Source organism: Neopelma chrysocephalum, unplaced genomic scaffold, assembly GCF_003984885.1.
Source record: "Neopelma chrysocephalum unplaced genomic scaffold, ASM398488v2 Primary Assembly neopelma1_71, whole genome shotgun sequence".
Lineage (NCBI taxonomy): Eukaryota > Metazoa > Chordata > Aves > Passeriformes > Pipridae > Neopelma > Neopelma chrysocephalum.
The window spans coordinates 1,477,896-1,549,984 of NW_020897731.1; the positions used below are offsets into that span (position 1 = coordinate 1,477,896).

At 41.0% G+C, this 72,089-nt stretch overlaps 2 protein-coding genes across 2 annotated transcripts in view; both read right to left on the reverse strand.

Moving 5' to 3' along the window:
• CPZ (carboxypeptidase Z) overlaps positions 1 to 12,005 on the reverse strand; it is a 37,876-nt gene extending 25,871 nt beyond the window's left edge. Inside the window, exon 1 of the mRNA XM_027686562.1 lies at positions 11,909 to 12,005. Coding sequence (XP_027542363.1) covers positions 11,909 to 11,996 — 88 coding nt within the window. The 5' untranslated portion in view covers positions 11,997 to 12,005. The remainder of the gene's footprint in view (positions 1 to 11,908) is intronic.
• Positions 12,006 to 28,122: 16,117 nt separating this feature from the next.
• GPR78 (G protein-coupled receptor 78) lies at positions 28,123 to 35,979 on the reverse strand. The gene is made up of 3 exons (XM_027686653.1): positions 34,720 to 35,979; positions 34,066 to 34,179; positions 28,123 to 30,157 (listed from the first exon to the last, which is right to left on the reverse strand). Exons 1-3 carry the CDS (start codon positions 35,385 to 35,387, stop codon positions 29,920 to 29,922), a joined length of 1,020 nt encoding a protein of 339 aa, XP_027542454.1. The 5' UTR covers positions 35,388 to 35,979; the 3' UTR covers positions 28,123 to 29,919.
• Positions 35,980 to 72,089: the final 36,110 nt, after the last annotated feature.

Consider the following 72,089-nt stretch of genomic DNA (forward strand, 5'->3'; position numbering starts at 1 on the left):
GCATGAGGAACCTCATACACCCCCATCCACACACACAAAAAGCAATACCCTCACCCAGGCAAAGAGTCAGAAATGGAGTTTAATAAGAAGACAGGAAAGACTGCAGGGATCAGGTACAGGGCATGGCAGGCAAGTCCGCTGACCAGCCAGTCCTTGATCCACTTTAGAAAGGGAGGATTTGGCAATGTATTTGAAGTGTGGTTTCGTAAGAAATCACGCCTGTGCTTGACGAAGGTGTTGAGCCCAGCCCTGACAACTGGTCAGTATTTCTAGACATGCCTAAAACCTGTAACTTTGGTGCCTAGAAAATTTCACTAATCAAAATGTAGGTCCTTATCAATCTGGTTTAGTCTAAAACTCCATAGGAGTCCTTCCATACATAACAAGGTGTCTTAACTATCTCCACTAAAAAATCTGTTGGTCCTACATGATGTTGTCCATGACTTTCTTGTAAAGCAATTCAGCCTTTGGTGGATATGAGGGGACTTTGTTTCTTCCCCATCCTACTTCATCCTATCTCTAGCAACTGCATTATATCATCCTTTAATAACATCTTAAAACTAATTGTTTCCCTCCCCAAAAGCTCACTCTTCTAATGGCTAGAAATTGCCTTTTAATTTCCTGTTTGAAAGTATTTGTGGCCAATTTATGTCCATGTGGTGTCGTGCCAGCATTGTCCTTCAGCTTAAATAGCTCTCTGTGTTCCCTGGTGCATTCCTTCACCCCCTGCTTGCAAAGAGCAATCAGATCTCCTCAGCTTTCTGTTTACTAGGTCAAATAAATGAAGCTCTCTTGATTCTGAAGGAACACGGTTTGATGACTCAGGAGAGGCCTCTTTTTCTCCCAATAATCAACGATTTTATATTGTCCTTCTCCAATACTGGCAACTAAAGAAAAATATTGCTATCAAGGTATTGGAGTTGTTTTCACCAGTGCCTCATAGGAGCTAAGTCAGTAACTGCAAATTTTTTCAACACCAACAGGTTCACTTTCCCTATGATGTACTGGGAATCTAGCTCTGCTATTTCTCCTAGCTCTCACTGGGGGGACAGGCATCTAGCTTCTTGTTCATCTTTGAATCAGGTATTTGTCCTCATAAGACCAAATTCATTACGTTTTCTTTTTTTGCTGCTAAAGAAAGCTTAAACTTCTACTCCTGGCATATTTGTTTAACTGTAATCATCTGCATATGTGTTGCTAATGAGCTGATCGTTCTCTAGCCAAAATAAAGTCATTGTAATGAGAACCAAATTAACCCTGGGGTTTTATCTTGGAGGGGGACATTGAATTGGAAATTAGTCTGGTTCTATATTATGACTTGTAATTGAGCCACATTACCTCATAAAATAAATGAGGCATCAGAACTAGCAGAAACAGTGCACCTCCAACACCAACAAGTTCTGGTAAGCAGCAAGCTGGAAAAAATTATATCCATACATACTGCTTTCCTGGCTCAGTACATTATGCTAATTGCATTAAATAATACCTGGTTCATCAACAGTGCCTTCCGTTACAGGATTTCAGTGTTTCCCCTAGCTAGGCACAATCCCCTCTGTGAGTTAGTTATTAAGGTCAAGACATTTCTAAAAAAGCTTCATCTCAGCCAGATATTGCACGTAGTGTTACATCTGGAGATAATCAAGGAATAGCATTTTGTATAACACTATCTGGGAAAGAGTGATCTCTTGTTAGTAAGAGCTTCAGCAATTAATCCTGCTGATAAAATTGGATGTCACTACCTCCTGAATCTGGATAGTCTTATATCCTAACGCCATCACACCCACATTTCAGAGGCCTTGGACACGAGTCTGGAGCCAGCCAAATGTTCCATACAGAGGGGAAAACATGGTGTGGATGGGACTGGCTTGAGTTCAGCCACGTCCCAACAAGCAAAGTGACGCTATCTCTGTTTGTCACCTGTGTCATTAACAATGAATCCCCTTCATTACTTTGAAGGTTGGATGAGAAATATTTTACACCCTTTTTTTTCTCTCCTGAGCAGAAAATGAATGTACTGTAGCTATTATTTTAGACTAGAGGGTCATGTGTACTGAGCACAGCTCTTCATGGGGCATTTGGGGAGTATGAATGGTCTTTCTACATCTGCTCACATTTCTTCAAAGGTAAGAGGCATTTTGCCCACTGCCGGCTCTGGGGCCAAGCTACAAATGTCCCTTTTGTTTCTATCTCTGACATGCAATGATCAAATAGTGAAACTGAGGCACACACAATCTCCCTGACTTGTTTTGCTGTACAGGAGTGTTATAGCCATCAGTGTGGCACAAGCCCATTCTCAGTGGTGTCTCGGGATTCTGCTTATTCAGCTGGAGTAAAAAGGTGTTCTGGGAACATGCTGGAACAAGCAGAGGAAACCGAAGAGGAAATGCAGCAGGCGGGGTCTGGACAAGGTGCTGCTGCTTGTCCCTGCTCCAGCTCTCTGAGCAGCAGCAGACTTGCTGCATTTAGCAGATGCCTCTTTCTGCCCAGCTGGCCAGAAGGAAGGCACTGGGGAGCAATGGATAGCCGATGGAAGAGACGTGAAATTTCGCTAAGTCATAGCTATCCCTGGGTTCACCAGAGGACTGGATCCTTTTGTGAGCAGGAGATGTTAGCACAGGAGAGGTAAAGGCAGCTCTGGTTTCAGACTGTCTGCTACCTGGCTTCTACACTTGCATGTTGTAACCATTCTTACAGAGGGAGAGGCAATCTATTAAACAACATGGCTATTACTCATTAACAAAGATGCTGACTGAAGAGCATAAATCTATTATTTAGATGAGGAACCAAAATCCATATAAATCTTTTCCATGGCAACTGAAGTTATTCATCTTAGTATGTGATAAGCAGGGGTGAATCTGCAACATCCCTGCTTAGTGGATTAAGCTTTTCCACTACTTGTGACCCAGGATGCCCCTTACAAAATCAGTTATCAATATTTACTCATTGACTAGCAAAACTGGCTCCTTGCTCCTGAGTGCTACACCTAGATCTAAACCTAGATCTAAGTCTAAAATTAGATCTAAGCCTCACACTTTTGCAGCATATTATGCTGTTTTCTCTCTATCTATGCAACTTTTTCTGCTGACAGAGGACAGCTCTTCCCAAATTCTCCCCATCATGGAAGCTACCATATGACCCATACATCAGACACAGCTGTGTCTTGTAAACACCCAGGAAATAGTTTGAGATTTCAGGTTATCCGGAGCCAATGTACATAAAAGCAAGAGAGAAAAGGTCTGGTTTATACCAAATCTTGCTTTATAGCCAGTCTTAAACCTGTATGTGTGCTGATGTGGTGTTTGGACTTTCCCAGTGTTTCCTAATGCCAGTGCTTACATATGTTTTGGAGTGTGAAGCTCTGCAAGGGCCAAAGATAATTCTCTAGTATGTGTACTTATATAAATAAGTGTGAATACACGTAGCTGGGCCAGAGCCTGCCTGCCTGCCTGGAGAGCCAGCGGCAGGAAACTCTCCAAGGCCAGCTCCCAAGCTGCAGCTGTACTCTCTGTTCCTGCAGCCCTGCATCCACAGTCCTAGGTCTCTGCACACAGAAGTTACCAGCAAATTCCCATCCCCATCCATTATAGCTCATTTTCTCTAAGCTCTGGCAATGCCAGAAGAGTTCAGCCACTCGTTTTCTCATTTTCATAAGAGAAATGACAGGCGATGATATACAAAGAGTTCCTGGTTCACTTGGCAGGCTTCAGTTGCTGCTTCTTCTGTGCTTGAAAGAGTCTAAATCTCTTCCATTTTTTGGGCAGAGGCTCCCCTGGTCTCAGAGGAAGACAGTGTCACCCACTCTCAAAGTCACATCCACAGACAGGTTGGTACAGAAAGACCTTTTTCTTCCTGACCCAGAACAGCCTTTTCAATTTTTTATGTTTATTTTTGTACTCTAGCTATTCCACCAGAGCTACAAAAGTCCTTTCAGTAGCACAGTTTCTATTTAGGATTATGGATAAAATAACTTATTGAAGAGGAGAAAAGCCATTTCAAGCTTTCTGAGCCCTCTCTATAATATACGCTTATGGTTTCAATTTGCAAAGGCAAGCTTGAAAATCTACAGTGCAGCACATACATATTTTACTGCCAAGCTTACATTTTTTCCCTTGATGATTCAGCACTGAAGGAAGAAAGCTGCTGTGATTAACCCTAACCCAGACAACAGAGCTCATCAGCTACTTCCAGTACCATGGCCTGGCCACTTGCCCTTTCAAGAGCAAAGGCAACAGGAGACTTGTGCAATTGATGATATGGAATAAGCCCAAAGGCCATTCTTAAATCTAAAATATCTAAATCATTCAGTGAGGCAGACTGGTAGGGAGTGTGCAGGTCTTTACAACATAAATTATCTCATCTTGTTTGATCCGTGCAGTCCAGCACACTCCCTACCAGCTTTCTGGGCTTCTTACAATACTTTTCTTAAACTGGAAGACATATTTATTCATTTTAGTCTGTTTATAGTAAAAACCTCCACTTTTCCATACAAAGCATTTCAGTTCCTTGTTATATTAGTATTTATTATTATATTATATTGCTGTTCTACATGGTTCAATGATAATTTGCCTTGTAACACTAAAGAGACAAAACTTAATATCAGTAGTAAGATGCAAATGCTGTTTCTACGATTTTGCAAAACACTGGAACAGCACCTTCTAATGGCAAAGCACGGCCTGCTTCCAGAGCCAGGTCCTAGCTACAGCACGAGGACAAAAACGGGACAATATCCATTATGTAATTGTAAAATGGACCAGAAGCATAAGGAGGAGGGTGAAGGAGGAGTGAATATGTGAGAGGACTAGCAGCAGAGGACTGAGAGAGATGAGTAGTTTGGATAGGGGGAAAATGGTCAAACAGAAAGCCCAAAAGAGAAAGCAGCTACACATCTAAGGCATACATGCAGGGGCAGAACTGGAGAAGATCCACAGCCACAGAGAAGGAATTCCAGGAAAACTGGAGGAGAGAGGAGTGCTTGCAGAAAGCAGCCACGTGGTTAACTCAATTTTCTGGATACATCAAAGTTTTTCTGAGTAGAGGACTGAATTCCTGTTATTAATCTTCCACTCTGGCAATTGCAGCAACTGACCAGAGGAGCGATGTGTTTGCAACAGGCAAAAGCAGGAACAACCTACAGCCCTGCTTTAGCCCTGCTCCCTCACATGAAGAAGCCTGAAAGCACCTGAAAGAGATTAATGCCTCATCTGCTTTCACTTTGCAGAGCAAGATCACAGCAGGGAGGCTCAAGGCAGTGTTTGTTACTAATCACACTTCTTTCTAACCCACCTGCTGCCTGGCATTCTGTTAAACACCCATTTTTATTGAATTACTGAAGGTGTTCCCACAGCAATGACACAGCAGTCAGCCTTTGCTGGGCTGTTTCTCTCAAAGTACTGCTCTGGGGCCAGTGAGAAGGTGCTGAAGTTTTTCCATGGATAATGGGAGCTCACAACCTGCAAGCAACAAGTTCACATCTGTTCAAATGCATACCAAGACTTGTCATATGGCAAGGGCACAAAGACAGCCTCAGTGGGGGCCAGTAATTCCCCCTTGATTCTAGTTGTTCAGATGCAACTCAGACATGCAGTGATAGGCACCTAAAAGAATGGATGAAGAATATTTCTGTCTGCCTGTCTGTCCCCACCACCTGCTTTGGTGCCTCTGGTGACCAGACCTCCTCCCTGTGTCACCTCAGCTGGTAAGTGCTGCTCCAGGGAGTCCTTCAGGAGCTGAAAATCCTGAACAGAAACATAATTCTCCAAACAAAATATACTAAATGCCCTTTTCTGGCCTCAGTTGAGATCTTTTCCAAGTTGCGAGGGAAAAATTACCCATTGGGAAAACAAAATGCAACAAAGACAAGGACAACAAAATGGGCCAGTAGTTGCCAAATTGGCTGAAGGCTTACTGAACTGCATGTGTGGCTAGGCTGCTGCTGAACAAGCATTTCCTGTGTACCAGGATGACCTGGAGACATATGGAGATCATCCCTCACTCTCTGGTCAGTGAAGGAGGGAGAAATCAGCTCAGATTTGGGGGATAATGCTGTTTAAACAACAGCTGTTGTGAGAAGGTGCAATAGGTCAGGAAATCTCTACAACTATCATCTAAAGAATCAAATTTTTTGCCAGGGTGCCTGGGGAAGGATGAAAACACTTATTAACGTGGTAATCTGGAGTTGGGAGCTGGGATACCTCCACAGCTGTACTTTGTGACCATACACTCTTTATAGCACAGTTCCCACTGTCTATGAATGTAGTATTCTCCATGTGCTTTGGCCAAAAACAGTCAGAAACTTTCCTTTGAGTAAGGTCAACTCTGTTGAACGCCATGGGAAAAAGGATTATATCTGAAAAAACTGAGGGGTTTATCTGTTCTACTACAATCTTTCCAAAACATTTGCCAAAATATAATTCCATCCTCTTTAAAAGTCTATGCAGCCCCCTAGAACAACTCTGTCTATTCTTTAGTTTAGATGTGTGAAAATTTTTGTAATTAACATCACATTTGATTCTTCTGTGAGTTTTAACCAAATGTGGTGGTTTTATGTTACAAAAGATTGACCATCAATTCAACAACCTTGACTTAAATCTGCCTCTTAATTTCATATTCTCTCCTAGATAAAGGTGTCCTGTTATAACCCTGTAAAACTCAGGTGTTTTATAGGGAGTTACAAATCAATTGAGGTACAACAGGATAAATTAAGGGATTGAAATTTCATTTTTATTTCTGCAGTGGGCAGAAGTCCCTAAAGTCCCTAAAATCCATTAATCTGTGACAGCTGCATCAAAATGGGAGAGTGATTTTGTCCAAACAAGATTCAGCAGTCGTAAAAGCCCAGCAAAGAGACCAAGACATGGCCCACCAGCCTCAAACAGTATGCTCACAACATGATAGATGACTTCTGCGTGGTACCTCCATGCTCAGTCCTATCTCAAGCAACAATACCTGTAACATTTATCCAACATTTGCTCCAGGTTTGAGAAGGCAATGGCTCTCACATGATGTCAGCAGCCCAAAGGGGACCATGGTAGCTATCAGCCAGCTAACATCCTCAAACCCTGTGACTGTGTGAAGGGAAAGGCAATGCCTATAAATGTTACAGGGGATCAAAAATTAGTATTACAAAGTCTTGCTAAAAGCCTGGCTGTTCCTTAGGGCAGTGGGGTTTTGTTCAAGTTTTGACTTTTATGTGTTCACACCCCCACGATTTATAGATATCTCAACAAGTACCCTGAAGAAAACTTTGTCTTCAGATTAAAATCATGCATAAACCATTTCAGCAGTAAAAGGATATACCTGTGTATTATATTTTCAATATAAACTTACTTTCCCCACATAAGTGGCTGTTTCTGATCCCATTTCCCATGTTAAATGTAGCTGAAGGTCAGTGTTGCTAAAATAATAATTGTGTAGAAATACTAGAGCCAGTGGCGGGAATCCAGAGCAGCTCACATGATTCAGTGATGACAACCAGCTTTACAAGAGCTGGAATTTCTCATCTTGTGAGTGAGCATGATGTCAATGCTAGTTCTGCATTTTTTTGTTTTGGCAAGACTTGGACACATCCATCTTGGGTCCAGCAGGCGAGACTCCTACAGCTTGGGCTTTCCCACATGTGGCAGCACAGTTCTGTGGTCATGCTCCATGTCAGCACCTGCCTGTGCCAGTCACAGCAGGATGAGGGACCCAGCTGGCATCGCTGGCCTGGGGCACAGAGCAGACCCCAGCCCACTGCAGGTCATTCGGTGCAATCACACGCACAGGAGCAGCAGCACCTGGAGTGGTTCTGTCTGTGTGTGTGTGCACAGACACAAGTTTCACCAAGAAACGGGTGTTAGAAGCATCCACAGCAAGTGAACAAGTATGCTCAGGTCCCATGAAGCTGGGGCCAGTGTGAAGATCATGGAAGGAAATAGCTTTTCCCTTCTCCCTTTTCACTTAGCAAAAACCACGGCACACTGTGGAGTTGGGAACTGCAGAGAAGAGTGGAAAGGTATAACATTTGTGTTGGAAGCCACTTTTTCTGACAGTCTGACTTCCCAGAAGACAATTAGCCTTACTCAATGCCATGGCTTAGAGAGGAGCCAGTGTCACAGAATCTGCTCCAGGCTCCAGCAAAAATACCATGCCAGTCCCCTCCCTCCCACCCTTGTGGTTTGTCACTCCTCATCTCTCTTCCTTTTGCCTCCCCACTCCCTCCCATCTTCAGTGGTTGAGGTCAGAGACCCCCAGGATGGGTCAATGTCTGACTCAGGACTAGAACAAGTCAAAATGATGAGAAACACCAAGGTACTTCTGAGAGGAGGAGACTCAGAAGTGGCAGGTGGGCCAACCAGGGCAATCCCGGGAGCAGCACTCAAGCTGCTCTCCTACCTCCAAAGCTTCAGGTCAAACAGCTCCAGCCCTCTGGACTCCTGCCTGGAGAACAGGAGGCTCGAGGGGGGAAGTTTATCACTCTCTACAACTACCTGAAAGGAGGTTGTGACAAGGTAAGGTAGCTCTCTTCTCCCAGGTAACAAGTTAAAGGACAAGAGGAAATGGCCTCAAGTTGTGCCAGGGTAGGTTTAGGTTGGATATTAGGAAAAATTTCTTCGCAGAAAGGGTTTTCAAGCATTGGAACAGGCTGCCCGGGGAAGGGATTTAGTCGTCATCCCTGCAGGTATTTAAAACACCTGTAGATGTGGTACTTAGGGACATGGTTTAGTGCTGAACACGGTGCTGGGCTAATGGCTGAACTCGACGATCTCAGAGGTCTTTTCCAGCCGTAACTATTCCAAGATTCTATCCTCTGCTAGGTTGTGCCATGCGCCCGAAACACCCTTGGAATGCTCGGGCAAGGATCGGGAGCGTGGCAAAAGGCTCGGGCGTTCCTGCTGCGTTTAACCCCAGCCCAGCTCCGGTGCCTGCCCGGAGCCTGTACGAGCCGAGGAGCCCACACGGTGGCACCACAGACGGCGACGCGGCCTCGGACGGTGGTGGAGGCGCTGCCCGGGGCCAGAGACCACCCGGGGCCACCAGGGGCCCGCTGACACCCGGCCCCCGGGGAGGTCCCAGGCCAGGGCCAACCTCGGACGTTGCCTCCCCGCGCACCCTGTAAGCCCTGGGGGCTCCCACTGGAGCACCAGTGTGCCCCTGCCCCAGAACTCCACAGTAAAGCTCTGCCTGAATACAACTGATCAAGAAAGGAAAGGCTTTATTGGTATTATTAAAGGTTTTATCGCTGTTGTGCTCCATCCCTGGAAGCATTCAAGGCCAAGCTGGATGAGTCTTGGAACAGACAGGTCAAGTGGAAGGTGACCCTGCCGCTGCAAGGGAGTTGGAACTAGATGACCTTTAAGCTCCTTTCCAACCCAAACCATTCTCTGATTCTATTATTCTATGATTCTATTCAGCCTTAGCCTGACCCTGGTGTCATTGCAACTGCACAGTTGGCCCCAGCTGCAAGGAAAGTCACCTATTTGAAGGCAAGTGACTTCAGCCTGCTTCTCTGTGGATTTTGGTTTCATTGTCAGTTATGATAAGGTACTTCGTTTAACTAATTACCACAGGAATACATCAGTCAGCAGCAGAGACACACACGACTTGGATAAAAGAGGAACCTGTGCTACCAGCTCCCTCCGCCAAAGGTTGGCCACCTCTCAGGGGAAACATGCTAAGCTGTGCTTTTCTCACCCAAACTGTAGGCTAAGAGGCCAATTAAACTCATCAGGGTCTGGAAGTGCTGCCTCGCAAGGGGGCAATGTAGCATCCTATCGCTGGAGTAGACAGTGGCTTACTGACTCCCCAGGGATACAGCGCACAGCTAAGGAGAAGGGATTTGCCCTCTCTTGGTGCCACAATTCCCAGCTGCTGCTCAAAAAGCTCCACACACAGTGTATGATGCCTGTATCATATTGTAGAGCTGGATTCTAAGTAATCATTTCCTTATTTTTCTAAACAGAAGAGCACAAAGCATTTTGAAAGGATTTTGGTATTGTAAATCATGTTCACTTTGGCTTCTTATTAAAAAAAGGCAAAATGAGTCACTGCAGAACAAATATCACTGAGAAGACCAGGCACCCTGAAGAAAGCAGCTCCAGCCTCGCTGGGAATCAGACAATGGCACTGGTTCCTGCTCTCCTCTCCTACAAAAGCAACTCCAGGCTGGTCTCCTCTTGCAGGGCACCGCAGGTCTGACCACTGAGATGCATCAAGACCTACACAAGGAATCCCAAAACAGGGGAGAAAATCCCACTGCTACAGCTGAAGACATAACCTACTGCCCTGACCATGGAGAGGAGACCCCTGCCAGGTCTGTTTGTGAACATTGCCGCAGTGCCCTTCCTTTTCATGTGGCCTGACATGACCTTATGTCCCTTTTAGAAAAGGAAGACCCTTGAGAAATCTGGCAGGTCTCTGAATGTCCAAGTTGCTACTTTATTGCCTGATTCAACAGTCCTCCAGTGTTAAGCGTACCCCACCCTCCTGTGGCACACAACGTGGTGATGTTGACAGCTCCCTTTCCCTACCTTTACCCATCTCTCTAGCATCATATTCAGCTGTCCAGTCCCACCAGATTCAAGGTATTTTTCCACTGCTTGCCCTTCTGCAAGCTCTCCCCTAAAGACAGTGCAGTTGCCAACACATACAAAACACTCCACCACAGCAGAGTTACCCCTCAATGATCCATAGATTTGTGGCTGTTAGGATTAATATCCCATGGCAAAACTGATCAGTTGGAACTGGAGTAGAATCATACCTCATAGAGAAAGGGCATGCTGCAAACCACACTGCCTCTTCCTGTAACTGGCTGTAAATAGTCTACAACACTTCTCTTTGTGCAGCTTTGTCCAAAAATAAAATCCCTTTAGGCTGCGGTGGACCTTGATGTTCGTGGGAACAGCACTCTCAAATTATATGCAGTACATGGCACATGGACTGCATTGTGTAGCAGTTCAATGCCAGTGAATCTTTGGCTTATATTTAAGCACTGAAATATAGCTGAATTTCTTTGGGCAACATTAAGATCACTTTCAAGTTAACTTATATCTTCCTGTAATCCCATAAAATAAATATTTTTCTGACTCATTTTAAGTTTAGACCCTCTGAAAATAGATTTCCTGGAATAGACCTTGTCACTGCACTGAAATTCATGCCTCCATCATGTACACATAAATGACATTTTAATTAAATACACTGGATAAAAACCACAGATTTTTAAAAGACACTGTTAATATTTTTATTAGTCAATAGTTACCGAATCAAAAGCTTTAAATCAATTTAGCAGTATATTCCTATTTAACCTTTATTCTAAAGGGTAAATTTACTTTTCCAGCCAATCAACTCGTACAAATTCCATATTGCTTATAGCAAGTTAAAACACACCCTTACAGCTGTCAGATCCTAATAAATGTCATATTTTGGACTTGAAATAAGTGACCTAAAGCTAAATGTAAGGAAAAGCTTTTTTTCTTAAGCCGAAAAGCATACAGAAGGTCAAAAGTTCACCTTCTTGCAATCTGATTACCACATTCCTAGAAGGCAAGGCCAGAGATGAGGCAAATCTTCTGCATTCCCCATGACAGTGAGGGGGGCCCTAACAATTGGGAAGTCCATAAAGTGACAGAAAGACACATCTACAGACAGCCCTAAAGACAATGATGGGGAATCATTATGTTCCCTTACATCACAGCCTTGTTTTTCTGTTGCAGAGCCACACACATCCTGCCTTCCCATCCACACTTCCCAAGCACAACCCCAGTTTCATCACTACCAGTGTGCAGGTTTCCAAAAAGCTGATCCCCCTTGTCTCTAAAGGAGAGTGACAACTCCTTGTCTCCCTCTCCTTGAAGCTGGAACCCTTTACTCTGCTCATCTCCAGGAGAAGGAAGAAGAGAAGAAGGGGGACTTTTGGGGTGATAAGCCTTACCTAGGGTCTCCTGGCCGGTTTCACAGTGGGGAGCTGGCTTGGTGGCCCTAAGCAACGCGCCGAGGAGGAGCAGGAGCCTCAGGACCATGCTGGAGCCCCTCAGGCAAGCAGCACAGTGATGTGGCACTCACTGCCCGATGGAGTGACTCCTCGCTTGGAGCCTCAGCGCGCCTCTGGCTCTCCAAGCTGCAGAGGAAATCAGTGGACTGCAAGGGCATGCCCACGTCTCACAGTGTGTGTGCAGTCCAGGCGTCAGATTTCAGCTAGCGTTTGAGCTTGGAAAGCAAAAGGCTTTGAGACAGAGAGGGAGGAGGAGTGAGCTCCCCCTCCCCTCTGCCTCCAGACCGTCTCCCTCTTGCAGCTTGGTTTACAATTTCATAAACAGTTTGAGCGAAGGGGGGTCCCTGCAGGGTTGTGCCCGACTGCTCCTCAGCTGCGGGTTTGATGTCTTTGGAGTTTTCCTAAGGGACAAGAGGAGCTTCATCAATCGTGTCTCACTGAAGCCAAGAGCAACTGCCTGAAGAGAGCAGGGAGAAAAGAGAGAGAGAAAAGCAAACAACTGAAAGCAACTTTCCTCCCAAAGAATGGTATTTCATCACACAACTGCAAGTTTAAAACACAACATGACAACAAAGGGACCCTAAGCTGCATCCCCTCCAGCACAGCAAGATTGAGAACCCACAGAATAGCCACCAGGATCCCTCTCTGTGTGCTCCTCCTGGGCATTTTACTTAAGATAAGATCCAGTTTACAGAAGCAACCTTGGAGGGATGCCAGTATTTTCTATTCTTAAAAAAGAATAACTTCACAAAAATGTAGATAAGATTCTAGAACAACATTATAAGCTTTAACTGGATGGTAAATCTATATTAAATTGTTTGTAAATTGATTTTTTTATTATCTTGCTTGTCTGGAGGGTTCTATTGGATTTTTTTTTCCCGAGAAATATGCATTGTATGCTTTTATTTCTACACAACAGGTGGAGAAGCTTCCCTTAGGTAGGATTTGAAATCCTCATTTCTTACCTATACATAAAAAATATCCTATATCACAGAAAAAAAAAAAGGAATTTTTCTTCAAAAATCTAGACCAAAACAGACCAAAGCTTCTTGCCTTTTCAGGTAGTGCATGTTCCTTTGAGGACAGATACCTGCTTACACATGAGAATAGAGAATTTGTCCTTGCAGGCAGAGCACTCTGGTTCCTGCTGATCAGTATCGAAGATCAGTAAGGAGATATGGTGCTATATGATAATGTAATCAAATAAGCCCCCCATAGGGAAACCACTAAAGAGGCTGACAGGGCAGGAAAAAGCTGTATACACCTCAAAAATCAATTTATGTTTCATCTCATTTGGAAGAGGTGCATTGGGAAGCTCAGCAGTAAAGTATGTCCTCTGCTTCCAGGCTCTGCGAGGAAGGGGAGAGTTTGTCTACAGGATTTCCTTCTAGATCTGGAGACTGCAGAGTCTGTCCTGGGAGTAAACAGTACCAAAGCCTATCAGGGTTCAAAGAACAAACTTACAAGGACAAAATACTATTAAGCAGCCTTTTCTTTTTACCTTCATCACTCAGCAGCATGTCTGGACTCTCAGGAAAAAAAAGAAAAAGAAAAAAAAGTACCAACGCAGCTCTGGAAGTGTGGCCTCCAAGGGCAGGAATACTTTACCTTCTGCCCACCCCCACAGCAGCCTGTCTGAATACCAATCTGTCACATCTGTACCTGTGCTCATGTACAGCTGAGGGTGCATTTGAGACGAAGGTTTGCTGCGTGCCCAGGCTGTGCACTTGGTGTTACAGGGAAAAAAAGAGGTTGCCCAGATCTAACCAAAGAGATGTGGATAAACTCTTTACAGTAAAAAAAGGCTATGGAAATAATACCTATAAACAGAAGCTGACCCTCAGCCCTTGGAAATTATATCTGTATTGTAGTTTTCTGCAGCCACATATTTTGGGGCCACATATCTTAAAACACAGAGAATATATGTCCCCTATAACAAGATTGCCCAAAACATTTTGCAAACCACTGACACCTGCTTTCATCAGCACTATTAGCCCTACTGTGATACTCCACATTCATACTGTGCTCCATATTTAGTCTCAATTATTAATGAGACAAAGTCACATCACACTGGGAATACTGATTTGGTGTCATTTGGAAATGTTAATTTGTTATTTCCCTGAATTAAAAGATTGTGGCACACCTTATATCATTTCTTGTTCTCAAGATTATTGTATTCATCTAATATTATTTGTAGCTTGTCTATGCATCGATTCCCACACACATGCCAGTTCAATCAGCCTTCAGGTCATTGTATCATATTCAACAGAATCAAATGGAGACAGTGTAAGGACCATTCAGTACAACAGAATAAACAAGTAATGAGGAAAGTGATAAATTAAACCCACAGGCACTCAGGAACTAAGGAGCAGGTGATGAAGGAGACATTAACAGGGACCAGAATATGTTGGTCACTGCCTGATGGGCTGTTAAAGGAACAGTTTGGTCACAGCCTTGAATAAGATCAGGCTGAACTTTGTCACTGATAAGAAACATAAAATGTGATTATCTTTAGTATTATAGAAAATAAGAAGTGACTTCAGGGACCATGGAAAACTTATGATGGCCTAGTCAGGGGAAGGAGCAAAGGGAAGGACCACAACGGATCAGGGAGGTTCAAGAGTAGGAAAATCAGAGAGGAGGGTAATAAAGGGAGTGGCAGCACGTAGGTAGGTTGGCAGGCTGTATGCTTCTCTGACCCAGTCCTATGCCTGGTCACAGGACTATTTTCATACTAAATCCTTTTTTTTTCCTACTGTGTAATCTCCCTCTCTGACCTAGATGTGCATGCTGAAAGGTCAAAGTGCCAGCAACCAGAGAGACCAAGTGTAAGCTGCAAAAGTCAAAGTGTCATAGATGTGTTAAGGTTTCTCAAGTGAATATAATCCTGTGTCCGTATGTGTACATGCGTAGTTTGCTAGCAAACTCTAGTCTGGATTAGCAGGCAAATAGAAGACTTCTCTGGAAAAACTCATTGTGTGAATCAGTGGCTGGGTAAAGGGCCTAGGCTGAAGATATGACCTGAGAGCTTCTGCTGATATTTGAGGAATCTGGGAATGTGAGCATACATGTGAACACAGAGAGTGGGAGCATGTGTGTTGTCACCAGCGAACCTCAATCCTGAACAGCCAGAGAGGAGCGATAGGACTGGGCTCTCTCTGTGCTTAGGCTTATGTGAGTGCTGGTGGTAAACCAGCTCTTCTGGAATCGTGCATGGGTTGACACGTGTGTGTGTGTGAGTGTGTGCCACTGTGAGAGTCACCCTTACTGCTGTCTGAACCTGCAATAGGGAGTAGTCACAGCTGCACCCACAGGTCCAGATTGCATGGATCTGACACCCATAAACATCACATCCTTAACAAACTCCACTACACCAACTAAATAAAACCCTCAATAGCTGGCAAGCTCCAAGCTTCTTTGTTTCTTAGCTTCCACAGACCTTTTACATTCAATGAGGATGTCTATTTGGTACCAGAATAAAAAAATTTATGATATAAGTGGGACAGATGGGGGGCTAAGAATGATATTAAGATAATTAGCAACAAAGGTAAACTTATCAGTGCGTCACCACCATCTATACTTTTTTCCATGCTTGCATGCCCTAAAGTATGGAGAACAGAAGTCTGGAAGGGTTATTTCACTTACTCTTAGCTTGGATTGCCTGCTCTTTTCCTCCTTCCCAAGGGATTTGATCCCAGGCTTTGCAGTGTGTCTTTCTGTGAAGGTTGGGCATTGTTACCATCTCTGGGTTCTCCTGTAGACTTACACCTTTCTTAGGGGAACAGTAGTTCAGCTACTGCTCTTCTCACTCATACACTATTTCCAGCCATCCAGCATTTCTACCTTGTTTGACTATTTTTCAGCCCATTATTAGCACTTTGTGTATATCACTTGCCCTTCTCATATTTTTGGTGTGTGTTAACGCTAACTATATCAAATGAGACTAATAGCAGGTATTGCACAGTTGCATGACCAAATCTAAAAGTATTAAAAGCAGCTAGGGAAGGGATGGTTGGGAATAGAGGGATTTCTCAACCTCTCTATTTTTATTTTTGGGTTTTAGTAAATCTTCTAGTCTTTCCAGGGAGTTGACAACAAGCTCTGGCTTAGGTTTAAATATGATATTTTCACTCCAGTTCTAAAAGAATCTTAAAAATGAACAAACAAATCACAGAATGTTAAGCAGATGTAACCTGGGTTTCATCATTTGGACTTGAATCACTACAATAAATTTAAAGGATTTCACTAGCTCTTATTGCTGACTATGTCTTTCCTGATCCGACCTTTCTGTTAGCCTACAGTCTGCAATACAGAAGCAATACAGAAATCCTCTTCAGGACTAAATACCAAAACTGCTTCATGTCCTGGCAGGTACTCAAAGTGGAATTAAATACAGTACATTTAACTTGGTTGCATTCTCATGATTCTTACTATTGTCAGAGAAATTTAGCAGAGGGGTATACTAGACTCAAACTGGGTTTCATTAACTGGTTCTTTTTTTATTTGACTCTGATAGGAGCTGATAGGAGGTTGAACAATAAATAGAAGCAGTGCTGCCTAGATAACTTTTCTGAAGGACAAACAGACAGAGACCAGACAAAAATGCTACTTCACGGCTTGTTATTCTCTCCTCCACTAGCTAGTGAACCTGGCAGGATGATGTTTGGCAGCACGTCACGTCTGCTCCAGTACAAAGTCAGCAGGTGTGGTTTTAGGGCTTTACAGTAGTTTAAATTAATCCAGAAGATGTTTTCATTTGCAGAGCAGAAACCAATCCTCATTCTGTGTTTTCTGTTTCTATTTATTTTTCCCCCTTTTTCAGTTTCTGCAAAACAGGGCAGAGAAAAGGAGCTGCCCTCAGGACAGACAGGGAGTAAACCAACAGCAATATTTTAAAAAATCCCAACCCTATTCTACCTATCTTTGCAAGACCTTATTTCACTGTGCCTGATGGTGCTTCATGCAACAACGGAGATCTGAATAAGGCCCACAAGGCCTTCTCTTTCAGCTTCTAGCTGCTAAGTTAAAAAAGGAAAACAGACTTGTTCTCCAAACAAATATTTCTAATTCAAATTAACATGCATGTGGATAAGAGAAATGGGTAATTTACTCTAAAGATACACAGACTATTCTGAGCTCTGCACTTGTTAAGAGAAGAAGATATTTTGGGATGTTTCGCTGTGCCTTCTGGGACAATCTACATTACTCTTGAGGAGCTTTTAACATTCTCACAGAGAGTTTTTTCAGCAGTGCCTTTTATCTCAACTTTCAATTTGTTCCCTTTTGACCCATAGGATTAAACCAGCTTTAGAAACTGCCACACATAAACATTGACTGCTGAAAATTTGATGGAGAGACTGTAGAGAAAAAGACCACAAAAACAAGAGGTTTTGTGTTTTCCTACGCAGTAACCTAAAAGCTTAACCTAGAAGGGATCATGGACTGCATCTGTCTACATGTCTCAAGCACTTAAAAAATTTCCTGTAGCCTCTAACAGTTACTTTTGATTATTATTCATCAAGTACATATTTGTACCAGATTACGAAGGGAAGAGGAACAATGCTCCAGTAGACCTCTTCAGTGAACCAGTCTGGCTATACTCCAAACACTGAATTTCCTGCAATGGTTTCAAAATTGATCTTTAATTATTTTCTTTATTTTTTTTGTCATTTTGACATGTTTTGCTCATTTCTTTCCCCCAGTTTTTCCTCATAAGGTGGAAAAAACCAAGGGCTGAGTGGGTGGATTTATTTCCCTCACTATTAATATTACTGTCACAGATATTTATTTCCTTCCTGGTTAAATATAATAAATGTTAAAAAAATGCAGCTCTTAAAAATATTTAAATAATTTAAATTCAATACAAGTACTGTTAGTGATAATTAAATTCTGTTTTCATCTTCTCACTTGTCACAGACTAACTAAGACAATGACCCACAAAATTAGTTCCTTATACTACTTCCAGGTGATTCACTGAACTGATCCTATCATAATGCAGAAGAATGCAATTAAAACAGGAGAAGGCCTTACCATCCCCAAAAGATTCAACTGAATATATGCCTTTCTTTTAGCCTACCCTTCATGTGGTCTCTGTGCTTGTTTGAGTTAATCAGTAAGAAATGAAGCCACTCAAAAAGTTTCCTTTGATGACAGGAGAAAATGACATCTAGTTAAAATTCAAACATGATCAAAGGCACAAGTGATACAAAAAACCTGGAAGGGAACCTGGCACCAGATGGTAGAATGAGACCACAAAGGGACAACAGTAATAAATATGATTCTATATCCAGGAGAACATGTGCAAAATAACATGCACTGATCACTAAACCCTGCAATAAGCACACAATATTATTTAAATTTAATCATTAAAAAGATAGAGCTGACATAAGGACTTTGTTATCCTCTCAAAGGCTGCCTCTTATTATTCCCACATGTAAAGCAGCAAAGCAGGATTACTGCTGAGGGCTTACTGGTAATACATTTTGTGGGTTTAGTTCAAGATGAGGCTCAAAGGTGACTCTGCCATAAAGCAAGAAAAATAATACAAATAAGTCGGTGAATCATAGAACTGAATATATAACAGCTACAAGGAAAAATGTGTGCTCAAAAAAGATCTGTGCTGAGAACTAAAGGTCTTTCTTTTCTTCTGATCACAGATGGAGTATTAAAAATTAATGTAAGTTCTACCAGAAAAGAACTTGACAGTCCTATTTTTGAGACTCATTTCACTTTGTCTCTTCTCCCTGTCTCACAGAACATTAATGCCAAAACATTCAAAAGAAGTTCTCTAGGGCTTGCTTTTCACATTCGCAGAGGTGCTGGGAAGCATTTTGAAAAAGTGACTTGGAGTCCTTTAGTTTGCAGATACCCAATGGGGGAAACACTCAACAGACCCTGGTGCTTTGCAGGCAGATCCTTGGCATTTTCCAAAGGAAAATTAGGCCCTCCAAGGCTGACACTCCCCAGAAAACTGGGAGTCAGCTCAGATAGCAAGAACCAGTAGCCATTTCAGATAATACTAGCATGACAGCTCTGAGGAGTTTAACTTCATTTTCAGAAATAAACTTAAGAGTCAAATCAAGACCCAGACCTCACTTAAAACAAGGAGAAACAGGCTGTTAAAGTAGTTAAAATAAAATACTTTTAAAGGTATTTAGGCACTTTAAAATTACATACCAGTATACTGAGAGTCTACATCACACTAAATATCTGGGCCATGATAATATTTAAGTGTCTTAATATTTGTTTTCTATGTCGAGGTTCCAACTCTTTAGACTGACACAGTCTATAAAAATAAAGTCTTTCAAAAGATAAGGAATTTTAGTTCAAATTATATTTTCTTCTTTTATTCAAATAATTTACAAAACATCTATCAGTGTATCAGAGTATCAGTGGAAACTAGAGAGACCAAATACAAAACAATTGTAGGGACCATCTTTCCCCGACAATCCTTGGAAGACAACATCTGTAGCCTGTGATATTCAAGCATGCTCCACTCATGATGTTCAGACTAAAGATGTGCTGAATTGCCCACAAAGGATAATCACCATAGCTACCATAGTTAGATAGCAAAGGTGGAGAGGCTAGGTTGGAGGTTGTCCTTGGGATCATGCAGGATCCCATATAGCCAGCATTTTCAGCAGCACAATACCCAGCCCTACAGAGGCACCACAAACAGCCTGCCTGCCCTACAGAGACCAAGCTGACCTCAGAGTTGTTCTCCCAGCTTTACCAGTGCCTACAAGGGTGCAACTCATGCCACACCCATATGCAGCATCCTGTCTCCCTTATTTGTAAGAAAGTGATTAGTTTATAGACATGGATATCTATTTCAAATGTAAGTTGTACAAAATACTGTTTGGGGAGGTGTCAGAGACTGAAATGGTTAATGGCTTAAACAAAGTATTTTGTTCACTGTAGCAAACTGCAAAGAAACAGCAAAGAACCCAGCAAAACCCACCCCTCCCTGAATATGCCTCCTAATTTGGGCTGCAAAAGGACCTTGAGACAAGATAAGGGAGATATTACCTGAAGCTACAATCTGGATTTTCAGATAAGGGAAGAGGCTAATAAGAGGCAAAACCCCAGAGGGATCAAGACCATCACTTTGACAGGACTTTGACCACCACTTCAACCAACAGACATTGGAGCTGCAACTACCAAGTTTCATCACTGGATCCAGTAGGTGGTAATAACATATATATTTCTACTTTTATCCCTTCTTTCTCTTTCTTTTCCTTATACATTTTCCTAAGTGTTACTTTTATGCTTTTATATTACTATATTATTATAGATAATAACAACCAAAATGGCTACACACCTGTTTTCCTTTGAAACCAGAATGTTCTAAAATAAACCCTACTTATATATATTTACAAACACCAATCATTCAGTGTTCTTTCACTCTAATCTACCCCAAGGGATCTATTAACAAGAACCTGGGCTACCCTTGTTTTTTGTGGTGGTCGTAACAGGAGGGCAGGGTGGTGGTGATGTGTGACACTGACTCAGGGTTTGCTAGAGAACTGTAGAGTCCTGTACAGCACTGCTATTGTGCCATCCTTCAGTCATGCTATAGTTCTGCATCCAATGACATTAGAAACATGAGTGTTTCCATGTCAGGAAAAGCATTAACAAATTGGAAGGGATTTGCAGAGAGGTAACAAATAGGATGGAGGTTTAAGAATTGACTCATCATGAGAAATAATTTGAGCTGCTGAATATGGTTTTTTTCTTGGCCAAATAATGACTAATTTGATATTCAGGCATCTGAAAAAATAAGTTGTATAGGACAGGCCAAGGCACAGTTATGACTCAAGAGAAGAAGCACAGGGCAGCAGGGAGAGTAAAAGAAAGGCTATAGGGTCCTAATTATTAGCCACAGGCTAAAGTATGGGAACAACACCAGTCGTGGGCTGAACTTGGAAACAGCTCCTTCAATCAGTCAAATCCTCCTCCCTCTCCTCCCTGCTTTTCTAAAAAGCCAGCATTCTGGACTAAAACCTCTGCCAGTGTAAAGTAATCCAGTGCTATTGATATAATGATGTTGCCCTGGTTAGAGAGCTGATATAGGACTGCTAAGTTTTGAACAGATATGAGACATGTCTTATCATCCACTTACCAAACTGAACTCTACGGGAGAAGTTTCTTCAGCCTACAAGAGTTTAGGACAAGAATCTTAGCAGCTCCAAGACTGTCATCGGTCATTCTAGTCATACTATTCACAACCTGAGCTACAGTGACACTGAGACTGCTGTGACAACTGGGAATTTGTACTTTTCTAACTTCCCTCAACTTTTCATATCAGTGACTTATCCTCTACTCCTTTACTATCATTAGGGAAAAAAAAGAACCAGTGTCTTATCAAAACTTTACTTGTCAAAATTTTGATTTGTAAGAACCTTCCTTTAAACTACTGTTAAGCAGGACAAGTTTGCAGAACAGATATCCAGAGAAATTCCAGAATTTTTCCATTTTCCTGCAGATTATTGTGCTAGACACAGCTCTCAATAACTCCTTCTTTCTCCTTGAAGTAAACTACATTGTACCAGAAGGCAAGTCCAACCTCCATCTTTCCTCTGTGAGGAAGCCAGGATGTCAAATCAAGCCATTTACACACTCCACCTTATGTTGGTCCTCTTCAGCTTCCAGTTGCCAAGCAACAGGCACCCCCACAACTTATCAAATCAATGCCATGGCAGTAGGGGAAATGACAAGGCTAAGGTCCAGAGATCCATTTATCTGTTTTTTTGAAGGTTCGTATCGTGTGCAACTGAAAACAAAAGGTGGCTGACACTCAAGGGCTGAACCTGAGAGCATCAGCATTCGATGTAGAGGCTTTGAGTTGCCAGGGCAATTACAGACATTTGGCCATTGCAGAATGAGCCCAGAGAAACCCACTATGCATCCACAAGGGGTAGGTTGCATTTCATCCAATCTTCTCTTCAGGAGGTTTATTAAGACAGTAGGTGGGAGGTTTTATTGAAGCTCCAACAGTAAGAATTTTATTTTTATGAGGAATTCATGCTGAATACCTTGATTCAGCCATAAATGGTTATCTGGTAATTTTATCTGAAAGCGAGAATGTGACAGTAGTCATATTATTACTCCCTATGTGCCACTGATTGCAGAGATTGGTAGGCAGTAATCCCAAGGGACAAAGAAGGTTCAGTAAGATTCTTGGTTTGATTCCTTTACCTGCTTTCATTGTTGAGCACAAAAAGTTGAGGGGCACAGCTTTCTTCCTGGTTTATTTAATTTGCATTTTGTAATCCTGCTCAGCTGCACAAAATTAAAAACTGAAAAGGTTGTCTGTGGAAAACTGATTAAAAACAACAAAGAAATCCCACAGGAAACCAAAACCACGGGGGGGAGGGGAGGAAGAAAAAGGGAGAATACCATCACAGTAGCACAAGGGAATGCACCAGGGAAAGAAGGGGTCTGAATAGCCTGCCTTTCAGGTGACATGAGAAATCAGAGGGCAGGTAGAAACTTTGCAAGGTTATGAAGGTGGAGGAAGTGTGGGAATTGACTGAGCTTCCAGCAGTTGCAAAGGGAGAACAGGTTAGCAGAGATGCAAAGAGCTAATGCTGTTCATGTCTCTGTTCAGCTCTAAGGCCAGAGATTAAAATAATTGAGTAGCAGGGAATTTATGAATAATAAGAATAAACTAGGGTTTTAAGAAGGAAGGAACATACCCTGGGTTTGAATCACTTTTCAGAACCACTGTCACAGTGCTCCTCTAGGTCTAGAAGAAACGACCTTACAAAAGCCAAATTCAGTTGGCTGGAGTGATTGCAGATGCTCAGCAAGCCACAGGTATCCGTCAGAGGGAGGACAGCAGGAGTATGAACAGAGGCTCAAGAAAAAAGGGCTCAGAGGTGTAAGCGGCTGTAAAAGGACCAGAATTCAGGCTCCTCTACAGCCACATCATCTCCATTTGCAGTCTGCTTGATATCTTTGTTGTCATTTGAAGAAAAACCTACAACTTAGTTCACATTTCCATTCAGTGCCATTAGTGTGGTTTGCTAGGATATACAAGAATCCAACTTCTCCTTTTTTTTTTTTTTTTTTTGTTTAATTCAGTGAGTAGACTTCTTAACCGAGCTGGTTAAAACATTCAAAACAGCTTTTCAAAACATTCCTGTAAATTCAAACTTGGACTCTACTGATGAAAACCTTCAAGTAAAATCTTGGCTTACCTCCACCTGAAGTCGGTGAAGTTAGGATCTTTCCCTGCACATATTTTCTGCTTCACTTATGTCTCTGCCCACAAAATAAGTGGGATGTAATACATAGATGGGATATAAGCAGCCCTCTGAAGAAGAGCAAAGGCACCATCCATCCTTTGTGATAAGTGCCCTACCCACTGAACTTCACTATCATGTACATGGAGTCTGCTCTCTCTCATACACAGCATCTCAAATTTCTACTTAACTTCCAGTCTGGCCAAGGAGAAGAGAGATCCCAGTGTGAGCTCTCACACCCAGAGAAGACCACTAGCTCCATCTAGAAAAGTGCAAAAAAGTGTCTGTCACTCCTTTTTTTCATGGTGCTGGCATGGCAAGCTCCTCAGGATGGGAAGAGGAACATTCTATTCTTATCTTTCTCCCAAAAATTCAGCTCCACTGTCAACTCTGAGGTATCCCTAACCATCATGAGAAGTACCTTTATAAATGCCTGAGAAACTGAGCAAAAGATCAACAGACAGATTTAGGATGACAGTATTTGTCTTCCATTCCTAAGTATCTCCTAAACCATGTTTCATGCAATTTGATCCTTTCCTGGCTGTGTGTGATCTTTCATCTGTCTGTGACTCAGGTCTTCTGAGAATAGCAGTTCTAGTATTTCTCTGGCTTTTGGCAAGGTAGTAAGAGTAAAAGGATAATGAAGTATTCAGACTACTGTATGAGAAGCCCAAAAGATATTTTAAATGCCTAAAACAGGCTTCATTAAAAATTATAACAATAAGTGTTTGATTAACTGAAAAGCCAGATTTCAAGCTGAAAGCCAGTGTGGAGCTATTCATCTGAAAGTAGTGATCAGCAGTCTTTTGTAAAATAAAGGTCATTTATCACCAATCAACATTTTGTTTTCCCATGACAAAGGACAAATACGAAAAAGAAGACCTAAAACATGTTTAAATATTCTCACAAAGGTGCACACACAAACCACACAAATCCAATCTCCAGTCCCATGCCATGGACCAAGGGCACTGAACAACTTACTGGGTTTCAGAAAACAGTCTGAAAATGTGCATCAGGACTGACAGCTGCAAGCAAGGAGAACAGAATGCTGGATATATAAAAACAGGAATTATAAAAGTGAAAAGAAGGTGGTAATGAGTCTGCCACTTACGGTCAGGCTTCATTGAAATACAAGTTGAGTGCGAGGCCTTTGGTTAAAAAAAAAATCAAATTGAGAAAGTGAGTTAAGAATAACTAGTCTAGTGTTAAGCAAGATGAGCCTTCTTAGAAAGCATTTGAAGATTTTAATCCATTTAGCATAGGAAAGGAAACTGCATATGGCACACCCAAACAACAGGATGCTGAAATGTATGAAACATGCACAATAAATAACTTAGGTTATGCCCCAAAGGAGATGTTTTGGAGGTTTTTCTGGTATCTTTACAACAACTTGCACTCTTGTGATAACGGATACTGAAATGAAGATGTTTCAGTCATGGTTTATAACATTTTAAGGCATCTAGTTATAAAGTTGCGTCAGGGGACTGGAATGATCTGTAGTTCTCAACACTCAAAAATACCTTTAACCATATGGACCCTATGACATCTAACATACCTGCTTTGCAATATGTTTCATTTGCATAGAGAATGTATGAGAAGCCTGGCTGGGAGCAGCTCACGCATTGCTCACTTGCAGAAAAGAGCAGAAGCACCAAGTTTGCATCACGCACCCTCGCGTCCTGGCAAGGAATATCTGACATTAAAGGGAGAAGAACCAGGGATATGCAGAACTGGGATCAGTATTTGGCCTGTTTCACATTCATAAGCCACAGGGAAAAGCAGCTCCAGCTCAGAGAAGGAGCTGGCTGCATATACTGTGCCAGGTGACATTTTGCTCCCCCAAGATCCTGGCACTGAAAGATATTCATATATTTACAACCTTTCTTAAGGTCATCTCTGCTGTGCCTCCAGCTGAGCCATTAAATATTAATTGGACTACTTTCCAAAAATAAAAAGCAGAACCTCTAATTTACTTGTGTAATTTACACCTCCCACAAACCAGGTGTCCTCCTGAACCAGACCGAACAAGCCATTTGCTCTTCACAATCCTGAAATATGCTATGTGCTTTTGAGACAGACACACAGTTGCTTGTTCATTCTGTGTGCACAAGTCCATGTTATTATTTGGGGGGAAAAAACCACCTTAAATGAAACAGAAAATATGCCCTCCAGGTGATGCAGTCAAACCTTCCCACTCACACTACATAGTTCTCTTCAGTTTGGACTTCGGGCTTGATTTTTTTTTTCAAAGTATTTTACTTAGATGAGTTTGAATGTGTTGTCACAGGTCATTTTGTTCAACAAGGTTTAAGGTTGCTAGATTTCTCAAAGAGCTCAAATTTTAACCCACAATTGTAAAGAGTATGATCACTTTCTGGTCATATACAAGCACTTGCATTAAAGAACTTTTGTATTCTCGCATGGAATCATAGAATAATTTGAGTTGAGTTGAAAAAGACCTTTGAGTTCATAGACTCCAACTGTAAATTTACATAACTATGTAATGAGCCTAACATTGTAATTAGCTCTGAAATTTAAGTGCAATACCAGCATCACTCATGTTAAGACAAGGTAAATATGTATTCAGTAATCACTGAGCCACACAGAGTATTTGCAGAAGTTTATTAGGTGCTGATTTACACTGATGAATAACATGCCTGCTCTTCAGTGAGGCTAAGGAATCTCTGGAGTGAAAACTCACAGAATTTGAGGTCCTCATTGCTCAGCTGCCATCTAAGCTCAGAGACACTAAAGTCCTCAATATCACATTACCCAAGAAAGCTAGTTTTGTTTTTCCACTTGTAGTGAAACACATCCATCCTGTCAGGGTTTAGCAGGCTGGATGCCAGCTCAGAACTAAACCTTCTGGGAATCTGTAGCCTAAGAAATACTTCAGCTTTATTGCCTCAGAAATTTAGTCTGTCAGTCTCAGAGCTTAACTGCAATATAGGTGCTAGGCAAAAAAAAAAAAAGTTTCTATTTTCTTTTGGAAGAGGTTACTTTGTCATAAGAGAACAACAGAGCATTCACACAGGAAATGGGGCAGACAGACTCACTCTCTTTCTCTGAAAAGGGAGATTCAAAAGGCATCCTGGATCTTGCCTGAAAATATCCAAATCATCAGACTTGGAAACATTTTGGTGAAGGTGTGTTAAGAAAGAGAATATGTCTCCTCAGTTGCATAGGCTAATTAAAGGTTTGTTGTGCTGCAGAGTTTATACCCTGACTGCCATTAGGTGGAGGATAACGCCCAGGGAAGGTGCAGTTCTCAACTCCAGTCTCTGCCAACAAAATACAAGTTCAGAGAAGAGGAGAGGACTTTGCCAATTTGAATTGCAACCAAGAGCTGAAAAACCACACCCCAGGAGCTTTTTTTGGGTCCTACTCCTCTGAGGAAATGATGCTTCTTTTGCACACTCTTTTAACAACTTGCCATCATTTTCCCTAAGCAGTCACAGGTGGGTGACAGCAACTTCTTCTGGGGAAATCCTAATATCAGGCAGTTCCTGCTGACCCCCATGGCGTTTCCACCTCCACAACACACCTGCCAAGTATTTACCAGTCTCTTGTCTCTTAGAAAAAGCCACTCCATTGGGGAGAAAATCCAGATGAAGTTTCCTAGAGCATTACCTTTGAGTTGGCAAGTGTGTCAATGGCAAGAGGCCATTTTGTATATCACACTCCAGCTTTGTTGGAAATCTGATCCAAACTAAACCCTACAGTCAGGACTGCGTATCCCCTGTTTTATCTAAAATGTCAAAATGTCAGTAAGAGGGAATCCACAACCTCTGGTGAATGCTCCCATCATGTAAGATACACGTAGCACTAAATCCTTTGATACTTCTTGCAGCATTCCAAAGAAAAGGGGGCAAAGTGTGGTTTCCCCCTATCTCCTCCTATCCCTGAATAACCCAGAGCATGGTGAATGAAGCACCAAGCTGAGTTTTGCCTATATCAAGAAGCCAGGGGAATGAAAGCGAGACCTCTCACTGAATGTTTCCCACTTAGTTAGAAAAGTAGAGGAAGCCCTTCTGGGCTGGTGGTGAGAAGAAGAGAGAAAGGAAAAATTCACCTGCACACTGAGGTGAGCAGAGGGAGATGCCTTTTGGTAATGCTACACAAGGCAGTAAAACTTCATTGAAAATCAGCGCTGAGAGCACCACAGCTCTTCTTGCCCTTCCTTAGTTTCTGGTCTGCAGCACAGTGTAGACCTCACCTTCCTAATTCTCTGTGAAAATGAAATCTAAAAGATGCTCTGCATCACTCAGTGCAGGCTCAAATCTTTTTTCTTTTTTTTTTTTCCCCATCTGGACCTGAGCACCTCCAGAAATATTCAATGCTTTGTGAGACCAAGTGGTATTGTAAAGTGTACACCCTCAACTGGCATAAATAAGCTTCATTAATTAACTTAATAACAGATGTAGCAGTTTAGCTGTGTTCTGCTTTATACCTTTCAAATTCAGCTTATAGTTTAACAGCTTTAGAAATTTGTTACTGTAATAGCTTTAGAGTTGGGTTTTTTTCTCCTCTACCATTTTCTTTAATAATAAAGTTTTATTTAATTTGTATGTCTTGCGGGTAACAATTTAATACACCTAACTATATGTAACATATTCCTTTCTCAAAGTGAGGACCATTTTGTTTAGGAAACCAAGGCTAAGCTAACAATTGTAGGTATCATTAAGCTCATGTTTATTCATGGATAGCTGCCGTAGTCTATTAAAACTCTTTGGCACAAAACTGACTAAAAAATTAGTGAAAATTTAGCATCCCTCCCACTCCCAACAGAGTGATGTTGCAGCTGAAATGGAAGACTGAAGCATCAGGTTCTTCTAGCAGCAAGGCAGAGGGGGAGGAATGGGGAGACAGACAGGAAGTAAGGAAAACTGGAAAGATTCCACAGACAGCTCTTTCTTTCTGAAATACTGTATTTACACAAAATTGAAGAGAGTACAAATACTTTACTAAGAAGACAAAACCATTATAGTACATTCAATTTAAACACAGGCAAAACTATAGATGCAAAGCACAGAGGCCTAAGGTACTTGCATGGGGGAAAAAAAAAAAAGCGCATCATAAAGGCCCCAGAGATTACAAGCAGGAGGTAAGAGAACATTGTATCTGTTACACAGCATCACCTTTCTTTTGACTTCGGTGGGACTGAACAAGACACTCTCCATCCTCATTGTAGATGGTGGGGAAAACCCTCTCAATGTGCTGATGGCTCAACACAGATTTTACAAAACGATTAGGCATGTACTTAATTTTCAGCATGGAAATAGAGCTGTTAACTTCAAAGGAAATTATATTTGTGCCTAATCACATGCTTATATTCTTAGTTTGACCAGAAGTAGCCTTCTCAATGCTTCACAGGTTCACGTCCATTGTTACATAAAAATAAGAGCTCTCGACCATCTTCTTTCTTTTCATTTTTCTTAAAATATACTTTAGAATTGCTTTAATTTTCCCCTTAGGTACTCAATTAGAAAATAGTAGCTTATTGAATGCCATAGAACTTTTAAATTTTAATAAATGTCTTATATAATCAAAGGAATATTGTTCAAAAATAATTGCCACATTTTTCCAAAGCCTGTTTAGATTTAAAAAGGAAAAAAAAAAGAGAAAAATACATATAATAACAAAGCAGCTTTATACTTCCGGGCATTTGGCAGCAGGTCTGTTATAATATCTCTTACACATCTCTTGTTATCAATTAAAATCACCAGATTAATTGATCATTATTAAAGAAAAGGTTGTACAATATTATTACAATTCACCATGTATAGCCAATGCGTGAAATATTTTACACATTATATATCCCTTAAAAAGAATTAATGTATTTTAGCCTTTTATTTGAAAACAGATAGCTTCTGACATAATATATCTTAAACACAGTGGTATCTGTCACTTCTACTGTCTAACTGATTTTTTTTTTCTGAATAAAAGCTTGTTTGAATAGGACTACTATCTCAGTGATGGAACTACAGTGCTATTTAACTAAATTCCATATATGTCATCATTACTGTTGCTGCAATTATTGTAATCACATACCACTGAAGTGCTAAATATTAGTAACTCAGATATGTGGACTTTGGTTATGCTTGATAGAATACTGGAATATCAAATATATGTACCACTTCCTAAAGGCTATGTTACAATCATGATGCCTAGTAATAAATAATAATAACAACAATTTCAGATTCAAAGTGCTGACTCACTTGAGGCACCAATACAATAAATCAATCAATTAAAAGACTCATTTTTAATGTTTAAAACTAACAGAGCAGATCCTGGATTGCCAAGTTATATGTGCAGCACAGAAGACTCTGAACCTCTCCTTCCAATCCGGGGATTCCTGTGGTCCCAGAAACACTGGAATATCTCGTCTGATGTGGAACGCTCCAACACATACCAAGTCTTCGGACATGAAACATTAAAAGCTCTCTAAGCTTCTCTAAAGCCTCAAAATGCTCTCTTAAGACCCCTCAAGCCAACTCCATTCAACCAGGGACAAGGCTTTGCCGTGTATTGTGCTTGGCTGCAGACCAGGGAGGAGCCTTTCATGAAAGTCCACATGAAATGTATCACATTATGCAGCTTTCACACCCTGGAGACACTGTCAGCACTGTCAGCATGAGAGGGAAAAGGCAGCTTTCCAGCAGCAGCAAACACCAGTCTCACTCGAAGGGGAATGCTTTCATGTTGTTAGTTTGTTCTGTGCAAGCAGTAATCGTTTTCAGTGTCGAGAGAACTGTTGTACCCCGATGAAGGATACAGGTCCCTCTTAAGCATCCTGTTGACGATGTTGATCAGAACTTTTTTGTACTGTTGACGCAAAAGTGAGTAAACAAATGGATCTGATGCAGCCTTACTGTAGGTGAGGCACTTGCTTATAATTCCCCAGTAGTAATTTATGGTAACAAAAGGAAGGAGCTCTATCAACCTGTTAAACATTAAAGAGAAATGGAAACACTTAAGTGCTAATATTCACACCGAGCCCACTGCTCAACTCATGCTTCATGAAACATTCAAGTAACACTTATTTTGTTACAGTACACAGTTCCTGCAGGAGAAGAGTCCTGTACTTAGTCCTTGCTTTCAAAAAAGACAAAGAGACCTTTTGCAAAGCCACTGGGAGACAAAAAGAATTTCCTCTATGGAAAGAGAGAAAAACTGATTTTTCAATGGTAATGCTTCTCTGCATCGGAGAGAAAAAAGTGCTGCAGTTTATTGCTCACTTTCTGAATTTGTGCTGGTAAGTGGTCAAAATTTTGGTGGCATAATTGACTACCTCTCTTCTATGGCAAGCTTGAGGTAGACACATATGAGTCATGGCATCCAGACTCACTGAACTCAGTTGCCTAAGTAGAGCTGTCTAGCGGCACTTGAAACATTTGGGTATAATCCCATTGGCATCAGGCTGCTGCTCCTGGAAGCTGTGAGTCTGTGGCATATGTGCCAGGCTAGGTAAAGGATTTGGATACTATACAGCATTTCAAATGACATCAGAAACCTGGTCTAGATCACTGAATCCATCCCCTCAGACACAGACAAGTGAACCTTCATTACACCACAGTGGTGTATTATCACAGATGCAAAGAGGATTCATGTCAGACCACTGTAGTATGAAGAACAACCTGGTAGTATCTCAGAGAGCTTTGAGTGGCATCTGCAATCCCACAGTATGCTTAGGAGCACACCTGCATCTACTTACTCATGAAAGGTTTTGTGTGCACTAAGCTGACCGTGAGTTTGGCCAAAGAAAACACGGAGACAACACTTTTATCATCATTATATGACCAGTCAGCTGCCTCCAGACCTGTGTCTCCCTGTCTGTGCTTCACGGATGATTAGTGGCCTCAGCACCTCAGCTGTGAGGGATGTATTAATCATGGGGGGAGAAACTGCAACTAAGTTAAACAATTTTTCCACAGAAGTGAGAACAATCCTTCAGACTGTTCCAGCAAATGTCTCGCCCAGCTCATCAGTAGTGGGCAAGCTCTCCAGAAAGGTGGAAAGAACAGGGTGAGAAGATTTATTTTCTGTACATCTTTTGTATAACCTTTTGCAGGAGCAAGAATATACTGCTTTGCTCTATTCATTCCTGAAGAAATGAAAATGTACAGTGAGATAAAATAGCCCTTTTCTGTACCCTAAAACATCACTGTTTGAAGATGTCAGATCAGAAGCTTTCTCAAGGCTTGAAGAACCTTCTGTCCTCTTTCCAAAGAGCAGAGTTCCCAACTTGCAGGGTGTTGATTCTTTTAAGCTGTTCCAATCCCTCCTCTTAGAAAAGCTGACTTGCAGCCACTAGGACTGAACATTGCAACAAGTGACAGGAAAACTTCTTATTTCTATAAGTAAAAGTAAAATCATTCCTATGACAAGAGAATTAAAAAAAACAGATGACTTCTGTCTGAAGCTGCTTGGAAAAATTTCCAGTGAATTCAAAACAGATAAAACAGGAAGACACAAATTGTGAGAAATAAATGCACCACAAATTACACTTGCTACTGATTGCTTTGATTTATCTCATCCTGCATACTATCCGAATACAAGAAATATACAATTGGTATTTACACAACTGATGTTTTTATAAATACACTAAATAAGAACAGTAAGGTATCTTTCAGTCATGAAAACAGATGTATTACTATGTGTTCCAAATAATGCATTATGGTTCCAAACTTAATTGCACTGAAGCCAATGGACAAAAAATTACACAGATTTTAATAAGATAAAGGGTCTGGCCAAAACAATTCAGACTTAGAAATACCCATGTGAATGCATCTTAGTATCATTTTCTTGTTTTCAGTGCTATTACAAAAGAAATGAAATTCATCTGTCGGCTTTTAGTGAACAGACGAATATATTGCTAATGATCCTAATCTCATTCAAATTTCTGAAATGAGGAGCAAACACTGAGCTCACAGCACAACCTGAGTCACCAGGCCAAGAGCAAGAAAACAGGGATAATGTCTTTTACATTGCCTCCCCAGAGACTGCTTCAGTGCCACCCCCCTGAAAACCAGAATGGGAGAAGAATGGGAAAACAGGCATGGCAGCAAGTCCTCTGGCCTCACCTCCATCACCACCTTTTATGTAGTGCTGTCTTGGTACCGTCTTGTCTTTGGGACAAAGAGCTTTTCAGGATGCCCTCCCCAAAACCTCCCCATTTTGCTGTCATTGAACCAGCTCAGTCCTTGTGACTGAGACAGAAGCTGTACCCTGACACACATGTCCATAAACCAGCCCTCAGCCTTCTCTGTAGTGACTCAGGATGTATCAGTTTGTCGCACACAGAAAATGCACCATCTCACGTTTGCCAAATGCAAGGTCTGAAGAAGGAAGTAACTTTTATTTTAGAAGTTTATGAGAAATATCTCCACCCTGAAAAATGTGGCTGTGCTTGGAATTTGCTGAGCTTGGTAATGTTTAGATGGAAAGAAGATGGCAAAATCCACTTTACTCAATGTAATTACATCCTCATTATGGCAAAAGTGAATAGAAAATGACTCAAAATGTACTGTACAGTGATCAATTAGCCTTTTAACTCTGTGATGTAATGTTAAGATTTGTAATAAACCTTCCAACTGTAGAAAAAAGACATGGTTATTCAGGAGATTAGTCAGGAATCCCTTTCAACATGTAAATGGGGACTGAAGTAAATGTCACTCTTAAAGATTAAAAAACATTGTCTGTTTTGTGCACTGGCCTTAATCTATCCCCCACTCATGTAAGAAAAGGGCAGTGACAATGGCCATAAAAGGCCTAGATGTATGTGATGTGTAAGGTCAGAGCACTAAAGCTGGCCAATTTCTGTGAGCTGGTGTAACTGCAGACACAGGCAGTCTGGTAGCAACCTTAAGGAAGCCCTCACTAGGGGGTTTTGCAGACTAATGCACCTTCCTTGACAGAAGTCATTCCTCTTCAAGGCTGTCTTGAACACACTGTGAAGTAGAAAATATTTTTTAAAAATCACCCATGAAAGACATAGCCCATTTTAGTTCAGAGATGGAAAGCTAAATCTGAGGTGCTGCGATTCAATATAATTACATTGGCTTCCAGATCACTGGTTTATGCAAAATTTAAAAATAATAAACATACATTGTATAAAGACTATACAAGTACAATAATGACAACAGTGCATAAGCAATTAAAAAGGTGCAAACCACCAGGATGGATGCTTATAATTCTGTGCAGTTGAGAAGCATGGTGTTTCCTAGACATTTTAAAAGTCTAATTATTGGTTTTCCTGAGACATAACTTTTACACCTCATCACAAGGCTGTGCTGCACCATTAGCAATATATTTACAGACATCAGTGTTTCCAGACAGAAAGCTTATCTGACAAATTATCAGCCTGGGCAAATTTAAATTATATCACCTCAGCTTCCAATAGCAGCAAGCTTGGCCTTATGCCTTTAAAAAAACAAAAAAAGACTTAAGCTAATCAGGAAAGTCTGTCTGCTTTCCTTTCTGTTTCTCGGGTTGTGCTAATAAGGAAGGGTGGCGAGTCTTTTAAACTGCTTTTATCTCTCATTGGCATGTAATTAATTCCTGGTACTTGTCCTAAAAGCCTCTTGCTCTTGGCAGAGGCGCCCAGACCTGGCTGCAACGAGAGCCAGAGGCTGGCTGAGCTGCGCCCCAGGGCTGGGGGCGCGAACAGGAGCGGTGTGTCAGAGTGGGTGTTTGCGTGTATGTGTTTGGTGTGCTCTGCCCTCAGAACCGGCCCCGGGTGTCCGTTCTGGTGTCTGGCGCCCCAAAATTAGCTGTAGGTCCCCCGGGCACCTTCGCATCACAGGGCGTCCCCTTCCCGCAAAGTCCCTCACCCCAACAGGGGATACTAACCTGGTGATAATGTAAGGACCAAAACAGATCACGAACGACCCTATAAAAATACTGATTTTCTTGGTAGCCCGCTGCCTCCTCCGTTTCTGCTCGTTCAGACAGCGCTGCTTCACACTGCGAAGGGAAAAGAGCAGTAAGGGAGTTAAGGCAAGGGAGGAGGCGCAACGTGAACCCAAGGGAGACGGAAAGGACTCTCTTTTGGCCCAAAAGCCCCTGCGCCCGGGAAGGGAAGGGGAGGGAAGGGGAAGGCAGTCCCGGGGAGAGGGCGGCAGCCCCTGTTTGGAGGAAGGGCAGTCCCTGAGGGGACGAGGGCAGCCCCACAGGGGAGAGCAGAGCAGATCCCCGGGAGAGATGAGGGCAGCCCCGGCCCCGCCGAGCCTCGGGACGATCGCACTCACCATAGCAGTGAGCTTCTCTTGAGAGAAGCTCAGCCAAGTGGGAGCACCCGGCGAGCCGGATTAGCATTTAAACAGAGAAGGTTACAAATGCACAAGCCACCGTTCCTGACACTAAGCAGCATCTGAAACTAGAGGCAGGAGCGCTCGCCATGTGGCCGGGGCAGGCAGGAAGTGCTGGGGAGGCAGGACATTCTCTCCGCCCGGGGTACCTACCGCGAGTGCCCAGGGGCTGTGAATCCGAACACGCACGCATTACCTGGGGTGGATATCCACCAGCAAAACCAGAGTCTGCATGGTAATAATGTCTATCCGCTTGCAGTGGAACCGGGCAACTTTTAACACCTTTAAATAGGTGAAACACAAAATCACCAGAGACAGCATGAAACTGGTGGAGTGAAAGACAATGGTGAACACCGTAAACCTTCTTCGCTCCGACTCTTCCTTCAGGTGTAGGGTGCAAGAGGCATAAACGCTGTTGTAATCTACCCATGAGTAAAACAAGGATACCAAGGGGAACGTGAGGGAGTGGAGCCACGAGTAGCCCATCAGTATCACAGCGTCTTTATACCGCATCTTGCTGGTGTAGCTTAAGGGGAACACCACGGCAATCCATTTGTCGATGCTGAGCGCTGCCATGCTCAGCATCGTGTTGGAAGTCAGGAAAGTTTCCAGGAAACCCACCGCTTTGCAGACACAGCCCCCGAGGGGTTGCTGGTTCCTCAGGATGCCCAGTAGCGTAAAAGGCATGTTCAGGACGGTGAGGAGCAGGTTGCAGAAGGATAAGTTCACCAGGAAAACCCCGGCGACCTGCTTGCGGATCTCTGTACTGTAGACGAAGCATAGCAGCACCAGGAGGTTGGAGAGCAGAGAGACAACCAGCACCAGCACGAGGAGCAGCGCCAGCAGCACGCCTGCCAAGTCCATCTCTCAGCGGGTCCCCTGGAGCGGGCGAGGGCAGGAGGAAGGGGGCACCCGCGCCGGCACCGCAGCTTCGCCTGCCGCTGCCGCCCAACGCGGCCGCCCGCGCATGGTGCCGGCGGCGGGGCAGGGGCCGGGGGGCAGCGCCGGGGGCCGCGGGGCGCAGGGAGACGAGCAGGGGGCGGGCAGCGGGGTCCAAGGTGCAGAGAGAGGGGCGAGGGGAGCGGGGCAGAGGGGAGAGGACCCCAGGGGGAGCGGGATTCTCTGACAGCAGAGTCAGGCAGCAGGGGAGCAGGGGCCGGGAGGAGCGGGGCGGGAGCCGAGGGTAGAGGGGCACCGGGGTGCGCAGCGGCTGGGTCAGGAGGTAGATGGAAGGTGGAGGTACCCGAGAATCGGAGCAGGAACGATTCTTGGGGGGTCCAGGGCGCCCGGGGGCCGGAGCCCAGGGAGCCGGGGCCGGGGGGAGCGGGGTAGGAGCCGAGGCGGGATCCGGCGCCGCGGCGATCGCCGTGCGCTGTCCGCGGTGCTGGAGCGGCGATGCCCCGACGGCCGCGCCGCCCGGGCTTCAGGCCGCGGTCCGCGGGCTCCCCTGCGCCGGAGCCCCCTCCATGCCCCGCCGCGGCTCCGCTCCGCCGTGCGCTCGGCCTCCGCAGGCACTGAGCATCTTCCCCCGCTGCCCAGCCCCTCAAATACTCCAGCCGCGGAGCCTCCCGCAGCGACTCATGCGCAGACGAGCGGCTGCGAGGCAGAGGCTCATCCAGGGATCGCGGCGTCGGGCTGATCCACTCCCAGATCACAGGCGAGAGCGGCAGGGAGCCCAACTTTTTTGGCTACTGTGCAGCTCAGGGAGGATCAGACCTGGAGAGGAGCTAGTAGTAGTTTGATCCCTGCACTGTGCTCAGGCACCCCCTGAGCGCACCAGCTGATTCCGGTGCTCCTGGAACCTGTACAAAAGTTGGTGTCTGTGCCTCTTGGCAGGCTTGCCCCCCTCCATCTGAGGGATTGCTTGCCCTTTTCCCCCTTCAGCAGATTGCCCTCTGGGTATTCACACTGTCACCCCATTGGCCAGCAGTGAGGGATGTTGCTTGGCCGGAGACTCCACTTTGACTGCCTGGACGCACCAGCTGGCAGAACGAGTGCCCACATTTGGGTAGTGCTGCACATTCTGTGGAAAACTAAAGCCTCTCTCTTTGCCATTTTCCATTCACACTGTTAACACGATACTGCAATGGTAGGAAAGGTTCTTTCTGTTATCACATTGTGGCGAAAACTGTAAAGACAGACATGAAAGAGGGCAGAAATTCACTCTCTGCAGCAGCCAGAAATGTGGTTCATAGGGCTATTTCCCAAAGATGCCATAAATCTTTCTCTTAGATTTAAAATAAATAAATAAATAAATAAATAAAAAGAGAGAGAGAGAAAACAGAGGGAGTAAGTTTTTATGCATCAAAACACTGATACAGGAAAAAGCTGCCACGTCTAATCACTGTCACATTTTACAGCTGATCGCCAGAACTGACATGAAGAAAAAGGAGAAGAAAAGGTAGCTTTCCTACTATCCAAAATTACTATTAATATCCTAAGGAAATTCTGTATTGTATATATTGTCCCTACAATGTAGCCTTGTCACGCAAGTGTGACCATTGTGTGGATAACTGTACATAAAACTGCTTGAAAGAGCCTGAAGGCAATGTTGGTTTTGTTGTTTTTTGGTTGTGTTTTTTTTTCCCCAACAGCAGTTATAAGCTTTGGATCAGGCTCTAATTAAAAAGCTTGCTGTGGTAAATTATATGTCTTAAGGAAAGAGCAAAGCCACAAGACATGAGATGTGTTCTTTGGAAGAGAACCAGTACTGTATTATTCCTCGTGATGGAAAGAAGATGAGCATTTTCTTTGATCAGAAAGATGTCATTTCAAAAGTTAAAAAAGTGCAGATACATTTGACAATGATTACATTTGACGAACAAAGATCCGATATATATCTATGTAAGCATTTGAGGAAAAAAATCTATAAAAGCATGACAGTACTAGTTCTCCAAGAGTTCAATTGTTGCATTTCTATCATCAGAGAGCCAACACTGTTTGGGAAGGGTTGGGAAGAAATGAACCATTGTGGGATAACCTGGTTATATCATTACAGAGCAAAGGTTCTGCAATTACTCCCTCTCTGACAACAGCCATTCTTACAGTTCCAACTCGTCATAACCCATATATGACCTACCTTTCATTTAATAGTATCACAAGGTTATGGAGCTTTTATGTTAGTCATCTGGGATTAGAGGCTGTCTGTGTAGTGATGTCAGGTGGGGTAGATGCTATTTTGTATCATCACAGGGACAACCTAGATGTGCTGTTCTCTTACTGTGATAGTTACTCGAGAAGCTGTTTACTGTTGGATCCAGACAGAAGGCAACTTCTGTCTCTTTCTCTCTTCTACACATACATGCACAATTCCTTTCATACAGCCTTTTCAAATGAAGAATGATTTGTTTCTAAAAACTAAAGGAGAAAGAATACATGAACATAAGACAAGAAAACAAAAAGTTGGCAGAGTCAAGAAAAAAAAGATTCTGCTTTTTCACACGTACGTTGAGTTTTATGGTCCATTGCAACAATATTCTGGGCTTAAAAAACCCAGTAGGGATGACATTGGTAGATTTCCCCTTTTATATTCTGTAGAGCTTTGTCAAGGTGATAAGTTAAGCATACACATGATTTCCTGTGGGATGTCAGTCCTCTGTTGACCCTTTCCCATTTACAGGCAGCAACCTGTAGCATAGTAACAATACCAGACACCTTTCAGTCTGATGTTCAAATGCCCACTTACAGCTTTTGAGGTTGAAAACAGTCACCTGTGATAGACCAGAAGGCTTGAACTTGTCATGGTGGGTTTGCAAAAGTGGTTACTGGCACCACAGCCCCTGAAAACACATATATTCCTGTTACCTTTTTGCATATAAGCTGACGTATGTAAATGCTCACAATATGCAAATGTTTACAGCACTCATACTAAGCACACACATTTTCTCAATCAAAATCTTACAGTATTTACTGTCATATTCAAGGATCCTGTCTTGACTGAAACTGGTGACTGTGGAGACTGCTGCAATAAAATTTAGAAAAGGAAAAAAATAGATGTTCTTGTCATTAATTATGCTTTAATAGACATAGGCTATTTAGTTAACACAGATTAGGTAAGTACTTGAGACTTTTTTTCTAATAGCCACATCATTCATTAAATCTACACATTCATCTGTTCTAAATATTGACCACAACTTATTGGATTTAATGGTTAATGGACTGTATTCATTGCAAAGGAATAGAGGAGATTCAAATTCCTTTTTAGTTTCACTCCAGGAGAGATGTGTCATGGAAATTTCAACGTAGATCACAACTGAGCATAATTCAGTTCTAATCAATGTATTCTACAATGGCTAGGAACACATTTAATTTGGTTCTAACTTTAAGAAAGCACCATGAAAGAAGGAGATCTCAAACAAATTATATCAATTAATTTGCAAGTACAGAGAAAAGCAACCCTTTTCCCCAGATTCTCTTATGACAGGTGAAGAGAGGGAAATTAAATTATATTAACCAATATGGGGGAAATGGAATGACTCATGAAAGTGATGTTAGGAAGAAAGCTTTTCACTTCTAGGCCACTTGCTAAAAAGTGACCCATTTCAAAAGTGAGTAAGACTGATTAATACTCATGAGATTTTTCAGTACATTCTGTAAACAGCTCTGCTACTCATAGTTCCTGAGAAGCACAGAGAAATATCCTCTCTCTACCACAATGGCAACAGGTGTGCTGTTACTGTCGCATTAGTTTTAGCTTATGGAGCTTTAGTGAAGACAGTGTCCTTCAGTTCTTCAAGTCTCATCAGCAACTTATTTTTTTATTATTTGTTCCCTCTTTCTTCTCAGAGACTTATTTTATTAGGATTTGGACTATAGGGTCTTTGAGCAAGCAGGGTTTATTTGGCAGACTAACACAGATTTTGTTCTTCCTGGAACAATAAGACAAATAACAAGTAGGTGGTAGTAGTATTGTGACAACCAACAGGTTGTTAGGCTCTAAAGAAAAGATGCAAAGCCACACTCATCAGTATAACACAATTCTACAAGACTGTTCCTGTGGCAAAAGTCTAGTAGGCACATTTACTACCTATGGAATAACTTTGTCCTTTCTTCCTAAAATGGAGTAAAGACAAACTCCACATGTGTAGTCCACACATTCCTTCAGTAGAACTCTACTTTGCAGGGAAAAAAATGAAGCAGTAAAAAGTATGTGTGTCTGTCATAACTACCTGGGAAGTTAGAAGAGCAAAAGAAATAAGAAGCTCAACCACGCCACAGTTCTGCAGACTAAAATTGCTTCAAAATTGCCTAAATACTGTAATGGGGAGTCTCAAAGTTCAACAGATAATCTTGCAGTTGTGTCAAATTTGGACACTTGCAAAAATCTTTTGATTTATGTTTGTGTTTATGCAAACTAGACATATTCCTACAGCCTACAAAAATTGATCTCAAAATAATTCCAGAAGATATTTTGTTTTGGAAGATGGAGGGCAACAGAGCTGGTGAAGGGTCTGCAGCACAACTCTTATGGGGAGTGGCTGAGGGAGCTGGGGCTGTTTAGCCTGGAGAAAAGGAAACTCATGAGAAACCTTACCACTCTCTACAGCTACCTGAAGGGAAGTTGTAGACAGGTGGGGGTCAATGTCTCCTCCCAGGGAACAAGTGACAGGATGAGAGGAAATGAAATGGCCTCAAGTTGCACCAGGTGAGATTTAGATTGGATATTAGGAAAAATTTCTTCCTTGAAAGGATTGTCAAGAATTGAAATGAACTGCCCATAGAAATGGTTGTCATCATCCCTGGAGGTATTTACAAAACCTTTAAATGTCTTTTAAATGTAATGTGGCACTTAGGAACATGGCTTAGTGGGGACTTGGCAGTCCTGGGTTAGCAGTTGGACTTGATGATCTTAAGGGACATTTCCAACCTAAATGATTCTATGATTCCTTTCTTGATGTTCTTAATGGAAATGGAAGCACAAATATTGGAAGATGACAGGGAAAAACCCAAAATATTCACAGAACTCAAACCAGTTTTAGTTGACATACAGTTCTAAAAATGTATATGTATGGCTACATGTCAATGCTTCTTCTTTCTCTCACCGGTTTGTTTTCTCTTCTTCCTCTTTAACAACATAAGCAAGTAGAACCAGAATTCTAAATTGCAGAATTTGGCTTTGGAATACAGCTGGCTGGATTTTCTTTTTTTTTTTTTCTTTTCTTTTTTTTTCCTTGAGTACAATGCAAAAATATGCTATTCTACCTAGCAGCCAAATATATTGATTTCAATGAAGTTTGTATCAGGAGGTAAACAACACTAACTAGCTTTTACACCCAACAGCTTTACAACTACAATGCAGGCTGAAATACTTATGGTGGAATACTGTTCCCTCAAGCATATAGCACGGGCATTTGAATCCTATTGTCCAAAATACCCAAACTGTATCAGTTCTTTCCACAGACTAATTTTACAACAGAGTTACTCCTGATTTAGTTAAATATTCAGGACTTGGGCTATAACCAGAATTTTACATTTTACAAAGGTACAATTCTTCTGGAGCTCCAGAAAAAAAGATAAAATGGCAAGTAGAATCCTATTGAATCTCATTGTAAGAGCACATATAGTCTCCTTCCATTTTCATCTGTTTTTGTCCACTTTTTAAATATTTGATATATCAATATATTTCTAATATGACAGGAATAAAGATTAGAGTGCATTTTATTGGTATTTTTCAGTAGCTCACAAACACAGTCGTTCTTACTAGCAGTGCTGTACTACACCAGATTGTTATAAAACTTATCAAAGCTGCAGGCATGGGGATGAAATTCCCAGGAGTCTTTTACTGGCATTTTCAACAAATGTGACAATGTTTAGCACTTCCAAGGGCCAGCAAACATTAAAGGGCATTTTTCAGAAACTGCTGAGGCAATTTAGTTACTGTTGCAGGGAAGTTCCAGGAGCCAACATATGAAAAAAACAGCATGTGTTCTTCTGCTGTACTGTAGAAATTCTCCTTTTCCTGCCTCAGAATCTCTCCCCACATCTTATAGAGACAGTTTGATTCTGCTTTCCCTGAGTCAGTGTAAATCCAAGATAAGTCCCTTAAAGCCACTGGGAAAACCAACGCAGTGGAAATGAAAGCAATCAAATATAAAGCTGTAGAAACAGTATGAAGCTTCTACAATGAGGCCATTTTGATTATAGTTATTTACTATAGAGAGCACTCTCAGCAAGCACATCAAGAAAAAATTAACCCCACTGTGTGCAGGGGAAGGGCTGATCTGACAGGGACTAGTGCTGAGCTGCTCAGGGACAGAGATGCACAGAGCCCTTTGGATGGTTGCAGAGGAAGGAGAGTATGCACACAGAGGAGAGCTCTGTCCTAAGCTGTTTGCTCAGGAGCAGTTTAAGCAGATGCTGAATCAAAGGAGCAGAGAGAGCTGGGCTTGTGGGATGGACAGGTCACCTTGGTTTGAACTCAAACATGAAATTTCTCTGGCATTATGACATAGCGCCTCTCAGCTCTGCAAATCCCCTCCTATGGGATAGACATAACTTATCTGCCCATGGACATGCAGCAGACCAGCCCCCATAACTCAGGGCAACAGCTCTGTGTTGTACAGAGTTCACCCTACCCCCACCCTTTAACCTTCACATGTTAATCTTTCTGTGGCAGGATCTTGCTTCAGCAATAGTTTGCCTTTCCCTAAGCTCTTGCTGCAGAGCGCTTTCTTCACACCCTCACTAACAGGTACAGCTTCTATCAGTGGAGGTAATCAACTGGCACCATCTGGTTTGAGGAGTAAATAGCCAAGATATTTTCTATAGCAATTCTGTAATATCTAGGCACTGTCCTCCCATCACACCCATCCCTTTATCCTGCCTACCCACCCATCCACCCACCCCCACATCCATCCACAGGAACATGTTTTTGCAGAAAATACTCTGGCTCAGAGGCAACTTTACTCTAAGAAATGGAATTGGCAGGTAATAAATAGGCCTGCGCTATGCTGCTTTCACAGAAACACTCTGGGGCTGAGGCTTTTAAATGTGAACACAGGTTATTATGAGTGCACAGCTATCTCAGAGCCTCTATTATCACACACCTTTCACCGTGTGTTTCACTGACTATTAAAAAGACCCAACACCAAAAAGGCCTCCTTTCAGTAGGGTGAAGAAAGAAAATCAAGAAACTGCCAGGACAAAATTGACACTGTATAATGCAAACTCTGAGCACTGGCATAGCAGGGGTTCCCACAGTAAGCGAGTTGCTTAGGAACAATAATAACACATAGCCCCTCTGATTACGCAGGAAGAGGGATTCAGTCTCCCACCAGAAGCATAGAAGTGAAGAATTTCACACACCTCCTTGGGTCTCACTCTCATCCTTACTTGGGATGGGCTTTCATCTGGAGAATATGGGAGGAGTTGCTCCCCAGTCCTGCCAGGAACCCCCCCACACAAACAAATGCTATCAAAGTCAGTACATTAAGGTCTTCGGAAACTCACGGGAATGGAGAACCAAAGCACAGGTGGAAATAGCCATTGCTCCTACACCTCCTACAACTACCTTTGCCCACCTGTGTAGATTGCAGGAAGGGTTCTCCTACCCAAAACAGTGTGCTGGAGTAACCTTGCCCTCACATTTTCTGTGTCTGTGGCGACACTTGGGCTGGACTTTCACTTGTTTGCCACACAGACCTTTTCCATGCTGCTTCCTCAAACCTGGGTCCCATAGTATGATGACCATGTAGATCTTCCACAGATAGAGAGATGAGAAATGCCATGTGCTCCTTCCCTCCACAAGGCCTCTGGGAGATCATCTACAGCTGAAGCTCTCTGTTGTACCTCGCTATACACAGTCCTCAGAAGTACTATAGAACTATTCACAGAAGTACCACACCCTGTGAGCCCAGTGCAGATCAATTTTCCTCAGAACACTTTTTCCTCCTTATGTTGATGAGGTCCCTGAGTTCTGTAACCTCTGCAATCTCTTTGGAGATGTGTTATAAATTAACAATTTATTCTGAATTCTGAATTATTATTTTTTTGGTAATTATGTTCATTTTTGTGCTTCTTAAGGTCATTTAGAGTTTTGTCTCTTTCGTGGATAACTGTTTTCATTAACATAGCAGTAGTCTTGGAAACAGCTAAGCAGAGCTTTGTGCCCATCATCTAGCTTCATGCAATGAGTTAAGCAAGTAAAAATACTCTGTTCTGTTCTCATACGCTGAGTTGTTCTGGGCAACTGGTGTGTAGAGCTGCCGTGAGCTCTCCCTGCCACTCCAATACACACTCAGCTTCTGGTATTTTTGACACAGCAGCTCCAAAAAAAAAAAAAAAAAAGAAAAAAATAATCTGAAAAATGCCTTTATTCCCCACAAAAAATGTTCCAGGAGTCGGAAAAGCTCCCTTACTAGTTGAGCTAATTCAGTTACAAGCCTAAAATAGAAAAAGTTTGGGTTTAATTCCTTAATCTGCCAGAGTAATCTGGGATAAAAAATCTGCCTTATTTTAATCCAAACAGGTTGTGAGCATGCAGAGGCCAGTAACTAAATGCCTGTGTAACAGAAGGGAGTCTTTTCTTGTCTGTGGTTTAGTGAAGCATTTGGAAAGCTTTCATTTTGTTCCGACATTGAAGAAAAACAAATATAACGTCTTGAAATGTCTCACAAAGTTGTACCCTTGTTACTCTGCACTTTTTTATCCATCTTTACCCCAACTCCCACTCCTCCCACTTACTAGCAGGATTTGGTATGTCCCATCCCATATTTGCATCATCAAATCTGTGTGCAGGAGAGATTAAAAATCTCTGTCTTTTAGTCTTTACCTATGAAGTGCCACCCTTGCAGGGGCCCCTATGCATTACCCCAGCAGAAACAACAAATAATTACACTTCTCAGAGCTATTCAAGCAACATGCAAAATGTGCAAATTCATTAAAGCTCATCCTCTGTGGGCATGAAGTGTTGTCATCTTTGGTCATATGCCTGATCACTCAAGGTCAGTGATGTGAAGGAGGTACCATACCAGGTGAGGAATGTGCCAGGTCAGGGGATGCAGCTTTTGCTCAGAGCTGTATGTGCACCCCACTTGCTGGAGCTCAGGGCTTCAGGTCTTTGAACCCTGAATTGGATGCAGGGCAGGGATGGACCTCAAACACAAATCACGGTGGACTGAAAGTAAATTACATGGAGTAAAGGCTCTACTGCAGAGGAATAATCACTATCCATGACAATGTGTTGATAAAACCAATTGTGGGCCACAGTAACCAGGGCACTTGTGAGCAGCATTTCTCATTGCTTATGAATGGATATATCTAGTAAAAAATGCGCCAGGAACAGCTATTTAAGTTAATTTTGTAAAATTCTCTATATTATTTGAAATTATGTATGCACTATTCCTTTCCAATTACGTTGCATAATTATATTCAAAAGCAAGGTGTCTGATAAATTTAAGTGGATTTATGCACAGCCTAGGAAGTTGTGGGGTTTTTTTAGATAATGTTAAAAATCAATAATCAAAGTATATTAAGAGGATCTATAGATCATAAAACCCAATAAAGGTAACAGCTGTGATAATTTACTCTGACATTCTGTCAGAAACGGCTATGATATTGTCTTGCTTGGACTACAGCATAAAAAAAAATCAACTTGATGACAAGTCTTATGCAGGAAATCTGCTGGCTAATCACTCACTGCTATGGTTTGTATCTGAGCTGCATGTGTTCAGAATTAACTTCAGCCAGGGGATGAATTATACATTTCCCCATCAGTTTAGAGAGCCAGTTACCTAAATTCTGTTACTGTCAACTGATAGATTAAGTCCACCAATTTCCAGTACTTAATTTGAGCCCTCTCCACTTCAGCATATGTCTTTAAGAGTGGAAATCACAATCAAGCACAGCCTTCCGGATGCACTTACAAGTAATATCACCACACTGATTATGGAGCAAAATACTCTGATATATGGTGAAGGCTTATATAAACATCTGTTTGCATCTGTGGCTGATTTCAAAGTTACCTAGAAATCTGTGTTGAGCCATTTTCTTCCCAAGTTCAGAGGGGTCCTTCTTATCAACATAAGCTAAATTAAATGGCCCTACAGGTATGATTTTACACTGACTGTTTTAAAGGATATACTGTATAGTTCTTTTTATTTAGCTGACTGATCTGGACCACTGTAGGCTACAGACTGCTCCTCTGTTATTTATCTCCATTTTTTTTGAGGTAAAGCTTTTATCAGTGATCTTATGTTATCTCCCAAGTCACTGATCAAAGTACTAAATATTGCAAACCAAAACCAATTTCCCTTGGTATTCTCTAGGAAACATAATAATACGATGGTATTCTCAACTCAAAATTGCCTCTTACATAAATTGATTTGTATAATAACTACCTCACAAATAAAACCTGACAACTTTATTATGCTGTTGAAGAAAAGAAAAAAACAAAACAGAACAAAACTTGTATTAAAGTAATGATTGAAATCTGGCCATTTCTACATTCAGATTTTTCAAATTATGTTTTTGAGTATAAGTGACATGCAAGATGATTCTGCAGGCTATGAGGAGCAATCGTGTAACACAAACAAGAGTTGCGACTCGTAAAACCATGTGTACTGTTTTATAAGGCTAACATTTTAAAGATACTCTTAGTGAATGATGTAGGCATGTGGAAGCTTCCCAACCCATAAGCTTTGTTCCCATCTCTTCTTGAATTTGCGGCAAAACCAGTTTGCATATTTTGATCTGATTGAATTTCTGATGATTCCCGGTAACAGCAAAACAGTACACAGAGCCAAGGGTGGTGTTTCTCCCTCTCTAGTAGCCAGATGATGGGTTTGTATACACTCCCTCTTCTTCTTCCAGGTTCAGCTGGCTGTGCAGCTTTCCAGCGGAGCTTAGCCCAGCAGCTCTGCTGAAGCCTCAGTTTCCTTGTTCCCAAAGGCACTCAGGAAGATTAAACTGGTGTGACTGAGCATGTACCTTACTTTTCCAAGTGGGTCTATACAGACAAGGACAAACCATCATTTCTGGTTAAACAGATAATATATTCCTTTGGTTTAAGGAGTAAAAAAAAAGGCTCCAAGAGAACAAAATAAAGAAAAGAGATGTTTATAAACAAAATATTGAATGTCAAAGAAGAATCTGCATTAACTAGGAAAAATAATGTTTAAGTAGTCTGCTTTAAGGTTGTATTGGTTTTGGTTTGATTTAGTTGCTTATCTGCATTTTATTTATCTTTCTGCAGTTTGGTATATACGGTTTTTTTGCTTGCCCTTTCCTATGTCCTTGGATGATATAAGTAACAGAAAAACCAAAACAAAAATCAGGATTTTAAGCCTTTTTTTTCTCCTCTGAGAATGTATATATTGGGCCACACTGAGAATAAACTGCAGCATCCCAGCATCTAGTTCTCTCATCATTGATTGCCTTTAATTATTCTCAATTTATAGCATTAGTGCTGCAAAGCAAAGGGTGTCATATTCAGAGTTCTTTTCAGCTGACTAAGGATTAATGGATCATGATTAAAAAGAAAACCTCCCTGCCTTGCCAGACCAGGCTAAAAGCAAATTGGTAATTTGGCCAATGCATGTGTTTATTGTCCACATATCCGAAAAAAACAAGTAGAAGTAGTTACGTTGCTATATAAATGTATGCTGCATTAATTAGTAGACTAATCTAGACGCTGCTTTTTGCTTTTTTCAGAATAAAATTCAGTTCCAAAATTGCTTCACAACCATTTTGTCAAGATGAATGCATTGGATGTCTGTTTGTTATGAAACTGTACGCAAATATCCTAATACCTCTATCAACCAGATGGTTGAGATTTGAGTGGAAGATGGGGCAACAAACAGTCAAAATATAATAAATAAGGCCATAATAGAACATGATACTTAATTGGATATAGCATTTCTTATTAACTTAGTTTTGAACCCACTTGATCCATTTCCTTCATGACAACAGAAACAGAGTATATGAAGACATCTACCAGAAAGACTTCACATTTTCATAGATCACACCTACATTTCTCACCTCTTTGAAATGGGAAGCAGAAGCATCCCCAGTAAAAGCTTACATTGAAACACCTGCCAGCTTTTAACACAAGTTTTGATGGGAAAAGGCTGCATTTTTTGTAGTTGGAAAAGAACTTCCAAGATACGGATGTAGCAACAAGCTTTCGTGTATGGTGAAATAAGGTTAATGGGAGTGCAAATATATAGAATGTCTTTTCTTATGTCATCATGCTGTACAGTTACCAATTATCAATGGTACCTCTTTGTTTATGCAATATTTTTTAAATAATTCCTCTTTCATTGAAGAAGAGCTCAGATTTACTACAAGCTGAAGATCTAACACTTGGGAGGCTCCTATGAAACAACTGACATATCATAGGGATGTGTCAGAGTAAAACTACAGTGAAATGACTGTAGAATCATTCTTAGTTGACATGCTTCTTAGTCCAGGGATTGTGTTTGCAAAATGCACATTTTGAATGCTAAGGAAATCCTCAATAATGTTTATTTTTGAAATTAAAAAAAAATTATTTTTACTCTTATGTTTTTCTGTGGATTTCAGTGAGCCTGTAATGAAATAAAATGGCTCAAAGTATTTTTAAGGAGGAAAACATCTGGTAACTCTTCATTTTTTAGAAAATTCTGCAGGTTTGGCTGCAGCAGTCAAGCACAGTTCAGTTTGTTTGGTTGTTTTACTTCTCTGAATTTCCTTGAATGTGTTTTGGGTGATAGGAGCACTGCAGTGTTTAGGAAGGATATACTCATCTAGGAGCTATAGGGAAAAGGCACCTGTGTTACTCATCATATTTCTGCAATGCCAAGAGGTGGCTCAGAGCTTCACTGTACAAACTGCTGTCCCACCCCCACACAACAGAAGAGCCTTTTGATTTTTCCCATTCCATAGGAGAAAGAAGATGATTTCAAGCAATAGTAGTGAAATATTTCTGATTAGCATGGTTAATCAACAAAATTAATCCCTTACATCGTGACTTTCTGTACACATTCTGAAGTCACTTATTTTTTCTTGTGTCATGTTGCTAAGTTTTGTATAATGCACTTCTTGATTATTGTCAATAAAACATTACACTCTTCCAGTCTTTTGCCTCTCATTGCATTTTTTTATTATTAGGTTCCTTGCATGTTTTTTTATTGTTTTGTTTTGCTTTGTTTAGTTTTTTCCTGTCCAAATTAATCTCATTTGTAGTCTCTTAGCCCTGTATTTCTACTCTTTTTCGGCATTCTCATCTCTAGACCTCAAAAATGTTAATAAACATGTGCAAAGCTATATATATACTTTAGTCTTTCCAGATCTATGTCTCTCTTTTCAGCTAATATTGAAGATGTTTATACTCATAATATAATGGGATGTGGTTAGTTGCAATCCCTGCAGTACATGTCACTAGACACACATCTTCAACACTGTAGAAAGAGGACTCTATCACTGCCACATGTTTACAATCTGCCAGGCAGTTTTCAGCCCACACGAGTATGCTGCTATCCAAGCCAATCTGAATTAATTTAACAGTCAGATTTCATGAAACACACTGCCAAGTGCTTTACTGAACTCTAAATATGTAACATCCTCAATTTTCTCTTCACAAATTTATATGAGAATGGGTGATGAGGGAAATTTTCAGAGACATGCATATTGAAGCATGGAACACATTAACTTTCACTTACAGTTTCACTTTGATTTGCAAAGGCATTTAGGGACCCAGTTTGCATTGGTGTCCTGTTGTGACTTGGAAAACAACCACGCTTGTATCAAAAAAAGAAACTACATCTGCAGAGCAAATTATTCTTCCTAGCCTTTCTATATTCAGTTCCTTCCCAGCCATGCTAGAAGAAGAAAACAGACTATCCACTGGATCCTGGAATCACTTCAACCCAAAATAATGTCTCATATCCTCTGAGGAAGAAAAGCAACCATTCCTAATGGATTTTTTTCCCATCTGCTGTGCAAACAGGTAATAATCACTAGGGTTCGTGTTTTGGAAAAAAAATCTCATCAAAGGTGCTTTTGTCTCTCATCTGTGATGCCAGAAAAGGTTGTCATAACTTCAGTGGTCCCTGCAGAGAAGATGAAGCAAACTGCACAGTAATCCCGTGGGACTGGTGTGCCAGTAGGGGTTATGCTTCACAGGTAATTTTGAACAGCACGAGTTAAAACAGGGTAAAAATAATGAAATAATCCCCTGATAACAGAGTGCATATAAGGTTAGAGCTCTGACAAGGCATAACTATTTGGCTGACAACCACTGCTCTTCTTGCAGGATGAGATAAAAAGAAGAGAATTTAGCAAGAGGAACTTTTAAGCCACTCTGGCTCTTAAAATTACTATAACTGCCTCCATGCAGTGGTTCGATATTAGCATGCAATTAAAGTAATGGACTTCACTGCAGTTTCACCACCAAGTTGCCTTTGCACTATGCTGGAAGCATGAAGACAATGGGCTTTGAGCTAAAGGTACAAGTAATCACTTTCTATCTCTTTAACTTCCCAGAGTAGCAGAAAGAGGTTTTAACAAAAATGAGAAGAAACACTCAGCTTCCCACTGTCTTAGTTAGCAGAGGAGATATTGTGGACATGCTAGTGGTGCTTAAAAACTCAGGTGGAGACCTGTGTGTCCTAATGGACACCAAGTTGAACGTGAACCAACAATGTGCCCCTTCTGCATCCTGAGCTGCATTAGACAAAATATCCTTCCCTTCTACTCATCATTGGTGAGACCACACCTGAAACACTGTGTCCAATTCTGAGATCCCCACTGCAAGAGAGACATGGACAGCCTGGAGAGAATCCAACAAAGATATTGAATGAAGTGGAGCACCTTTCCTATGAGGCAAGTCTGAGAGATCTGGGACTGTTCAGCCTGAAGAGAAGGCAGCTTAGGGAACCTTATCGATATACATAAATACTTGAGGGGAGGGTGCACAGGGAGCCAGGATCTTTTCATTAGTGGCCAGTGACACCAAGACAAGAGGCACAAACTGAGATATGGGAGATTCCCTCTGAATATCATGAAACATTTTTTATTGTGACATTGTGAACACTGACACAGGTTGCCCGGGGTGGTTGTGGAGTCCCCATCTTTGGAGATGTCAAAAATCTGCCTGTACGTGGTCCTGGGTAACTGGCTTTAGGTGGCCTTATTTGAGCAGGGTAGTTGCAGCAGATGATCTCCAGAGCTCCCTTCCAACCTCAGCTGTTCTGTGATTCTATGACTCTGTGACCACTAGAAAGTATCAATACACTAAACCAAAGGTGTTGGCAGGATTGTATCTGTTTTGATAAGATTTTCAAGCACAAAGGTCATCAGGGTTTTCCATCTTTAGCTTTCCTAGGTAGAAAGATCATCATCTTCATGCTCTGCTGGGACTGAGGTCTCAGATAGGAAGGGAGAGAAGTATTTAAAATTCTCTTCTGCCTGATTAAATTTAAGGTTTAGTCTCATAACTCACTGATCTGATCTGATCAACACTCCAGGTGAAGTTTTCTTCCTCCAATTTCCCTTTAAAAGAAACCCAGAAATAATAATGTTTACTTTCAAGACTAATCAGAATAGAAACAAAGGTTGAAATCTCAATTTGCTTGTGAAATGTTTGTTCCTTGGTCATCTGTATTCATGACCTATAATTAGAGGCTTTGTGTTTCCCATCTACAGGAGGATCCATATCTGTTTGATATGCTAATTGCTGTTGGATTTTATATGTTTAGTACAGTAACCTTACATTGTATTTTTCCATGGAATTTTTTCTCAACACTATTTAATAATCCTTGTATTTCAGTATTATATGTTTCCTCTCTGAAGCTGTGTCCTCATTTTTGTCACATTCTTTACTACATTCTTCAAGATAAAAAAACCCCACAATTTTTTTGCAAAACTTTCAAATGCTGGGCTTTAGCTTCTCACAGGAATGGACCCAAGGTTGAGATTAAAACCAACAAACCCCCTAAAGTCATTGAAAGAGTTTAGTATATATGAAACAGAATTTTTATAAGAAGTCAGTGGACTTGAGATATATCAGTATAGCACATTTTTCTGATATACTTTTAAGGCAGAATTCCTGAAGCTTACTCATTGAAGTCAGCATTATAGCTAAAAGCATATCTCAGAGGAAACACTGGGTCACCAGTTTAGCTGTGTGTTTCAGCAGCGTAAACAAGGCACAAGAAGGGACAATTTCCTGCAGAAATAGTGCTGATGACCACATTTGGGAGAAACAGAAGAAATAAACAAAAAAGGGAGCAGAGTAGTCATAACATAGACAAAACACTGCTTGACAGCAGTTATCATATGGGTTCTGGCAACTGGGCAGGGAGTCTGGTGTCTGCCCATTAGTGTCTTCCAAACCAGTTAACCTTACAATAACAGTAGTTTCTCCTTGGGTCAGATGCGAGGTGTAGCAGGGGTTTTGCCTTGCTGTGCAGTATGAAAAAGAACCTACTCACTGAGGTTGTTCTCCTGGTTATCTTCACCTAACAAATTTCCTGTTGTTGCAGGTGTCTAGGGCACTGGTGACATCCTTGATGTCTCTGCCTCTCCTCCTATGTTACATTGTGGTTTTGTGGCTCTGGCCCTTTCATGGTAAAATCATTATTAAGATTAGGAAACATTTTCTGACTGTAACATGTTTGAGGAGACAGGTATAGAAACTGTATTTATGGAGCCTCCTGGACATTCACTTCATATACGAGACAGGCAGTGACTGCAGAGGTGCACACATGGCACACCACATAAACCTGAACAGAGCAGCATTCACTCATCTCAGTGCTGATGGTCTGATCTACATTACTCATGAATTCTTGACCTTTCACCCTACTAGTATTCACTGTGTTGCTTAAACATTTTATGGTCTCCAGGAAAAATGTTTTTGAAGTTCTCCTCTATATATGTTACCTTCACAAGCCTGGACTGTGCTGTGTAATTCTTTGCACGTTTTTCCTTGTGATCATCTACCCAGGAAAGTGTTACCTCCACTGAAAACATATAATTTTTTATAATTCAGGTCTTTACTGCTTTTATTTCTCCCTCTCTATCTATTTTTCTTGCTGTAATAACAAACACAACCTTCTGTGCCTGACCAGCTTTTGGCATCATTGGTTTCTATTAGCTGTGCACAGATTGAAAGTTTTAGAGCAGCTAGAAGACATTGGCAAGAATCATGCATACTTAAAAACAAGAATAGAAGACTTTTAAAAGCAAATGGTTTGAAAAAGGGCATGTGAACAAAGAAAATAAATATGTACAGCTAAAATGTTCCTACTTTTCTAATATGACATTTTCACCCTCAAATTTATTACTGATTTTTAGTTCCTTACACCAGATTTTAATATTTGTTCTTTTCTTATATGTTGATATTAAAAGTTCTTGGGGTTTTGTTGCTAATGCCAAAGCACATGAGTCTGAGGATGTGCAAATAGACTCAAGCCAGTTGGATATAAATCCATAGTAGCCAGCGAACCTGTTGCTGTGCCTAAGCATGTAAGAAAGTATATCTTTGCTCCCAGACATGCAGGGAAGTATGGCAGTGCTGACTGACCTACAGTCCATGGAATAGTTACTTTCTGCCCACTTTTCCTCAATGAAGACATTAATTTAGGTTATCTCTCCTTACCCTCTTTAATAGAAATAGTAAGAACTTAACTATGGTCAAGACTTCTCTTTTATTTTTTGTTGAAACTGACCAAAAGTTAATAGATGGGAAATTAGAGACAAAGTAGCATGACAGCTTTTTTTTTGTAAAACATAAAATATTAGGAAAAAAAAAATCAGGTCTAATTCCAGGAGTAGAGACTATGCATTGTTTTGAACACGCTAAAAAAAAAAATCATATTTTCATGGGTTTACTCTTCCATTCCCTGGTCTGGAGAAGGAACTCTGAAAGTTGTCAGAGTCAGGAAAAAGCCATGTAAATATCTGCCAGATATGGCCACCTTAAATGCTTTTGAAAAATGCATTTTGCCACGCCTAGTGAACTTACCTTGAAACAGAAATCAAACTCCTCTTTCCTCCCACAAGCTGGGGTGCTGCCCTGCCCCCTGTCTACAAAGTGCCTGAGCACAGAACATCCCCCAGTCCTGCCATAGCAGCACTGCAGCTCCCAGAGCATCCCCCATCCAGGCATTTAGGGCAAAACTCGACTCACCGTGTGAGGCAGGTGTTAACAAATGCTCTGGGATATTGTAAAGCCTGGCCCTCATATTGAAAATAGGAACTTGTCTCACCCATACTTTAAGCAGTGGGCAGCCAGGGCAGGGTGTAGGAGGCAAAGCAACTGATTTGGGTGCCAAGAGCAGAAAAGCCAGGGCAAGTTGGCAGAATTAGAAAAATGAGCCTATTTATTAAATCAATACCACGTAAGATCATAGAATCATAGATTCAAGATGACTTAAGGTGACAGAATGTGGATTATATAATACAGTAATAAAAACATTTTTACTGATTGGAAAGCCACCAAGTTAGCTGTAAAGTCCCAAACACACTAACATTAACACTAGGGAGCCCATCAATTGCTAGTTCAGGAAACAGCACTTTCCCACTTGTGAAAATACCAAGAAACACATGGCCAGAACATCATGCTGAAAAGGGTCCTTTACAGTCACGCAGATTTATACATTTGACTGCTATTTCACAGTGCATTTCTAGTCCTCCTTACAACACAATTCCCACTCTCTTAACTCAATCACCAATGTTTTTTCCTTAGGTCACTGATATACAAGGACTCTGATTTGCAACAAAAGCCTCACCTCTGTAAAGTGGCATGAATTGAACATCCTCTGCTTCCTTTCCTCCTCACAGAGATTTCACTTTCGATTTTTTTCACTCCTTGACATTACACATTTTCAGGGACATTGCTGCAGAAACACACAAACCTCCCGATAGCTGTTATTAACCTCTGTCACTACTGTATTAGAAGAAACTCTGCAGCTCAAAAGAAATATTTTTCCCACATATTACTATTCAATAATTTTAAAATGTGATTCAAATTTTTTCCCTCGCCTTTTTTCAGGAATACATCTGGTAAGAAGCTACAGGCAGCTTTTCCCTGCCTTAGGCTAATTACCTGCAAAATATTACTGCAGTATCTCTCTCTTTTTCCAGGCTGCTGACTCCAGTCTGGAAGAAAACCTGTGGGTGTCTCATACCACCCATGCCTCGACCCTCAGAATAGACATTGGGTTGCAGCATGTGTGGTTTCATGATCCACAGTACTTTCCCAGATGTAAGATCTAAGTATGCAGCTCTCACCATTGGATCATCTATTTTGTCAGCTGTGCAGGGAGTTTCTCCCCACTGCTAAGACTCTTTGAGAAGGCATCTGGACAGCCATCAGGTTCTCTTTGTTTGTTTTCATTCCCCAGGACGTTGTTTAAAGACAGAGTTTAACTTCCAGAATAAACTGAGAAGTGAGGTTATGGGAATGATTGTGAATGTATATCTATGTTGTAAATATACATGTGTGTTTATGCTTTTATATATGCACATATCCCAAAGAATTCATGAAGTTTCCCACTTCCAGAAGGTGGACATTATATTCATTACATAGACAGAGATATGAATTAAAAATAAAGGAAACAGTCAAGCAAAAGGAAATGTGGAAGACAGGACATCCCTACGGCAGGCCCAGAGGCAATAAGCAAAGGCTTCAGTCTTGGATGTTGACTTCCTTAGGGAAGAGATGCCACTGCTTAGGTATTTTCCACAGCTTGACACCTGCCTGCTGGAGCTAGCATCCAAGGAGTGGACCATTGCACATAACTCCTTAACCTCACCTTGTGAGGACTTAGAGACAAAATGGTCAGATCAGACCTGAATCATCATCATTTAAGAAAAGTAACTGAAATTTTTAATTCATTTTTTTCCCAGAGAGAAGGCTGCCCAATTTCCTTTTGCTGGAAAACTGAAAAGCAAAAGCTCTGCCTTTTTCCCCGACAACTTGCACAGAAAAAAAAAAAAAAGGAAAAAGAATTGATTCTAGATGATGTTTGCAAACATATAACAAAATATGAGGAAAAACTAGATCATGTGTACAGCATTAGCTTAAATTCAAGAAAAGAAAAAGTTAGCATTTCTAAGTAGTTCAGATATACAGCTTGGTCTCTATCTCCTGCTTTTGAAAGTGAAAACTCAAGTTAACCCTGTCATACAGGGCTGTCTTCATTATCATGGGTTTGCAAATACTGAGCTGAGGAATGATGATAAAAAAGAATATCTAAAAATGCATATCCATTATTTTCCTCTTCAATCACAAGAATTCTTATTTCTTAAGAGCAAGTTCAAACAAACTGTATATCAGATTAATATATTTTAATTTATTTTAGTTTTAAATTAAAAAACCCAACCTGTAAATTATTAATTTAGTAATCAGCCTCAATCTGATCTATAAATACATTTATATTAATGCCTCAAGAGTTCACATGACAGACTTCTCAATACAGTTCATAGAGCTGAAGCTTGAACTAAGAATTTCAGGAAATTTTTCAAAATGTGACAAATTTAAATATGGATCTCCTTTGTTCGTGATTATTTTACAGAAATGGTAAGTTAAAAATATGACCTTCTTAATTTCTTTTAAAAAAGTTTTGCTGAGAAATTACAGCAAACCATAAGAATATGTGAATTTGAACACACAACTGCATGAATTTTCCATAGAATTTTCAAAACCCTTGTTGAGAAGATACAGTTTCTTTTAAAAGTGCAGTGGTTTATAACTTGTTTCATACCCTGCACATTAGACAACTGAGGAAAAAAATCCAAAGAATATCAAGAATAATTGCATGAAGTTTTGCTTTTAAGAGAGGACATTTATGGAGCAATAAAAGACAGGTAAGCAGTTCCACTCAGCTTTAGACAAAATGTATTCCTCTGAAGAGCTTTATCCGAGTCCTTGATACAACCACACTCTGTTCCTCAATCCCTGGCAGAGATTTAACACATTATACGACCCAGGAGTGTATGGGGAAGAACTGCTGTTATCACCCGGCAGCATGCTGGTAGATGTAAGTTGTTAGCAATAAGTGATGCAATTAAGTGTTTCTTGGAGTGATCTTCATACATAATTATGGATCCATTTTGAACCACGCGTCACTAATAACACTGTACCTGCTCTGTAATTAGGTGACTACCTTGTATTTCTGGTGTACTCACGAACTGTACAGCAAGAACAAGCAACTCTGCAGCACTGTAAAAAGCCATCTCTCACTGAGACACAATAGACACCATCTAGTCAATACAAAATGTATTTTGAATACTGTTTCCTGAGTTAGCAGCGATGAGAACAACTTTTTTTCCCCCCCAACAGTATAATTACATTTCAAACTTGAACACTTTGTTGATTCTCAACAAACATTTTAATTGCAGCACACAACATTTGATGGTTCTCAAGTGCACAAAGTGGCTCTTATTTATTATATACAGTGGACTCTAAAGAGAGGCCTCAGCAACTAAGATGGAAACTACTTACACAAAGCATTAGAGACTCTTTAACTCTCATGCTGGTAAATGACCAGGTGGGACATACTACATAAGAAGGGAGATCCATAGGACCTAAATACCTATGATGCCCAAGGCCTTTGTTAGATCACTAAACTTCCAGTATAAAAACTTTGACTAACAGTTAGCTTGAGAAGGACAAAGATGTATTTTTATGTAGAAAGCACTTGCATTTCATGAAAGGGTCTCTGTTTCTTTCTGAGAAGAGTAGGGGAGACCCTTTTTCCAGAAAGAGTTGATTGACAAGAATGCATTTTTGAAACAGATGAAGATTTGTGGTTTGTTCCAGTATAGAACCAATTCAATCCCCAATGGCAGAACTGTTGCAGTTGCATATTATTCCCACATCCACCAAGCTCTTGGCAGGGCATCACTGCTCACTCCCCTTCCTGCACCCTGAGGAGTTGCATCAGCTGGCACCGCATGGCTTCCACCAGTGACCATTCAGGGGAGTGGATTTACCCTGTGTAGACACATCTGTCAACATGAATGACTGGGAAAAAATGTCCTCTGAGAAGTGTCTGGAGCAGGGTAACCTCTCCCTGGCACTAATCCTGTTCCTGAGCTGGGGAGCTCTGCTACAGGCAGACATGTGGTTCTGCAGCAGGAAAACAATTTTCATTCTATGACACCTCTTCTCACCCATACTATACAGAGAGCTCAGTGGTGGTCACTCTGACCTGTGATTGCCTGGAGAAAAAAGCAAATCTCTCTTTATTTATATCATCTGCCTGAGTTGTGTGCCTCAGCCATGAATGCCATATTTGCAGGTGCCATAAACATTAATAAGAGCAGTGAATATGAAGACAGACTGCTGCTCTGTTAGTAATTACAGGTTTTTCAAATAACATAATTTCCTAGTTAACATTAGAAATGTGACTGAGAATTACTATAAATGTAAACATATGGATGTGGGTGCCTCTTTCCTGATATCAGCATTTTCTTGAAAGCAATTTAAATGAGGGAAGTGCAAAAGGATTTTATTTTTAGAGTGTGCTTTCCATAAGTGTTTATAGAGCTGAATAAAGTAATGTAGAAAAAGTTTTCAGAATAAAAAGTGCAGTCACCTTGAAATGCACACTAATATAAATTTTAAATGAAACTCACAACTCCATATTATCGCAAACACATTACAAAACACTGAGCTGAATGACAGAGCATTATTTGAACCTTTCCAATTTATCCTTTATAATCTGAACACTGGCATTTTTGTGGGTCTATTGATTAGACCTTCACAGAAGAACTTCAAATGTCATGGCAGATGCAATGACATCCCAGTACTTCTTTAAGGTGAAAGACGCCAATAAAGGGTTTTGCTCTGACTGTGTAAGATTTTACTTTCCCCTCAGCTATATGTCTTTCTGCTTGCTTTGACTGTGAAGCCTGTGTTGCAGATCCAGATGTATTTACACAAATGCACTTTAATCAATGGACTATAAGTAGGAAGAACAGGATTAGTGGCTCATGTGCCTCACCAGTGGCTGGGCTGTGATGCTCCTTCATTAGGGGCTCCTCATGCTTGGAAATATGAAATGAAGAAAAGAAGGGCAGGGAGGTCTTAAATCCACAGCTCAGAGATCCTATAATATAAAAGAAGCACAAATATAAATGTATCTTGGAATATAAATCACCAGAACTGCAGTTTATAAAGATTCTCCCACAGAACAATGGGAGGAAATGTCCTTGTGAAGAGAATTGCCTTAGTTTGATACCATGTGGATTGATTTACTTTTACCAAGAAAGATCTTATGGTTGAACACCAACTTTGGGGAAACCTTAAAGGCCTGAAGGAAGAGTTTTGCTATGGCAGGGGTAGAAAATACCCTGGGGGTGGAGTGCTGGGGAGGAAATGTGACTGCTTCACTTGTGTTACCCGTGGAGTTTGAATTATTGAAACAAACTACGCCACAGTTTTGAAACAGCTTCATCATGTTAGTAATTTACATTCCTCAGGCATCACTAGGAACATTCACTTTGATTTCATTAAGTTTGGGAGTCAAATCTTCCTCATCCTCATCAGACCTGTTAAGAAATGCTGACTGAAAGTAAACTTCCCACAAAGATTACAATGCCTTGGGCTTGGTATAAGGATTAACCCCCTTTTTTATCCATCGACTCCAAATGACAGGATTTTTATAAAATTCACAAAAATAACAGACTTACAAGCAGTAAGTTCAGGTACTTTTTTTGCCTTTTGTGGTCATTAATTTTTTTCCAACAGTGATTAGTGTCAGGTTTAAGTCCTACTGTAAAAATTTTTTTCACTAAAACCAGTGAAATAAAAAAGAAAATGGTAACTGCCTTATTAAGAACAGTTATGAGTAATAGGAATATAGAGTGGCTAAATGCAGTTTTACTATTAACAGAACAGAGAAACAAAGTCCACCCACTTGCTGAGGATGAATGGGCTGATGCTGTAATAGAGACAGCCGCATGTGGCAAATCAAAATTTAAATTTCAGGATGCAGAGACTGCATCAGCAAAGCTGGAGGGGAAACTTCTCTTGTGCAGGTCAGAGACCCATTCAGAAGCCCACTGGGTTCCTATGATCTGGCTTCCCATTAAGGTTGAGGACCTTTAAAGAGAAACCCAAAGTAAGGAAGCCTTACTGGTTTGCAAACGTTGCCTTTTAGGTCTTCCAGCGCAAGTGAAATCCATGTGGGGTGCTGTCAGTTAAACCAATGTCAAGCAAATACCTCTTAGCAGGAAGCTGACAGGTAGGCAGGGAGAAGTCTGAATAAGCTGCTTGGTGTATTGGCAGCTCATAAGCCAGGGTGAAATTGGAGTCATCACAGATCAGACTGTAAGAGGAAAGGACAACAGAAAAGGGCTTTTTCTGGTGACCCCTTCAGATGAAGTTAAGCCTCATTTTCGGGGGATGAAGAATCTGTATTCTGAGTCTGAAAATTAACACTATGTGTTTGGTGGCATATTGTGGGACAGAAACACAGAAGAATGGAGGCTACAAGGCCATACCAACAACAGGTAAACAAAATTAACAATAAGATCTTCAAAACACAAAAGACACGGAGTCCATTTATTTCTCTTTCCCACCAAACTCAGCTGTCCTCAATACCAGTGCTGAGCTGAGCAAAAAAGTCGTAGAGGCAAAGCTGGTATTTTTAGCTCCTGATTTTGGACGTGCCCAACCCTCTCTGGCAGGCAGTTTTCTCTGACAGAATATTCAGTACATGTATGTTGGGCAATCATTAGGCAATTAAACGACGTGCTCTGGACCATGGTCTGCAGGAACGTAACTCTTCCCATTCCCAGCCTGCACAGCCTAGATTCCTAATTAAGCCAGAGTGAATGTCAACCTGAATAAGTCTACTTACTGCTGGGAAATCATGAGCTGGGCTTTATTTTTTCAGAGTCTAGTGTGAAGCCCAGAAAAATAAATCCTGCTCCTCAAGATAGCACTGTATGACCCCAGGCATCCAAGTAGCTCTTTTGACTTTACTGCCATGGCTTATACATGTGAACTCTTTTCTTCAGCTGAAGTTAGAAAAATACTTCACAATCAATAAAGTTTGCCTGCTTCCTTTTTTTCAGATAATATCCACAATATTTTTTCGTCAATATCCACAAGCAAGATATATAAGTCAATCTGTTAACCCAAGAGAACATTGCACTGCTCCGGTAACTATTGATAGCGTGTTTGTTGGTTTTCATTTTTCTGATAAAATTGTATTTTTTAGTTCTTTCATACAGTTTTGCAGTTCAATAATGAACTGGATATTGTCCTAGAATGAAAAGAAATCCAGTTCTATTATTTCACACTCAGTTCATCTGGTTCATCCTGGTCATCACCTGTTTCTATTCTATGTTTTTCTTTTTCTCTGAGGATCTGTATTCTCTGTGTGTATGAACAGCAAGTTTTCCTGGGATGTTCACCAATGAGTAACTTTATTTACAGCAGAAACAGCCAGACAGAGAGACTCACGTTGCGATCAGGCGTGGGCAACATCTCTTGGCAGAAGCTTAACATGGCTGCATCATGCAGAAGCATGAGCTTCAGCAGAATCTGTTTATATTTGAGGCACAAATACATTTTCCAGTGAAAAATGAATTCCTGCTTTCCAGTGTACTTTAATAAACTGAAAAACTAAGTGAAGCCAACACAAAATGAATATAAAGATAAAATTAAAGCCAATGTGTATCCTGTCAAGGTGGCATTTGGAGCATCCACTTGTAGTACAAAGGGCCCCAAGAATCATTACCATTTATTCTGTACAGTTCCTATGCTCCCTATAGAAAGAAAATTAAAAAAAATTCTGGATGAAAGAATGACTGGTAGAAATTATCACAGAATCAGAGAATATGCTGAGTTGGACGGGGCCCACAAGGATCATCAAGTCCAACTTCTGGTCCTGCACAGGACCATCCCCAAGAGTCACACCATGTGCCCAACAATATCATCCAAATGTTTCTTGAACTCTGCCAGACTTGGTGCTGTGACCACTGTCCTGGGGAGCTGTTCCAGTGCCCAGCCACCCTCTGGGTGAAGAACCTTTTTCTAGTATCCAGCCTAAAACTCCTCTGACACAACTTCAGGCCATTCGCTCATGTCCTGTCACTGGTCACCACAGAGAGGAGATCAGTGCCTTCCCCTCCTCTTCCCCTCATGAGGAAGTTGCAACTGCAACAAGGTCTCCCATTTTTTCCAGGCTGAACAGACCAAGTGACCTCAGCTGCTCCTCATACGGCTTCCCCTCATACAGCTTCCCCTCAAGGCCTTACACCATCCTCATTGCCCTCCTCTGGACTCTCTCTAATAGCTTAAGATCTTTCATATATTGTGGTGCCCAAAACTAGACACACTTGAACGATGCATGCTTTAAAGGGACCACAATGCACTTACTGGGCACATTTAGTTTCAGTGAGGTTCCTCTGTGCCAAATTACAGCAGTCTAGGAAAGGTTTTTAATCTTCTTTATTTTTCTGTCTGACACTACCCTGGATGGCCACAGGAAAAACATTTTTCTGTAACTGGGAAAGGCCAGGATGCAAGTCCTGATTGTGCTTTTAACCTTGTCTTGCAATAAGAAGTGCACTGTCCACTGCTCCTCAGAAAGAAGCTGGTGGGCTTCAGCTCAAGGATGATCACTACTGGCACACATGACCACTCTTAAATGCATCAATCCTCTTTATTAAAAAAAAACAAAACCCAAAACCAAACCAAACCAACCAACCAAACAAAAAAACTAAACAAACCCAAAAAACCAGTAGTTTCTGTAGTTTCTTCTAGTTTCTTATATTTTATAGATTCTAATGTATCAAGTCCATTAAAGAGCACAATTAGAAATGTACAATTGCCCTTGGAGGTGCTTGGGCCCCTGTGCCAGCTCTTCTGAGGAACCCCTCCGAGTCTGGCATAAACACACAGGGAAGCCAACCTTCCTTTTGGCTTGTGTAGTGGTTTGAACCAGGTTTTCCCCCTGAAGCTAAAAGTGGTAACCCCCGAGGAGGTGGTGACCCTTGGGGGCACCCAATCAGTGCTCCTGCAAGATATAAACATATCTCTAGACCGGAAAAGAAGAAGTGGTACTTGTTGTTGGAAGAAGGAGTGGCCATGTTGTGAATGCTACGAGGAAGGGGCTCAGGGCCCCTTGGGGGCTTGGCCCCCTCCCAGCCCCCAGCTGGGGGATTACGGGGACTCGGAACAGTGTTAAACTGGGCTGAGTGCCTGTAGCTAAGAGCTGGGGGAGTTTCTCCCCGGTAAGCAGCAGTAGGAGACACTAAGAGCAGCGGTAGAGCAGCAGTGGATGGAGGAGACCAGTGGCAAAGAACCAACAGATAAGGACCAAAGAAGCAGCAGAAGCCGGCATGCAACCGAGGCAGACATAGAGTTGTCTGAAGAAAAGGAAAGTAGCAGCAGAAAAGAGAACCAAGCCACTGCAGAGAGCGAGTTTCAGGGGTAAGAACTAAACAACCAACACTCCCCAAACTCCCTGGAGACTCCTCCAAGAGAGAGGAGGATGATTGGACTCACTTGAAAGAGTCTTGGAGTGCAGTATGCACTGCACAGAGGAGCTAAGAAGCTCCGGCCTCCTGAGAGCTACGCCAGGACGGTCAAAGGAATGTGTGTGTGGGGTGACCTTGGCCCCCCTTGCTGCAGCTTCAGAGAAGCTAGCAGTCATCTTGAGGCAGAGCATAGAAGCTCTGACAAGGGGCTTGGATTCCCCTGAAGATACCAGACCGTCACGAAGGCTTCCGCACTTCGTTGATATGACCGTGGTGGAGCAACTTTTGTCTGGGGTAACGCAGCCCACGGAAAGACCCTTCGTTTGGAGACGAGGGGCCGAGAGGGGCTTGGAGGCCTCCCTCGTGTGTGCTGGCAGAGAGCCAGCAACTGCTGCATGGAAGAGAAGAACAGAACTGCTACTCTAGAGAGACCTGCTGCTCAGAGACTGGAAGGGGTCTTTTCTTCTTTTTCTCTCCTGGACTTTTATTTGGAGGGAGAAGAGATTTGGCCCATTGTAAATATTATATGTCATGGTAGAGATAGAGTTAAGATAGTATGTAATGTATTATAGTATTTATTTATTTGTACAGTCACTGTAATATATTCCTTTCCCCCCATATTGAGTCTTGTGTTTTTGTCTGGAAAACCCATCTCACACTGGGTTCAGATGTGGGAGGGGGGGCTAGAACAAGGGAACTGGATTTTGGGATTTCAAACCATGACAGCTTGCCAATAGGAAAAGTTGATGGTGTATAGTGGCTGATTGGAGAGGTTTAATGTATCTATCATTGAAGTGGATTTTCAACCAATTTGTTATTTTTTTGCATGTTTCTTCTCTGAGCTTCACTGAGGCAAGGTTAATGCTGTGTAGCTGGATGTCACATGCTATGTGCTCTCAAATAGCTTATTATCATTCTTAATAATTAATAATTAATTCATAATCTAATACTACATAGACTCATATTTCTTTAGAGAAAAATTGAACCCACTGATTTATTCCAATTTCAAGGGAAGAGGAACAACTTAGTTTATTAAAACTTGTCCTTTCATTTGGTGTCTTGGGTAAGTCTGTAACAGGAGCACATCCATTTGCCATTTCCTTCCAAGCAGGAGGCAAGTGAAATTGTATAGGAATGTTGCTTTACCATATTTTGAACATTTTTAAAAATGTTACAGTAATTCCTTATGCAGTGAGATTTCTGTCACACAAGGTGTTCGGTACCTCCAGAAACACAAGAAAATGAATTTTCCCATCTTGCAAGAGCTGTGTGACCAAGAAGAGTAGGAGTAAGTATTTATTTACAAAACAGCATGGATTTCAGATGGCTGAAAACCTCTGAATCAAGGTAAGATTTGAAGAAAGAAAGGATTTCAGTGACATTCCTATCACTGGTGTTTCACAGTATCTAACATTAGGCAGCTTCTTACCAGCTGCATGGGGTTTTCAGACCACACAGAGGTTTTCTCTAGACTATATAAAAAAATTGTAAATTTTATATATATATGTGTGTGTGTGTGTATACATGTATGTATGCAAATCACACACATAAAGATGTTTCCCACCTAACTCTAGATGCTGTCTGTGGACTAGGTGCTTATAAGCAAGGTTCTGTGATACTCCAGTTTTACTCTTAATTCAATGCACATGTCTATTTAACCATCAGGTTTAATAAAAAAAGATAAGTGAAGCATAATCATGTTTATGAAAACAAGCAGCCCCTGTAGATTGCATGGACTATTCTATGTGGAGATTTTTTTCTTCAGCAAAAGAAATCTAATAAAAATCAGCAACAGTGGAATAATTTCCTTCTTTTCTCTTCCTCTTACTCAGCAGGAAAAATACACTGGGAGGAGAATGGTGAGAGTTTTTGCCTGACAAAACATTTTTCAGCTGTCAGAGAAATATCATTGATATACAGGTTAAAATGTATAGACAGAACAAATGAACATTTCAAAGCTGAAAACTTTAGAGTGGAAGTAATGAGTTAGTCATTTGGCTTTGCAAAAGGCACAGTAAATACAATCTTCATCTTTTCAGTCTAGTTCATGCATTCAGTTTTTAATATTAGGATCAAGATTATATCTCATTCCTTGAAAAATAAAGTCTCTGCTGTCTGTGAGCTTGATAACAGGAATTACTTGATAATGTTCAGTTACCTGTATTTTATTTTTGTTTTTTCATGCAGGAAATCAGAGTAGGTGACCACAATGGTCCTGCCAGGTTTAAATTTGAATAGAAATGAGCAAATCCAACATTATAATAGAATTTTTTTTCTTTTTTTTAACTTGAAAGGCAAAGAAATGTAAATTCAAACCTAGGACAGTGCAACATTTAATGTCTGAGCACCTAATTCTCTTATATTATTAAAATAAAATGGTTCCAGTTTTTGCACTTCATAATTCTCTCACATAATAATTTATTTCTTCAAAACAAAAGAATATCTGCATTGAAACAAACCACTGAAAAATAATCAGGCAGAGTTTTTATTAAATGACATTAAGGTTCTCTGTATAGCTTGAAACTTCTTTGGTCTCAAGAGTGCTGACATCTTGTCTCAATTCCTGGGACTACAGTTTTGGACCCCAGGGACACATGCATGTGGAATTCTGTTTTAGCAGAAATTTAACCACAGGGTAATGGACAGAGTGGCTTTTAGTAAAGACATAATTCAAGAAAATTGTTTCTCACTGCCTGTTGGAAATTATAGCCTTTTTTTCAGGGTATTAACTTATAAGAGTCTGCTCTTGTTCAGTGCAAATAGTTCAACAGATGACCAGTACTTGAACCTTCCCTAAGAACTTTATCGGGACTAGATTTCCAGGAAAATCCATTATTTTGTTTTCCTAGTAAATCTAATTAATCACCTGTTAAATGCTCTAGCTTCTTTTTTAGTCAGACATACAGTCTTGTGCAATGCTACAGGCTTGCGACTGGAGTGACAGGAAAGCTCCCAGTGGAGAAGGACCTGGGCGTGCTGGTTGACAGCGGCTGAACATGAGCCAGTGTGTGTGCCCAGGTGGCCAAGAAGGCCAATGGCATCCTGGCCTGTACTGCCAGCGGCATCCTGGTTAGTGTGGCCAGCAGGACGAGGGGAGTGATCATCACACTGTGCTTGGCACTGATGAGGCCTCACATCAAATCCTGTGTTCAGTTCTGGGCCCCTCACTGCAAGGAGAACACTGAGGTGCTGGAGAGTGCCAGCAGAAAGGCAATGAAGCTGGTGAAGGGTCTGGAGCACAAGTCTTATGAGGAACATCTGAGGGAACTGGGGCTGTTCAGCCTTGAGAAAGGGAGGCTCAGGGGGGACCTTACTGCTGTCTACAACTATCTGAAAGGAGGATCTAGTTAGGTGGGGATTGGTCTCTTCTCCCAGGTAACAAGTGACAGAACAAGAGGAAATGGTGTCAAGTTGCACCAGGGGAGGTTTAGATCAGATATAAGGAAAAATTTCTTCACCAGAAGGGTGCCCAGGGAAGTGTTTGAGTCACCATCCCTGGAGATATTTAAAAGATTTGTAGACGTGGCATTTAGGGACATGGTTTTGTAGTGAACTTGGCTGTGTTAATGATTGGACTCAATAACCCTAAAGGTCTTTTCCAACTTTAATGATTCTATGATTCTGTATAAGTACAATCGATCCAAACATTAAAAGACTGGAAATAACTGTATGTTTACTGTCTCACAGTAAAACCAGGGAGAACTGATCAGGCTTTTCAGAATGATTAGTTCACTATTCAGTTCCTTAACTCATGCTGCCTTGGAATCCATCTCTTACTCAAACCAGGGATGTGCTTTTTTTGTAACTAATGACATCATGCCACTTTCTTTGGCCATGTAAAACTCCCACTGACTTCAGAGGTCAGGTACAATAATGCTAGAAGCACAGGAATCCATGTGAAACACCATCTGCAGCTACTCTTGGATGTCTAAATAATGCAACACCTCAGACTAAAACCTCTGCCCCAGGAACCCAAAGACTTTTAACAGTAATAGGAAGATTTGAGGAGGTTTTGCACATTTGCAACTCATGTTATTACAAATGAACTGAGAACTCAGCTATAAAAGCTTAAGCCTCAATACAATAAAGAACGACCACCCTAGCAAAGGTTAAAATTTATTCCCTTTTCCTCCAATGATGCCTTTTTCCGTCAAACTCATATTGGCTTCTCAATATATTCTGCAAATGGAGATTTGCAGAAGTACAGCGATGATGGGAACAAGCAGAAAAATAATTTAAAAACATGAAGAATGAATTTTAGAGTGTTTTTGTTGGTGGAGGATGAAATTAAATCAATAAGTAGATCAAAAAAATAAATGCAAAAAATGAAATGGAATCTGAACATGTCAGCGCCTGAGTTCAGGAAAGCATGGTGGGGGGTGCACGTTTTTTTAAATAATGAATGTAAACGTGTCTATCCTGCATATCATTGACAGCATCATTTTCAAATAAAATCTTTAAACTTTAAACTATTTTTTTCTCTTTTTCTAGAAATGTCCTAAATTACCTAGTCACTTTAAAAATGTGAAGGATAAAGATGAATGCAAATAAGGCAATATTACAGTATCCTTTCTTACAGAAAAAATAGGAAAGTGATGGCCAAACACAGGTGCAAAGGCTCACATTTTGATTTGTACATTTTCCTTAGCAGGATAATGCCTCTGAATCAATGCTGCTCAAAGTCTGAGGCAGATTTGCAAAGGTGCAGAATTTGTTGAACACTCCCAAGCTCTAGCAGAGACTACTGGTAAACAGAACAAAAACTGTAAATGGGTTGATATTTCTTCTGAAAAATACCATCACTGACATATATATTGTTTGCCTGAAAGTAATAAATACTTTTAAATATTGCTCTTTATGTTATTTTATTATTTCTTCTTAGTTTAAAGTAACAGTAAAGAGGTTTTTGGGTTATATCAGCTTTTAATCAATGTGCCCGTAAAATTGGCATTGGAGGAATTTAAAAATAGTGAAGGCTGTAAATAGTGCTAAGAATATTTATTTAGTGATGGATGAAGTGGTACTCATTGTAGTCAAAATATAATCTCCCTTGCTGTCTAGAGACAGTTCCAAAAGAAAAAAGGAGGCAAGCTGAAAGCAGTACCTGGCGAGAGTGGTAGTCAGCAAGTAACAGGAAAATCCCTTCCTGATCCTTTCCCGTATGAGGCTGAGAAACTTTCCCTCCTACCACCATCAAGTGGTGCAAAGCCTCTTGTTTGATGGTAAAACACTTATTAGGCAGCTTTGCAGAGCCAGGCTTCTGTTGTCCAGTGTGTGACAGTGAATTTAAATGTCATTAATATCATCAACTGAAATGGATAATCCATCCACAGGTCTGCCCAAGGGGTCTTGCTTTTACTGATTTTAAAATAATAAGTGTCAGGTTTCCTGCCCTACAAAGCAAACTTCATCTACGACTATTAAATGACTGTTCCCTGTCAGTCTAAGGGTTACAACTTTCTGAAACAAAGCCTACTAGGCAGATAGGTCAGGGATTTCTATTTAAGGGATGTTGAAAACACTTTGCACCCTCTGGAAAGTAGAGCAGAAGGACTGGATGTTCAGTACATCTTTTTGACTTACTTGCCCAATACAGGGCTTCCTGCAGTTTCGAGGTAAAAATGTGATGATCTTTGTGGTCCTTTTTTGTTATGATGTCCTTCTGTTCTCAGATGAAAGAAAAACAAGATTTCTTCCCTGTGGACACTTAAGAGGCAGTAGGAAGTACCAGTAGAAACCACTACTACGTTAGCAGAGAGAAACTTGGTACCCAAAGTGCAGAAACAGTTAGAAGAATCAAAAGTAACCTACATGGCAGAGGAGCACTTATGGGAGGAAAGACATGAATGGTGCAGTGGGACTGAGGATAGAAAAAAATGTACATTATATTTTTTTTAAGAAATGTCAGCACTGTATCCTAAAAATAATTAAGAAAATTATATACAATTGCAACTGCAATCGTTGCTATAAGTTACTGCATGTTTACAAAGAGATAAGCCCACAGATTTTGTGGTTTTTAAGATATTATCCACAATATAGCAAGTTTGGAAATTCCTGCCTAAGAGCAGCTTTACAAGATGTCAAAATGACCTTGCCAGGTCTGCTTACTTATTTGTTCTTCCACTTTGAAAATGTCACTTCACTAGAGAGATTCTCATGGTTTTTATACGTAGTCAATGTGTTTCTACTATGCAAATCACAGTCTAAAGCACTTTCATGACACCCTTCATACCAAGCTCCATAGAATTCATGTAAGAAATTTCAGCAGCAACCCCATCACCTCCCTGGTATTGTACAGCCTGAGAAAAGCTCTGAAGTATTTTGTGGTTTATTAATGGTAATTCTAACAGAATCAAATTTACTTCCTCATCATGGAAAATATTTGATTCCCAGCACATTTCTTAACCTACAAGTTTAGAATTTACTTGTCACTGCATACCAAGCAAAAAGAGTACAAATGATAAAACCACATCAAAATGAAAAAAAAGCCAAACCAAACACAATAAACCCAAACAAGGCCTATACAGCACCCAAAGACTTGGTACGCCTTATGGAGATTTTATCCACAGTTTTCATGGAGCATGAGTCTCAAAGAGAGACTGTGAGAAAAAGCTGCTACCTGAGCCAACACAACAGACAAGTTCATTTAGGGGTGATAGACCCTCCTGCTTTCTCAAACAACTAAAGAAGTTAGTCTGATTTTAAGATTTGTTCACCATGGGTCTCATGTCTTCATTTCTGAAAAAGACCCAAACTACTTTAGATTGCTGTCCTATGACTGAGAATATGTATTTTCCACCTTTTCTTCTTCTTGGTATCAGAGGCACCTGAGGCCCTATTCACTAGCAATACTTTTTACTTATATTCATGCTCTGTATGCTGACTTTAGACTTCAACCAAAACCACTTTAACAGAGCACAGTTTTTTCCTGAAAAAGGGTGAGAATAGATAAGATCTCATAGTGGCTTGAGGCAGCTCACCTAATCTTCCAGTGTATCTATAATTCAACACACTGTAAGATAAGATGCATTTTTACAAATAAAAATAAATAATGCATACTTTCAGGAAAAAAGAAAGGAGTATGGAGCAAGAAACAGCATGTTTATGAAATAAAAAACCAGAGAAAAAAGGGAGAAAGATTGTTTACTAAATATAGGGAGATTTTGAATAGTGTGAGTTTGGAATCCTCAAAATAATCTATCCATGGTCCAGCGAATGGCACAGTCCTTTCTACATATATATCTAAAAAATATGTTAGCAACAATAATAAATGTTGTATTTCATGAAAATTTAATCCTTGCCCCCAGCTGGTACAAAATTCACTCTAAAATTGCTGCCAAAGAATCTGAGCTAAGCTGATCTTTTTGCACTTTCCCAGCATGTTTCTGACCTTCAGTCAAAAGCCAAAAGTACTAAATTCTTGCCATTAAACACCAGCTTAATTCCAGATTAACACCAGAAATAGATGCCTTATCTTAAAAAACCCTTCTGATTGTTCAGAATTTTAAATTATTGCTGATATACAAGATATATACAAGCCGATTCTGCCTTTGTGGAACTCTATGACTACTACTTTACCTGTTATCTAGGAAAATTGTCTACATAATGGCTGTGACTTTTAAATGTTAATTGCATATTCAGTTACTTATTATTCAGTACTTAATGTAGGTGTACTCAAAAGGAAAATTAGCACCTGGTACCTAGCCCATGTAGTTTATAGTTTAATGCGGATAGAATAGTTCAAGAGTATCAGTCAACAATTTCAGTTGTAGACACGTTTTTCATATATAGTTTCCCAAATCACAATAAACAAGTGGTTAAGGTTTGCATAGGGATCTATCTATACTGTATATAACAAATTGGAAACTGTTAATTTCAAGAAAGTGAAAAGGATAAGGAAAAGCAAAGAGTTTATGCATGAGGACTAGATAAAATAGATCAGGAACCTATACATTTAAAAGACACAACCAAGGAAGAAATATAGCAGAAAAATATATTTCAGAGGGGAAGGAAAAAGCAAACAGAATATGTATGTAAAAAAGACTAAGTAAACCTAAATGAAAAGAGCAGATGGCAGGATGAAAATCATCTGAAGCAATACCAAAGGAAGTTTTGTAGCTCCTTGTAACAGAGGGGCTATCATTACTGCTAAAATTTTGTCTTCATTCAAGAGGAGACCTTAAAAATTCATAGAAGAAAATTGCTTTGATAGGTCTTAAGGATGAAAAAAGACAATTTGAACCACTGGAACTGGAGAGTAGCCTGCTGCAATATCACTGAAGATCTGTCTTGTTCTGATATAATTTTCTGTTGTGCTTGGGAAGGACCTAGAAAATGAGACCACTAAACCTGGATTTAATGTGAAAGGCAGAAAAGGTAATTCTAGGTGTGATATGACCAAAGCAGAACATATTGGACGGATTTGGATGGATTCAAACTCCATACTTTAGAAAAGTAGTAGTTTTAGTCCATCCTGGAGAACAGGAAGGTTCACACCTTTAAGCTCAACAGGGAAGAGCAAAGGCACAGACAAGGAAAGGAAGAAGTGGGTTTTGAAAGTAAACTAAACCTTAGTGGGAACTGAAGAAAGCCTGAATATGGGAGATAGACACTATACACGCATATGCAATAACTAAATGGTTGCAATAGTTGTTCTCCTTACTCCATGAAGTAGAATGGAGTTTCTACATATAAAAAAAAATCACAGTGACATTCAAGATGATAGGAAAGACATGAAAGGGATTGGAATTTACACTGTTTTTTTTCTCTATTACACATGAGATGATTAAAAAGAATCTCATTTTAGTGAGATAAAATACCAATGTGCATTGAAGAATAAACTCTACATTGTATCTGTGAGACAATGGTCGCAGAAATACTACTCTTTATACTGCACTGTGAAGACATGCATTTATGCTTATAGACCCATTCCAAATTGAGATTGAATTGAGGAAGGATCAGCCAGTGACCAATTTCTTCAATTTTTTGTCCAAGTTACATGTTAGTTGTCTACAACGAAGTGCAAGCTCCTGTTCCTTCCCTCTGGCCATGGTGAATTATTAATTGCTGTTTATCTCTGAACTTGTCACTCCTTGGAGAATTTTGTTGAAGAAAATGACACAATGAAAACGAATACTTTAGAAAACAAGT

Coding starts and splice junctions, on each gene's coding strand:
- GPR78 (XM_027686653.1), bottom strand. CDS start 35,387: ATGGACTTGGCAGGCGTGCTGCTGGCGCTGCTCCTCGTGCTGGTGCTG. Junction 34,180..34,719: donor CTGGTGGATATCCACCCCAG/GTAATGCGTGCG, acceptor TTCCCTTCGCAG/TGTGAAGCAGCGCTGTCTGA. Junction 30,158..34,065: donor GGTCCTTACATTATCACCAG/GTTAGTATCCCC, acceptor AATGTTTAACAG/GTTGATAGAGCTCCTTCCTT.